Source organism: Gigantopelta aegis, chromosome 10 (genome assembly GCF_016097555.1).
Source record: "Gigantopelta aegis isolate Gae_Host chromosome 10, Gae_host_genome, whole genome shotgun sequence".
Taxonomy (NCBI): Eukaryota; Metazoa; Mollusca; class Gastropoda; order Neomphalida; family Peltospiridae; genus Gigantopelta; species Gigantopelta aegis.
The window spans coordinates 60,493,269-60,554,216 of NC_054708.1; the positions used below are offsets into that span (position 1 = coordinate 60,493,269).

At 34.8% G+C, this 60,948-nt stretch overlaps 2 protein-coding genes across 6 annotated transcripts; one reads left to right on the forward strand and one right to left on the reverse strand.

Annotated features, from left to right (window-relative positions):
- Positions 1-23,084: 23,084 nt before the first annotated feature.
- On the forward strand, positions 23,085-60,649 carry LOC121383383 (keratin, type I cytoskeletal 10-like). Of its 5 annotated transcripts, none has more exons than XM_041513381.1 (19): positions 23,085-23,171; positions 35,715-35,984; positions 42,260-42,463; positions 45,539-45,623; positions 46,094-46,122; positions 46,879-46,944; positions 47,549-47,679; positions 47,885-47,960; positions 48,358-48,462; positions 48,883-48,975; positions 49,647-49,715; positions 50,578-50,723; positions 51,545-51,620; positions 52,320-52,433; positions 55,691-55,753; positions 57,141-57,177; positions 57,769-57,890; positions 58,403-58,510; positions 59,705-60,649. In XM_041513381.1, exons 2-19 carry the CDS (start codon positions 35,718-35,720, stop codon positions 60,005-60,007), a joined length of 2,094 nt encoding a protein of 697 aa, XP_041369315.1. In that variant the 5' UTR covers positions 23,085-23,171; positions 35,715-35,717; the 3' UTR covers positions 60,008-60,649. The 5 variants fall into 5 exon arrangements, with proteins under 5 accessions (XP_041369315.1, XP_041369317.1, XP_041369320.1 ...); XM_041513380.1 differs by lacking the exon at positions 23,085-23,171 and adding an exon at positions 23,392-23,670; XM_041513382.1 differs by lacking the exon at positions 23,085-23,171 and adding an exon at positions 23,392-23,670 and having other exon boundaries at positions 52,320-52,424.
- Positions 32,529-33,110, reverse strand: LOC121383729. The gene has a single exon (XM_041513825.1). It carries the CDS (start codon positions 33,108-33,110, stop codon positions 32,529-32,531), a length of 582 nt encoding a protein of 193 aa, XP_041369759.1.
- Positions 60,650-60,948: the final 299 nt, after the last annotated feature.

Here is a 60,948-nt window from a genome sequence, read left to right on the forward strand (position 1 = left end):
GATTCACTCCGGCTGTCACTTGCGCTATATACCCATGTCCCAAAAGGTCGATGCACAATATTACAAAATAACATGGGCAAAATACAGCCAGAAGGCTTACCATTAAACATACATATTGTTTTAATTCTTCACCATTTCCTAGAAGTGAATATGTGAACCATAACATGTGTCACAATTAGGAACTATAGTGGACCGTGATCGATCAACTCTCACCCGGAAGTGATCTGTGTAGTGAGACCCAATACTGATAGGCATTACGTTCATACGTTTGTAAAATAAAATTAAAAAATTATGAATCGATTCTTAATTAACACAATTGATACACTCAGAATTATTTACCATTGTTATGGATGGATTATGAATACTATTCACTACATTAGATGCACAAAACTGTAGCATACATTTTGCAGATGGAATATAACAAGGAAAAAAAACCCATCTAAAAACAGGAGTGTTAAAAATCATAAAAATTAAATTCTTTGGCCTTGTTGATCTGGCACGTGTGAGGTCATGTGACACGCACCGAATGTTAATTCATCTTCCTCCATTTTACGTCAATTTCTGCGAATCATGTAGACCCGATATAGGTAATTTTAAGGAATAAACCAAAAGGACTTAAAATTAATGGTTTTAAGGGTTTGTAAAGTTTTGTATTTAGATACTTACTTGTTTAAACTTTATTGCTAATGAAAATATTCTAGAACTGTGAAGAAAAACCTCACAAATGATCGACAAGCAGACGACAACAAATCGCATGCTAAGTGCACGAATCGTGCTAGCCCGAGTACTCGGACTGTAAGAGAGCTAGACGGACATTTGGACATAAATACGCTCTCATTACAGTCAGAGACCAACCTACATGGGCGGATCCAGGAAATATTTTTAGGGGGGGACCAAAAAAGAAGGGCACATTGACTCGTCAAAAGGGCACCTTACTACAAGTTTTGATATTTACAATTAATATGAATTCCTACAGTTCTACGTCATAATATACTAGCAATAATGAAGTAAATTGGCGTCACTCGCGTTAGAACCTCAATGGGGCCCCATTGAGACTCGATAACACAGACACATATCTGCAAGCTTGCGCATGTACACGAAAATCTTGATTTCATTTATCTACAATATAATTATTGTTTACTTAAAAAAAAAAAATTCTACAAACAAAAAGGGCACTTGGACATTTTGAGGGCACTTGAACAATTTTTTGGGGGGACGCGTCCCCCTGGTTCCCCCCCCCCCCCCTTGGATCCGCCCATGACCTATGTATATTTTTGGCAATTCCTGACTACCAAACGGTAGGCAAAGATTCCCGCTCTAATACCACAACAATACTATGTTTGACGTCAAATACCTTTACATCGAACATTTTCGAGTTAACTGATACAAAAAAATCCACATATTAATCACTAATACACATACTACAGAAAGAAATCCGACAGCACCCACATTCAGCTACGCTTCGTGACACTCCGTCGCAACAATTACAAAGTCCTACATAGTAACTAGCAAATAGTACATTGCCAAATGAAAATTTAAATTTGTTTAATATTCAATGTAATTGTAACGAATTATTGTTTGCATCGAAAGTAATTATATCATTTGATCCAACAATTTGGTGTTTATATATATATATATATATATATATATATATATATATATATATATATATATATAAGCGTACAAGATGGTGCCCCTTCCCCTCCCAGAGTTGGAGTAACTTGACTAATTCGGGCAGAAACGATGGCGACATTCTGGCAAAATTATCTGATCTGAACACTTTTTACCATATACATGTATTTTGATCATTCTGTCGTGGTAAATTTTATTTGTAGAATGCAAGAAATTGCATTTCTAATTTTCAAAAAACATTTGGGGAAGGATTCTCTGATATTTTCTAGAACTGACGTCAAGTCTCTACCAAAAGAGTCATTGAACCATTTCAGCCTTCTTTTTTTTTTTCTTTTTGGTTTAAAAATAGGCCTACAAACTACAAAGTCCTACATAGTAACTTGCAAATAGTACATTGCAAAATGATAACATTTTGTTTAATTAATATGCATTGTTTGCTATTATTTGCGATTGTAATTGTAACGAATTATTGTTTGCATCGCAAGTAATTATTTCATTTGATCCAACAATTTGGTGTTTATAGTGTTTATATACATGTATATATTTTTTCAATCTAATTAAAATTAGCTCCACTGCTTAATTACTAGACCAGTAGAACTAATTTTAATCAGATTGATATATTTTCAGCGTGTACATACATATTAAATAAAAAAATATATTGTAAAAAATGCCAGACAGTTGTCAGATAAATTTATTGTCTTTGAGCAACTAATATCTCTCTGATGGCCAAATCCAGTCAAAGTGTCGGATTTTGTGGATTCGCCGATTTTCTAAGATTTGTTTTTTTTTACGATTTGATAAGACCAGAATTTAGTCGTGCTGAACGCGACTGTTAACACGTTATTTCAAGTTCCTGATTTATAGGCCTTATGCAAAGATCTTGTAGGCTATGGGATCGATTCATTTGTAGTTAAATAAAAAAGAAAATAACGAAATATGTCATTTGTAACTTTTTTATATCAAGGAATACAAATTAAAAGGACAAACCCTAGTTTCAACAAGTAAAAATTAACACTAAGTTTAGTTAATCTATAACCCTGTAACACATTTGGATAAAGTTCACCCCGTACGAACGTGTACACCTGAAAATATTGGAACACGGGTCAGTGAACGCTCATCAAGGCTAAAGGTAAGTTGTTTATTTTGTTCAGTGTAGGTTTTTGTCTATATCTAAACTATTATAAACTTTTTCGAAAAAATAATTTATACTGTAAAAGTTAACCCATTTATTTAGACGTATGCCAAATTATAAGCCAAATGTTTAAGTATTAACGATTTTATTTAGCTTTTCACGAATGTTGGTTGGCGATGGAATTTTTAGATTTATTGCTTTGAGTTATTAATCCTAATTAAAACATTTTTTAAAATGAAACTGTCTCTAATAAATGTACTGCATGGTTTGCCATCTATCAAAGTACCATTGTGTGAAATTTCAGATATATATGATAAGTATTAACAACGATAAAGCCTTTCAAAGAGAGCCAACCTTTCTCAGTTGGTGAACGCTTGGCACACCGCCTGGTGTACGCTTAGAATTCAATTCAATATTTTTTGGTGTACGCTTGTAATCAGAATGATAACACATTTTAAAATCTTCTGCATCAATTTATCGCGACCGTTTTGACAAATAATGTTCCATTTTGACATATTTGGTGAATATTGCTTCAAACTTGCCACATAAATGTACATTAATTGTAACCGTTAACAGTAGTTACACTGTTTTGCTGATATTTGGTGGTTAATGTATTTATTGCTCATGGGTGCATGCCACTGCTTGTATGGAAGGGATTTCACATAAAAATGTACTATTTTCTTTCAAATAATCCACAAGTGTTGATTTGATGAAATTGATTTTGTCACTTTTCCTTTTTGGTCGCTGTGGGGTACTAGACGCATAAAGGGATACTAGTTCTGTCCAAACTATGTCCCACGTCATCTGTGAAAAAAGAACTTTAAACACAGTTGAGCTTTCCTCTGTGTAGCAAACAAACAAAAGTTCATTACATTGCTACCATTTCACTAAGCAGTTGTGTAGAATAGTACACAGGGATGCTATATAGCTGCTGTGTTGTGTACTTTTTATCTGGGTATGGACACTTAAACTCAAAGGTCAGCAAAAGAGCTGCATGCACATTTGTTCGTCCTGATCCATCTGGACTAACAACACAAAAATTGTCATCGTCGTGTTTTATGACGGAACTGCCTTCTTCAACATAACAGATGTTACTATGATATATTGGAAGAATTTTCCCCACTAGTGTTGCTATGGCATCAATTTCATATTTTGTTCCATAATCCATTCGGTTTTGAGCTTCCATTGTTGGTACTGTTTTGGTTTTTTGGTTGAAAACATAATCAAAATGACAGATTTGTGCTTTTAAACCATCTAGACCTAATGCTTTATAAACAGTGCTACCGGTGACCTTCGAAGATTTTCTCAGCTTGTGCCATTCTTCACTTCTTTGTTTCAAAATATGCTGATGGATGCCATTTTGTGGATCCTTTGTTATGTGCAATTTTTCGTCATTACTATGTAAGCATACAAAATTCTCTTGAGAATTAAGATGAGCCTTATCGCCAATGCAGTACAGATGTGACACATTTTGGAAATCAGCGCAAATTTTACCTAGCCGGTCAATTGTGTTTAAACAGCTGATTATGTTTTCGTTCACTTGAAAAAGAGATGTTTGTATACTGCTGATCACAAAGAGATATTTTGACTTTCTCCAGTCGGGTTGACCAAGTGTTTTAAATTTGGTAAGACCAAGTTTTTTGGTGATAACTATTTCTCTCAAATCTTTTATTCTCTGACTAATGACACAAATTAAGTTTTGAATGTCAGTCACAAAAGACGAATAGAGTAATAACAAATGAGGTTTTAATTCAGTTTCGCTGATTTGCAAGGCTTTTTCAATCAAGACATCTACCATTTCAATCTCTATTCTTGTCCTTTCTCTCATTCATGTAGTGTTGGAGATTGCTCACAACCAAACAGATTAACATCACCTTGATCCTTAGTTAAGCAACTATTGATTTTTTTACCATCAAAACAAATCTTCATTGATGTTTGATAATCACCACCGTAGTTTCTTGCAATAATATTTAGACTATCTGTCAAAACTCCTGGTTCAATATTGTCAGAAAGCAAGGATTTCTTTAATGATTGCATTGTATCAATATGTGGTACAACAAAATTAATGTGTGCATCAAAAGGATCATAACATCGTTCTTGAAACTGCCCTCGATTTTTGGACCAATCCATAAACCTCAAACATTTTCCATGGAAGAGTTTATAGCCTGCAAACCAAAACGTTTTAATGCTGTTGTCGTATCGCATTTGAGTTGTGTATTGACAGCTGTAGAATTTCACCACGTCGAGGAACAACAGAAATGCAATGTTATTTAAGGGAAATTTGTTTTCTGTTATCAGTTGATGGAATTTTACATATATGTCCGAAAGTCCCTTTTTGTAGTTCATCCAACACTGATGGCAATAACCGTGTCATTTCCTGAAGAAGCTCTTCACTTTGAGTAGCTGAATCAGTAGCTTCTGTACCACTGTCAGATACACTATTGGTATTATGTGTTTCACACTCCTGTGAAAGGCGTGTTTTTTTTATTAAAGTGGAGCTTGTAGCAGATGTAGTAGCTGTTGCAATTATATTTATTTTCTCTTCATAATATGTACACACTTTAATTTCTTTACCGACAATCTTTAATTCATCAGGGGTGTATTTATAGTCTTTTAAAACATATTTAAAATGGCCAGTACTTGAACTTAATACGCGGTTTTTAATGACAAGTTTCTTAGAGGAATGCACATGGATATAATGGAAAATAACATTACCAAAATTATTGAACTTGAGCAGGCAGTAACAACAGGCATATGGTTCCATTCTGTTGCAGTTCTATGCAAAGAGAATAAAGAAAATCACAAGTAATACATATTTATTAATATATTAATGTCGAGATAAAATACACAACACGAAGGAATCATATTACATATTTATTACAGACTTCAATTTTATATACATGTTACCTACTACATATTACTTGCCCTCATATTTACTTTATGTACAGGTGAAACCCCCCCCCCCCCAAACCCCTTAATGTTTTGGATAAACCCTGGCCGCAGCTATTACCTATAACAGAACCCCCTGGGGACATACTGACTGCCCTCACTAGAGAGTATGTGGCAAGTCAGGAGCCAAGGTTCCCAATCTGTTAACTGCCCCCCCCTAATTAACCTGCCCCCTCGGCAAACGTAGGTGGGCTAAACTCGCCTTCGGCCCCAAAGGTCGAGCGTATCTAATTATCCTGCCCCCTCGGCAATCGTAGGTGGGCTGAAAAAACTCCCCTTCGGCCCTTTTTTCTACTCCCTTATTTTTACTTTCTATTTACTTACATTAATTCTATGTCTTTTTTCATACTATTTCGTTTTTTTTTCATCACTTCCCCTCTCTTCTCTATATTAATTATCCTGCCACCTCGCCATCGTAGGTGCGGCTGAAAAACTCCAGTTCGGGGGGGAAGGTGGAGCGGATCCCTCAGGCAGTCTCGAGTGAATCCTTTATATTGACCTGTCCCCCTACTGTCCAGTAGGTAGGACCTAACCCTGGGCCAGATGAACCTTAGCTCTGTAGCTGTCCCCCGAGGGTCCCGCTATCACTGCGACAATAAACTCAGAAATTCCTTAGAATAACAACACAATTAGAATAATAACACAATTAAAGTCCAAATGTTCGATCTGTAACCAGCTCTCCTTGTTGTGATTGTATGTACTGCACTTCGTGCCTATGATGGACTGCTCCCTGGTTCCTTCGAAGGTTGGTATCTGCAAAATAAAAACACTCAGCAGCAGTATCCTGAATACATTTTTGTGCGGTGGGTGGGTGGGAATTTTAAAAACTAGCTGTCGTGATGGCTGATCGATGGGAGAGACTGATATTTCTATGTGTTGCGCTTATATAGCTAGTATCAATCTATGCATTTAAAGTTATCTCCCTTAGTTTGAAAGGGGGCGCTTTTTATTGGGTCTCAACCCCTAGTTAACTTTAACGTAGATATATTTTTCTGCCATTAAATGGGATTATTTGGTATTACAAATAATCTGTCTTAATGTCGAGATAAAATACACAACACGAAGGAATCATATTACATATTTATTACAGACTTCAATTTTATATACATGTTACCTACTACATATTACTTGCCCTCATATTTACTTTATGTACAGGTGAACCCCCCCCCCCCCCCAAACCCCTTAATGTTTTGGATAAACCCTGGCCGCAGCTATTACCTATAACAGAACCCCCTGGGGACATACTGACTGCCCTCACTAGAGAGTATGTGGCAAGTCAGCGAGCCAAGGTTCCCAATCTGTTAACTGCCCCCCCCTAATTAACCTGCCCCCTCGGCAAACGTAGGTGGGCTAAACTCGCCTTCGGCCCCAAAGGTCGAGCGTATCTAATTAACCTGCCCCCTCGGCAATCGTAGGTGGGCTGAAAAACTCCCCTTCGGCCCCGAAGGTGGAGCGGATCCCTCAGGCAGTCTCGAGTGAACCCTTTATATTGACCTGTCCCCCTACTGTCCAGTAGGTAGGACCTAACCCTGGGCCAGATGAACCTTAGCTCTGTAGCTGTCCCCCGAGGGTCCCGCCACAGGAGTGAGTCTATATCCACTCCACCCATACCCTCAATAGCTCAGTTATGGAAAAACCTTTCCCGCTCCCAAGAGCAACGCTTTCACGGCACCCCGCATTCCATCCAGGTACACCCCATTTCCTTTGCTCGACAGATGCACTCCATCATTCCTGAACAACTCCAACTCTTTTACGGTCACAGCGGGGTGCCCAATCACTGCCCCCCCCCCCCCCCTCTGCAAGGACCAGTGCTTTTACTGCACCGTTTACCCTTTTCCGAGCTTTGTCCACCTGCTTTGGATGTTCCGCTCCATGCCAGTAATATACTATTATCCTGTTCAATTATTTAGACCCAAAGTTTTTTGCAAATGTTACGTTTATTTCCTATTCGATATTTGTTTTCTTTGCATTTACATGAAAACAAACCCAAACCCCGACAGGTTTTATATACAAATCATCATATAAAATGCACGAAGTTGACTTAATTCCACTTTTTAAAAATCTGTGTGTGTTCGGAATGCACGTTATTTCTCCTATAAATAACTAAGGTCATTTGCATATCAAAAGCATCATTCTATAGTGCGTTTCAAACTAATGTTCGGTTCTATCGTCCTATCCGCACAAATCGTAGTATGACCTATATTTAAGAAAATATCTGTAAACATGAAGCAGGCGCGGATTCAGGTGGGGAGTTCAAGTGACAAAACCTCAGTTAGAAAAACAATATGTATCAAATATTATAATTATATTGTGGAATACACAAGCGCGCGCGCTGAAGGGAGAGACATACATACAGAGAGAGAGAGAGAGAGAGAGAGAGAGAGAGAGAGAGAGAGAGAGAGAGAGAGAGAGAGAGAGAGAGAGAGAGAGAGACGTCATTTATGTAACGACGCATTCAACATATTTTAATCTATGGTTATATGGTTATAGGGAGAGAGAGAGAAGAATATGGTATGCATGCGATTGGTGGAGGTGTGACCCTTTGCACAACCCCAACCCCACTTAAGGCTTCTTTTGTATATGGAGCGGGACGTAGCTCAGAGGGTAAGCGTTCGCTCATGGTAGTCGACTGATCGATCCCACATGGTGGACCCATTGGGTTGTGTCTAGTTCCAGCCTGTGCACCACAACTGATGTATAAAGGCTGTGGTATGTGCTATCCTGTCTATGGGATGGTGCATATAAAACGTCCCTTATTGCTTATCAAAATTGCTTATCGGAAACAGTGGCCCATGTGGCGGTAGCGAGTTTCTTTCTCACTGTCATAATGCTCCTTAACCGTTTTGTCTGACGCCACATAAACGTATATCAAATGCGTTGAGTGTCGTTAAATAAACATTTCTCTCGAATGTATGTGTAGTCTATATGCATTTCTAGTCGATTAGTTTATAGGTTTGTTTAGGTTGTTTGATAGTGAATGATATGGAAATAAATTGTTTTTGGTGTTAAAGAGTTCATGCATACATTAAAGTAATACTCCTGATGGGTATGGAGAAATAACTTAATCAGTCGACAAACTCATTTCTTCATCACTATCTTCGTTAAGGGGGACTATCACAGGGGTATTTTATTTCTTATAAAACTATTTTGTTTTCTAAAATCTTCTTTCGATCTTTATTACATGTTTAACTGCGTCAGAGAAGTGTGTAGGTGTGACAGAGTTCAATGCATGTGCAAGTTCTCTCCGCACCGTGGTCATTTTACCATCATTATGACGAGCTATGTGCCCTTTGACTTGACTCCAGATCAGTTCTATCGGATTGAGTTCAGAATGTCTTGGCAGCAGTCTTAGACACAAGTGCCCATGGCGTTCAGCAATATCATCAGTAACAAATTGCTGTGCACATTTGTTACTTTTCACACAATTTCATAAAGAACTGGCTTTGTCATGTTACTCTCAAAAGGTATATTTTTGTTTCGTAGCCACGACTGAACTTCTTTCCTTTTTAGCGTTTAGTGCAGGACATCGTGTAATCTCAGTTAATTTGTTGCGGTAGCTTGCGTTATCCATGACGATAACAGAAGGTTCTGGTAGAGAAGGCATAAGTTGTTCTTCAAAAACATTTGATGAAATTGTCATGATTCATCTCACCCATGATAGTCTCCGTCTGTGTTTTTTAGCCTCAAAGATCAATTCACAGCCATCTATCAATCCATATTTATCACAGCCAGCATGACAAATAATAAGTCTTTTTCCCTTCCCAGTCAGCGAACAGAGTTTAGGAAGTCTATCAGCAGCGTCTGATTTCGGCAGGTGATTGGCGGTACTTGTGCCCGGGTGGATATCTGTCCAGTGGTGGGATGTTGTGTGGTTGACATTCACCCAGGTCTCATCTTGATACACTATTAAATACCCCTGTTCTCGTAAACTGGATATTTCATGGAGATAAGACAGTCTCCTGTCTGATATATTGGCGTCCTCAAAATCACTTTTTCGGTTGTAGACATATGTTGGTATTTAAAATCGAGGTCATGGAGTGTTCTTCGTAAAGTTGATATGGATATGTTGATTCCACATTCCTCCCTTAAAGCCACGTTAATCTTATGTAATGTAGGTAATTCGCCCTCTCTATAAAATCTGTATACTCGTCGTCTAATAACATCTTTATCAAATAAATCGATGAGTTTTCGGTCGCGTTTTTTAACAGTGATTTCTGTGCTCGGATTCGTAGAGCTTAGATTTTTCACAGTTCTTTTTACTGTTAAAACCGAAACTTTAAGTGCAGCGGCAACTCGATCGACAATTCGATAAGAAGCATACCTAGGTCTACCGCGCTGATATTCATCTTCACAATAATCGAAAACGTTCTTAATACACGATTTTACATCAACTGAAGTGTTTTTCGATTTACCCATATTTTTCCGCAAATAACAAAAACAAGAATGTCGACTAATACATTTTCAATGAATTTATATACCCTACCTAACTTGTATTTTACGTGGTTTACACATTGCTACAATAGCACGTGCAGTCATAGATCGAAATAATGATGTTATTGACCAAGCAATGCTATCGTATTTTGGACATTCAGGGCTGTGTCTGCGGGATGAAAAAGTGGTTGAACCCATACGAGTCCGAACAATAGCCCTTTGGTTTTTCTCATTACAAATGTAACACCCCACCCCCAAACCCCAGCCCCTAGCACCACCATAAATACTATATATATATATACGTATGAGTTCCCAATTTAGAGGCAAATTAAATAACATTTTTATTATTATTTGATGTTGGTGGCCTTTGACATTTTATCCCCCCACCCCCTGGTCTTCTGGGTCCGGCCCTGCATTAAATTTATTTATAAATTTGGAAAGCACATTCCTGCGGTGTGTGAGGTGATTTGTGTTTATTACTGTGCTACACCTCAGTTGTGTTAGGTTAGGTATGGTATGCTAATATATAAACTGATATAATAAAATACAAATACAAATACATTAGCTAAATTGATTAAATATAATGCACCTACAAGAAAGGTTACATGTTCTGTTTTTTACATCTATGTTTAACAGAAAGATTAGACAATGCTGTTACACACTGCAAAACAATAATAACCTTGATTTAGTGAAACAAGCTATAATGGCCTTCACGTAGCCTCAGATCCCAATCTTTTGATATGCAAATGACCGTAGTTATTTATAGGAGAAATAACGTGCATTCCGAACACACAGAGATTTTTAAAAAGTGGAATCAAGTCAACTTCGTGCATTTTATATGATGATTTGTATATAAAACCTGTCGGGGTCTGGGTTTGTTTTCATGTAAATGCAAAGAAAACAAATATCGAATAGGAAATAAACGTAACATTTGCAAAAAACTTTGGGTCTAAATAATTGAACAGGATAATAGTACGAATTTAGTGCATGTGACAAGCGTACACCAACACTGATGCATAGCGTACACCGATATAAATTTGATGGGGTGCCAAGCGTTCACCAACTGAGATAGGGTGGCTCTCTTTGAAAGGCTTTATCGTTGTTAATACTTATCATATATATCTGAAATTTCACACAGTGGTACTTTGATAGATGGCAAACCATTCAGTATATTTATTAGAGACAGTTTCATTTAAATAAAATGTTTTAATTAGGATTAATAGCTCAAACCAATAAACCTAAAAATTCCATCGCCAACCAACATTCGTTAACAGCTAAATAAAATCGTTAACACTTAAACATTTGGCTTATAATTTGGCATACATCTAAATAAATGGGTTATCTTTTACAGTATAAATTATTTTTTCGAAAAAGTTTATAATAGTTTAGATATAGACAAAAACCTACACTGAATAAAATAAACAACTTACCTTTAGCCTTGATGAGCGTTCACTGACCCGTGTTCCAATATTTTCAGGCGTACACGCTCGTACGGGGTGAAGTTACAACTGAGTGAAACATGAGTCTGTGACTTTGAAATGGTGAAACACCTTCTAAAAATAGATTAAAACTAAACTCCATAACTGTTACTTCTTAGACGCACGTGCGTTTTTAAAAATATGAAAAATGTATTTTGTGATATTAAAAACACCAGGATGACCAAAATAAAATTCGAATGTACGGAAATTGATAATCTAAACCATCAAAAACGGCCATAATCGTCAAAAATATGCCTTAGTGTTTAAAAACTAGGGTATCTCCCTTTAATCGTATTGCACTGGTTATGCTATTATAGTATTCTGATATTAGAGTCAGTTGTTTACATTTTTATGGTTTATTCCTTTTTTTTTTTGTTACATTTTCGGAATTATTTTAAAATTATCTGTCATAATATATTATATCTAAGTTTTTAGTGTCCAATCTAATTAAAATTAGCTCCACTATTACATGTAATAGTGGAGCTAATTTTAATTAGATTGTTCAGTGACAAGATTTTCGAAACATTTTGTACATGGTTTATAATATGGTTGAATGCAGTGTCAAGAGTCAAATTTGCTTTCACTAATAAACACAGGAAAAAAGTTGCGTTGCTTTCAACTACCCCCCCAAAAAAAACCCCCACCCAACCCAACAACAGCAAAAAAAAAAAAAAAACCCCCAAACAAACCAACCAACAACGCACAAACAAGAAAACATTCAATATTTTGTTTAAAATGAATACACAGAAAAACTAAACCGTACATTTTAATTATCTTATGACAAAACCAGACACGGGTAATGGACAAACCCGCTACATTCTACATAATACACCAGACATTGCCATCATAATTGCATTTTAAAGATTGAAAAAGTTAAAGGTTGTTTTGTTTAACGACACCACTAGAACACATTGATATATTAATCGGCTATTGGATATCAAACATTTTGTCATTTTGACAGTCTTAGAGAGGAAACCCGTAACATTTTTTCAATTAGTAGCAAGGAATCCCACAGACATGATAGCATATACCACGGACTTTGATATACCAGACGTGGTGCACTGGCTGGAACGAGAAATAACCCAATGGGCCCACCGACGGGGATCGATCCCAAACCGACCGCGCATCCAGCGAGCTCTTTACCACTTAGCTACGTCCCGCCGCATTTTAAAGATTAAAGATTGGATTTTCTTAAACAAAGCTAATAATAACTAGTAGTTTATTAAATGATATGGGAATTGAAAAGGTCAACCTCATGTTAATTCGTTCATTTTAAAATTTCGTATGTACTGTAAATCGTATGGAATATATAGTAGCCTACGTGAGCCAGGTCGATTTATCTATGTCGGAGAGTCAGGAAGGTTTGAACATTGATTCTTATGTCAAAAAAAATATGTGTAGATTTCAGATCTGCAACTCTTACTTGCCTAAACCTGTAGGTTAATTGGGAATGTGCATACTTTTAATGGTACGTCAAGATCAATTTCTGTTTGATCTGCTGCTACCCAAAAACAAGTCCACGGGACAGACGCCAAATTTCAGTTATAGGGGAGATTAAACTCTTTAAAAATGTTTTTTGTGATGCTAAATATCAAAATTTCCATTTTGATTGCTGGATTTTCATAATTGGTAAATTTGACCTACATTTTCAAGGTCAAATGAAGGTAATTGTTTCTGAATATATAATATGCAGTAAATGACACAAATCATGGTTTATTTTAATCCTTTCCAATAATATTGATCAATAATGGTCATATTATGACTTTGGTTTATAAATATATCAATTACACATCTAGTAGGGGTGTTTCCTCATTGAAATTTCTGGGGCAGATCCATAATTTAACGAAAGGGGGAGATGTTTAAGAAAAGGTTACGCCCACATTTTGGGGCATGGTTTGTTAAGAATGGGTACCAATGCTTACTGAGGTCTGTATAGGGTATGGTTTGTGGTGAGGGTATGTGCCACTCAAAGGTGACCTTTAAAGGTAATTTTGGGGGTCATTTAGGGTCAAATTAGTGGAAGTTAAGTTGTTGTTTTGTTTTGTTTTCTTTGTGGGTAAGCCTATTTATAAATAATTGGCTTTTTTATAAATATAATTATAATGGATCATTATATATTACAATTTGCATGCAAAATATAGAGAAACTTGATATAAAAATCAACTGATCTCGAAATTATGTCTTTCTGGGGCAGATCCAAAATTTAATCAAAGGGGATAATTTCTGAATGGGTTATGTCAACATTTTGGGCATGGTTTGTTAGAAATGTGTACCCATGCTTAGTGAGGTCTTTACATGGTGAGTACAGTTTATGGCGAGGGGTGGTGCCCATGTGAAATTGACCCTTAAGGATAATTTTTGGGATCATGTAAGGTCATTTAGGTTCATATTAGAAAAAAATAAGTTTTTAACATTTTACTTATCTTTGCGGGTAGGGCTTTTTATAAATATACTATTTAAAGTTCGCTTTTCATAAATATGATTATAGTGGATCATTATATATTACAATTTACGTGCAACCTATAGGGAAAAATTATATAAAAATCAACTGATCTCGAAATTATGTCTTTCTGGGGCAGATCCAGAATTTAATCAAAAGGGATAATTTCTGAATGGGTCATGTCCACATTTTGGGTATACTTAGGGAGGTCTTTACATGGTGAGTGTAGGTACAGTTTATGGTGAGGGGAGGTACCCATGCAAAATTTACTTTTAGGGATCGTTTTGGCGTCATTTAAGGTCATTTAGGGTCATACTAGGAAAAATTAAGTTTTCTTACATTTTTCTGCTCTTTGCAGGTAGGGCTTTTTTTTTACAAATATACTACTTAAAGTTTTCATAAATATGATTATAATGGATAATTATATATTACAATTTACATGCAAACTATTGGGAAACATGATATAAAAATCAACTGATCTCGAAATTATGTGTTTACTAATGTCTAAAACATAAGTTTAGAAATAATTAATGGTAGCTTTGTTAGAAATGGGTACTCATGCTTATTGGTGTTTATACAGAGTAAGTTTGGTGAGGGTAGGTATCCACGCAAAATTTACCTGTATTGAGATCTGTTTACGGCAAGGTTTATGTTGAAGGTAGCTTTTCACACCATTGTGACATTTAAAGGACACTTTAGAGGTGATTTTAGATGTCAGTGCAAGTCAAAATCAATATTTTGGTCACATTGTTTTAATATCTATGAGAGTAAGTCTTTTCTAAAAAGTGTTGTTTAAGGTTTACTCTTGATTATGACTAATTGATCAGTATATATTGCAATATTCATATAAACTAAGGGGAATCTGGAATGAAAAATTTGTTTATTTGACAATATTCATTTCGTGTGACACATCCTTCCCCAAAACCCTTAATGCAGGTTTTAGACCACTATCAGTTTGTAGCATCTTTACATGTACCAATATGTATGGTTAGATATAAGTCTTCCCACATATAACTTGGTGGCATCCTTGCTAGATGAAAGTATTTCAGAACTTATGGTTTGTTTTTTTACAAATATACTTAACCCGAGTATCAATCCCAACATCTGATTCAGTAGCTCCATACACACAACATACATATAGCTCAGTTCAGGAGGTCCACAACAGTTTCACTCTTTAAAGAATGGCAAGAACACTGTTGGTTTCATTAATAATTAATGAAACATTGGAACTACACTTGTGTCAAATGAATGTCACATCTATAATTTTGCAAAATTTACCTTTCTCTTTCCTACTCATTAGATTTTTGTTGGTAGCTTTATGTATTGTTTCTCAATATGAGTGTCAAAGATAATGTCATCTTTTCTGGTGGAACCACCAATCTTTCCCAAAACTATGTTGACAAATATGTTTGCAATTGGTTGGTTTAATGCATAGATCAGAGCAAAACCATCAAACATGTAAGGTAAGAAAACTGTCAGTCTAAAAATTATCACTCTACATTGCATTCCCTTGCCACAAGTATTATCCCAGTTGATCATGCAGGATCAGAGTAACAATGTTTTTGGTTTTCTATTCAATATTCTATGGATCATGGGGTTATATTAGTTTGTAAGTATGGGCTTATCATTGGAGATGGTTGTGGATCCACAAATAGCACATTCAACCGGATAGGAAATTATGACGCAGCTATATACACACAATTTTTCATCCAAGCATGAAGCATATTCTCGAGTTGTGGTTGAATGCAGACATATAACACCAATGGCGTAGATTTATTTTATTTTTCCCATGGCACTGATATTTATTTTACAGGTCTGGGTTTGCCTCGATGTTTTTTCCTCTCTGGCTACGCCCAAGAACATTATTAATGGTTTGTTATATTGGTAACCCTAAAGACGAAGCTTTGATACCATTTGGGTAGTCATCAAATACTGGGCAGGACATACTCCACTTGAAACACACTGATGTCACGGATCGCAGTAGACATTGTGGATTTCCTGAACCAGTTGATAATTTGTATGGTGATACGACATCATTGATAAAGTCAAGAAGGAGAGAAGGCTCTGGAGGTGTTTCCACATTTGAAAAGATCTAATTTCTAAACATACTTTTAAAGCATTCCATAATTTGACAGTAGTCTACCTCTTGCTTAAGGAGACTGGAAAAATAATTTGAATTAGCAAAACAAGGCAGATATGTATTCCAGAATACACATGTACGCTGCTATCTATCAATCGTAATATAAAACCGATTAGTTATATAACATTTGTTCATGTTGAATGATAAGTTTAATCATAGAAACCAATTAAGACATACCATTTTAATTGTTGCTAGAATAAACAGTGATATTGTCTTTAATTATACTAAAAGGCAAATGCAGGGGTTCAGAAATTTTCAAAAAAATTACTTGCCGCCACAGGGCAAGTGCCAATAAGATATAAGATATACTTGCCCCATATATTTTTCCACTTGCCCATACTTTTTAAGGTAACCAATTGTGTTACTCCTATTTAGTTTAACACGGTGCTTAATAATGTAATAATATTGAAAGTAATTGGTTTGATTGCACAAATAAAGAATTTTGACAATAGGTTACAACACTTACTCAGGAAGTACTAAATGTATACGTCTGTCCAGTAGTATCCACTGTCTTCTCGATCTGTTGATTTAAACTTTATTTTTTAAATAGTGTCCATTTGTTGATTTAAACTTTATTTCTTTGGTAGTGTCCACTTGTTCATCTCAATATAATTATTGTGTCGGTGTGTATGTCGTAGTGGCCGTGGATGTGGCGTGAACCCTTTCCACTTGTGAGCCATTCGTTTATGGATTTTGGCCCATGTGTCATTATTGTGAGTATATTATTTAACATTCTTTGCCCCAAAACACTTCTCTGGGATGTTTTTACCCTGTTCATAGCTGAGAAAAGTATTTCGCAAACAGCCGTGGCTGGGCTCAAAGTAAACATGAGCTCTGGTAATGTTTATAAATAGTGCATGATTGGTAAACAACAGAAGGGGTGTACATCGATTGGAGCCTTGTATTTTTAATTTATTGAGCATAATTTATTTGTTAAAAACTATTAATAAAGCAGAAAAAAATTATATATTCATGTATGCTTTGAGGGCATCGCACCATCATGAATATGGCGTAGGGCTAATGAAATCTAACTTGTCACGATTATGACGTAGGGCTAATGAAATCTAACTTCACCTTGCCCGTTCCTTTTACACGGACGTAGATTTACATTTGCAAAGTACTGAAAAACATTAAGTATGTCCTGCTACAAGGTTTATGATATCTAAACTAAAATATCTTGCAACGTTTATAAGAATAAAGTTCATAATATTTATGCTTTGTTCAAGTGAACTCGGAAATTATAAACGTCCCCGTTCATTTGCAAAGAGTAGATTCCAGAGTCCACTGCGTTTACGTCTAATATGATTTGAATATGACAATTTTTGCAAGGATTAAACATTTATTGCATTCACAAGGCATGTATATTTTATTTTTATTTAAAATATACCTGCGAAGTCACAGTATTGTCTCAACGCTCCATTATTTTTCAGTAATGGAGAGATGAAACCCGACTTAATTAACCCACCAATGTCATTGGTGTCAATTTCCATACTAACATATATGCACATAAAATTATTACTCAGTGGTGTATTTTAAGTAGGGGAATATCCCCTATACATAAACTGTATAGCGTATTGGACGCTATTTCCAAGTTTGAAGATCATCCAACCGATTACTTATACGAATTCAGTCAAACGTTCAGTGGCGGACATTACCGATCTTAGTCGATAGTAAAAGGGGAATAACTTGTTATTGAACTTTTCAACACATTGTTTTCCATTTTGGTGTTAACGCATTGGCAAGAGTTCCGATCGTTCCAGCATTTAGGGATAGGATTAGTTTTCCTTAGAGCTATATAAATGCTTGAACGATCGGAACTCTTTCAAAAGGTTTTACCGAGATTTGTAACAACATTTAAAAAAAAAAAACCCACAGTTTTTGGTGTTAGTCACTTGTCATCGGGCATATGCAGTTAACATAATTACTTGCCCGGCATAAAAATTCCACTTGTCACGGGCGTCGGACGATGGGATTTTTGAACCCCTGTAAATGTTATTGTGAAACACAAAAGACAAAGATAATTGATGATAAGTTTTTCTGCCGTGTATGAAACGTTATAACATAGAAAGAGAAATCTCCGAAGGTATGGAAACGAGCAATAGTCCATGAAAAGGGCACACCTGCCATATGCAAATGAGCCACATCACTAGAGGGGGTCCAGAGCGAAGTTCACACAGTCAGCAGCGAGTGTGTCCACCTTGAGCAGTGACACAGGCCTGGCACCGTCGTCTCATTGAGGCCACTAAACGCTAAAAGATGCGTGGTTTGGACCCATGTGTCTTGGCGAGGGGTTGTCATGGGTGGTCGGCCGCTACGGGGACGGTCCCTGACCTGGTTGTTTTGTTGATAGCATTGCCATAAGTGCCATATGATGTTTCTGTGGATGTTGAATTGACATGCGATGTCACGCTGCGAGGTCCCAGATTCAAACATCCCTATGACTCGCCATCTGTCATTTTCACTGAGGCATGACATGACGAAATTGCATCAAACAGTTCACTAATGGTGTTTTCTGATTTCTGGACTTCTGAAGGCTGTGGCCGAGTGGCAATGATTTGCGACTGAATGTTGTCTGGCCTTTTATAGTGAACACTGGACAGCATTTCTCCCGAATATTCCATGTTTCTTGCAAAAATCTTGGTTTAAACCAGGGGGAGCAGATGAAGATGTGCCAAAACTATAAGAAATGTTTGGATGAACACTTATAAAATGACTTTCCAAAACATATTTGCATAATTTAGCTCCCAGCGTGTACAAGCTTTCATCATGACACTTTCAAAGTATATAAATATAACTTTTTTCATTAAAATAACACCAAATATTTTTTATCATGTTTGTTTTGACCGTCAAAGCAACGAGGTTATTCTTCAATAGAAAATCCAGAATTACGCAAACAGATGGATAGAGCATTCATTCTAGAGCCATATCGCAATATTATTTTAATCAGAAAGGCATTCAGCATGCAGCTGTAAGACAAAATGTACTCACCGTCGTGTATCGAAGCGAGCTTTATCCGCCATTTTGGTAGTGGTATACGAAGTTCCATTGCGGATAGCTACATAGACAAAACTACATATATGTGGTTTTCTGATTTCTGTATTCCACGAGTGTATTTCCTGCAGGAAACCCCGATGCATAGGAATATAGTTCTATTTAAACAATATATTAAAACAGAAATAAGAAAGAACGAGTGAAAAGTTACCTATAATTTTAATGATATTGTTTGAAATGCCTTTTAAAGACAATGTAATAGCTAAAATTCACGAACAATATAATATTTAATTTGCTCGTAATATAGAAAACCTTCAGCGTGTCAGTTTTATCAACGAAGAAAAATGTCAAGAATAATATTATTGTTCACTTAGTGTATGAGTCGTCATCGGTGTGTTTTCTTTTATTGATGTTCATGGAATTATTCGTTGCTGAAAAGTTTAAGTTTATATTAAATGTGCCTCCATAAATCATCGCTCCACTGAATAATCCGGTTGACAGTTCATTCAAGTTTTCTACGTGAGGAGACGGTGCATGCGACGGCATTGTTGCTAAAGTCGACGACAGTCACTTTTCGCACCCTTGTTTTGGCTTCGTACACAATAAATATAGCATATCTTACCGTAATTTCACTTGAAATCCATATTTCGTAAAAGGTACAATTTTTTAATCACAAGATTTTGTTCAAACACACCCAGGTGCATTAGTAATGTTAAAAAATAAATAAATTCAATAGCAATTTTACACTGGAATTTCCTGAAAAAAGGAAATGTCCTGAACCCAGTTTATGGTTATTGTAAGGAGATGCAAGGTGACGTCATTGGAATACTGACGTCATTTAAATTCAAAATTAGCTGTATTATTACAATGCTGCGCCACATTAAAATAAAAACTAGTCTACTAACCTTGACCCCTGTCAAATTCCTATAACAAGCAGACAACGCTGTTTACAGGTCAGTACAATTTTTTTATTTTTCATAATTCTGGACAAAATATTAATCTGAAGTTTTGAAAGATGAAATAAATAAAAGGTACCTTTTGTCAAATATATCATATCACAAAATTACGGTTGGAGATGTTTAATTTATTAAATAAGAATAAGAATTGTGTACGAAGCCAAAACAAGGGTCCAAAAAGTGACTGTCGTCGGCCTTAAAGTGCTGTTCCAGATGTATGATGTATTGAGCTATATCAATCAAGATATTAGTTAATATGATTAGAAAATTAAACAAAAAAATGTAAAAAAATTATATAACGGTATATTTTCCATTTAAAAATATTCCCCTGAAAAACAGAACCAGCTGAATTCGTTTCGGGAATTTCCGTAAGATTTGATCCGTGACGTCACGAAGGGAACTCCTTTCGATAGTCAGCGCCATTATTCATTGCTTCGTTTGTGTTTATTGTGGTTAAACGGCGTGTTGTTGGCGGCTGTAGCAATACAAAAGCCGATAAATTTAGTCTTCACGCATTTCCTAGTAATGTTGCTGTGAATAATCTGTGTGTAAATTTGATTAAAACAACGTGAAAATATTGGACAGGAAGAAAATGCCGGAGACCGTTGACTGCAGGCACTTTAGTTTCGATTTGTCCGAACTGGCTTGTCGGCTTAAGCGAGATATGGGAATACCATGTGTTATGGCTTTTAAAAAAAGATGCCGTACCAATAATTTTTCTGCGACACAAAACAAATGACAACAGCCTATGCCATCCACACCGAAATGACCGTGGGGTGCATATCGTCAATGTCCCAAATTGCGTTATGCTTTCAACTCCGGTCAGTTTGTTTTTTCATGCACGGTTCGTGCAATCATCGAGATCCGATTTGTTGTCGTTTGCATCTCGTTCATTTGTGAGATTTTTCTTTACAGTTCGAAAACATTAAAACAATAAAGTACAAACAAGTAAGTATCTATAGCCTAGTCCGTCCCATCCTACAAAAATGTTGGGTTTTTTTGTAAAAAAAGAAAAAAAAAAGATTTTGTATGCATCTTAGAAAACAATCTGCTCAAAAATAAATGACTTGTAAATTCCATAGTATGAAAAAAGGCGTTCCCTGTAAAACCGACTATAAATACATTAAATTAATTTTACTATACCTTCCGACAAAGAAAACGTTTTTTCATACTATGGAATGTGATACAAGTTATTTATTTCTGAGCAGACTGTTTTCACAACTGCACACAAAAAAATAGTATTGTTTTGTTATTTCCAAAACACTTTTACTTTTTTTTTTACGTCAAACTAAACTGAAATTATTCGCACAAAAAAATATCTTCATGGATGGGACGGACTAAAAGTCGTTTTTGTTTATTTCTTAAAATTAAAATAAGTTATTTATTTCTGAGCAGACTGTTTTCACAACTACACACAAAAAATAGTATTGTTTTGTTATTTCCAAATAACTTTTACTTTAATTTTTAACGTCAAACTAAACTGAAATTGTTCATAAAAAAACCCCATCTTCATAGAGGGATGGGGACGGACTAAAAGTCGTTTTTGTTTATTTCTTAAAATTACCGATATCGGGTCCACTTCACTCGTAGAATTCAAGAGTTATTTATCGTCTTCTCTACTACATCACAAGTATTAGAACATACAGTGTAGCAAAATAATTCGCACCAAAAGCTAAAGAACAAAACAAGAATAAAAGTTGTAAATTAGTGGTAAGCAGTCTCCACGACCATTTTCATCGTCATCTGTCAGGCCGGTGGTTCATCGGAAGATGTTCCAGGTTCAAACTGATAAGGCATTATTTGTTGTGTTGCACAAATATTAGTCCAGTCGTCATTACTACACTATTCATCATCGAAAGAAGAATCGCATGATCAATGAGCTTGGCAGTCGCTGTCGGTCCCACTTTCGCTTGCGCTGAAAGTCGTCTCGTGGTAGGTTTCTGTGAAGCGCGTTCCCTTCATGACGTCATGGCTATTTACAGGCAAATGTTTTTACCGAGAATTTTACTCGGTCGTTTCCGGCAGTGTTCTACGGGAGTGATGTTTTAATACTTTTATGGGGCATTTTCGTAATTATTGATTTACATATCGGTGTAAAATATTATTGCAATGAATTAAGAAAGCATTTAATTGTGTAATTTGAAATTTTAGTGTATGGTCTGGCACAGCACTTTAACTATCGTAGATTAAAAGCTCGTTGGTTAGTAGTGTTCCCGTCTCAAGTTTTGGTATCGCGCTCATTAAATTGTAAATATTTGTCACCGTTTTCGTCTGTTTTCAGTTCAAATTTTCCACAAAATAGCATTTTAAACAAACCAAGCACAAACTTTGTTTACATATCGCGAAGGGCATTCCCGTAACCATATGCTATAGTAAATAGTAGCGTTGAATACGGTATAGTTCCGGCAGTTGAGTTGAATACGGAAAAGTGTATTTCATTTTTGTATTCAGGGCTGTATTTATATAGTAAGATTTAATGGGTATGTAATAAAATTAAGTATATACGTCAGTCAAGTGTAAAAAAAACAAAAAAAATGTATTACAAAATACATTGACTCAAATTAAAAGGGTAGATACTGTTGGACACGTGCTGTGTCTGATAAATACATATTTATACATTTGTTGCATTTTAAAACGTTCTACTTCATTTTTTTTTAGTAGGTTTATAATTATTTTTTTATTTCCTTAGAATTTTTTATTTTTTATTTGTATCCGTTATTATTAAAAAAAATTTAGTGACTTTGTTTTCGTTAACTTTTCTTCTTGACGTTTTTTTTTTTTAGTGACTATTTACTTTTAATTTTTTCCCCCTACAAATGCCAGACAATGCGTTACATATTTCCTAAAAGGCCCCTTGAATAAATATTCCTTTAATACTTTCCGAAACAGTGGTTAACATTATTGACAACGGATATTGGTTTAGTGTGTAAAAACCATTTAGCGAATAGAACACAAAAAACTAGTCTACGAAAGCAGCGCCATCTGTAATTTTATTTGGAAGCACGTGAGGTGTTATTTTCAGGTATATTTTATTTCTTCTAGGTTTGTGTTGCAGATAAAGATTCGAAAACGATATAATCCTTCTGTATGTATCCACCCGAATCTCTTATATATATTTTTTTATACAAAGGAAATACTCGTTTGTAACTTATAAATTATTTTTCTATGGAAATGTAGCGTTTGTGATTTTTGCACACGTCACTTTTGCACACGAAATAAAATGGCTGGTCAATACAGAGCATGAGGAAACAAATCCTTTTGTCAAATGCGGTTGTATTTTAAAGAATTATAATAAAGTACATTTATAATACACACGTTATTCTTGAATAACAAATATGACGGTATAAATAATTTTATGTGAAATGAATTTAGGTAGCGAGGTGTCCAAATGGCTATGATTCAAAAAAAAAAAAATCCATCGAGTGATCGACGTCCAAAACTGGTTCGTCTAATGGAAAAAACGCAAATACTGTACTTTTAGGAAGGACTTAACCTTGGCACTGCCACTAACTCTAATTATTGTAAGTATTTATCATATTTATGTTCTTTATACAACCGTGTCGGTGTATCGGTAGCATGAACCAATGATTTTTAAAAAATTCAAATAGGAAACTCATTGTTTGCATACATAATAGTATGGGTTTTAGAAGATGAATGCTTTTTGTTTTAATGAAAAAGAGTGAAAAATTAATTTTTAACGAATTTTTGTATACGGCCGGTTGATGGACCTTTAAATATTTTTTTTCATTTTCTGTCCAAAAACCTGTATAATGAATGTAACAGGGCAATCATCCAAATAACTGGTGATTCTTTTGTTTTTTACATGTAATATGACCTCTAATCTGATTGAAAATGGAAAGAAATAATATAAAGCAGAATTAAAATGGTTTTAAGTATCGTTTTACAATGATATATGCAAGCAAAAAGTCACGTCTGCTATGGATATTACGGGAGTTTTGGCACAGTAACGTGTCCACAACTAGGGTCAGTAATGAGAATAGTCATGTTCATATTCACCCACCAATGTCTGAAAATTATTTTTTTATTTTTTGTTTTCATGAAATACTTTTGCTGGTGATGTGGTGTCTTTTGTGGGACCTCTGAAGCCAGTAATAAATAGATAGACCAATCAAAATCTATCAAATATTTCCTTCAGAGACAGAGAGGGCGTCAGTCAGAGATCTCACAAAATACACCACCAGGAATCACCAAACAAAATACTTAACTGACTTGGTAGGAATATGATTTGGAATAATCTTTGTAAAGTTTGTTGGACGTGTCCGGGTGCCGATGGAGTAGAGCCGGAGTGGATGTATCATTGTCAACATGGACATGGAAAACATGCATTACAATATTCTGAATGGGTTGGGGAAGTTGACATGATGTTTGTACCTCGATTATAACGTCTCAATAATTTTTTTTTTTAATTAGTATGAAAAGGGTGCGAAGTGGTATGAGGAGGAAGTTACAAAACAAATGTTTCAACATTTGCAACAATTTCTACTCAATAATAGAGGTCTATATATACGAGGTATTGATTATATGATATATGTCCCCAAATTACTTGTAATAATCCATGTAGAATTGATTGCATTGTCAAGGAATACATGTTTAAAAGTTTGTAAACACTGATCGGAGATGGGCGCCGCCATCTTGGATTTCGATCAGAAATTTCCGTTGATTTCCGTGAGCGCTCGGAAATAGTCACATTGGGTTAACAACTTCCAAAATCAACAATTTTACGCCCATTTTCTGTATTTTTTCTGATTTACACTAATAAAGGTATGGATGGTTTTTCATATTACCAAACCATGATGTAGAACACCTCTCCTAACTACATTTTTACCTGAAGCAAACTTTTCACACTGAATTATTTTTAGGCAAATGCGTGCATAATTAAGTGAAAATGGAATGTTCTAGCAGATTAATGTATTAACTTTTCTCATTGGCTATGTTTCCCGTGTCAGAACCTATCAGAAAAGAGCTTTCAGACGGAGTTTGTACCCATTAAATGAGAGAAATCTGGAGCCAGTTTTTGCGCAGACGCAATTCATGCCGTCACGAGTTATCGTTCCTGTTGGTTCATGCTAGTATCGGTGCGTCCGGTGATTCGGCGCACTTGGTATTTTGCTTGAGTGTGCTTAGGAAGTTGTCATGTTGTCGGAGTTTTTAACGAATTAAAGTTCAATTCCTTTTTCAATGGTTAATCAAGTATCAACATATTTATTGTTAAGGGTGCAATTTTTTTTTTTTTAGAATTATCAATAATTATATAATAATTTCAAAATAAATCATTCACCTATTTTCGTGTTTATAAACGCGAAGTAGGTCATCCTTATTGACATTAAGAATGTTAAAACCAGTCTAAAAACACCTTTCCCGCATTTTAAAAATTATAGTAAACTTTAAAAAATTATAGATGATGCTATAAATGTAATTATTTTTGTTGGGTTATTTTTTGATTTAAACCGAAAAAGAAAACACAGGCAAACAAAACGAAACTTTTACACCTTAATTGACAGTCATTCCAGTTCACAATTGTCACATTGTTATAAAAAAAATAAAAGCAAAATAAGATCCACGTGTGTGCACAATCTACCCGAGAAAAATAAAATCCATGTAGGCATCTTAACCATGCATGACAATGAACATGTATGCATCTGCAGTACTGTGCCACTCGAGAAAACAATTCCGAAACTGATCATGAGATGGGTCATATGTGATCGTTTGTTTTCATAGTAATATTTTTAACAAGACAACAAAAAAGTACTAAAATAATTCTGGGACAATAGTGTAGCGTTTATGGGCTAAAAGTGAGGTCATGAGCGGTTTATAAATAGCGGGGTCAATGATCTACATCTACTGCGCCGAATCACCGGACATAAAACAGTTTGTAGTGTATTTCAGATTATGCACTTCTTCATTGGTGAGAGACGCATTTTATTAAATATTTCACAATGTTCACATAGAAAATGGTCCTTGAAAGCTTAGGTGCGCCGATACACCGGACAGCACTGTACGTGAAAGTCCAACCATTCGCAAAAATGGGAATAAAAAACGACATAGCTTTTGAGGAATGGTGTGGAATGGAGTCTACAAACTTAGGTAATAAAAGCCTGTAGAGGTGTAGCGAATACGATACATATTACGAATATACAGTTGACCTATCTACAACCCGGAGACAAAAACAGAACCCGGATGTTAATCCTGATGTGTATACTGTTCATATCTAACATAAAGTTTATTATGATAAAGATACACCTGGGTTACAGTGGGTATGAAGTATTTAAATATGAAAAAAAAAGAAATGTAAAAACCCCCAACATTTTTCACGTTCGGGCTGTATACTACTTGCTCACGATATCGCAGCATTTACTTTTTTGCGGTTCAGCATGCGCACCGCCCTCTGGTGGCACGTTTATTATTAGAAATGTGATTACAGACAACATTGTTTTGCCTGTTAACAACTTTGAATGACGGCTATCCGACTGTCTTCTGGTTGTTGACGATCAAAAGGAGGCTATACACGGTCACAGTGTTACTATATTTAGAATGCACAACCTCTAGAAAAGTATGGAAACATTAAGGGCCATGCCTATATTTATTGGCAATTTAAACAAAACATAACTTTTAATATGTTCTATTCTTGGTTATAGCATATTAAACATGGGATTTGGCACGAGGAAACATTCGTACGATGTATTTAAATATGTAGAACAAAAAAGGGGGGTACAAAACAAAATTATATATATTTAATTTAATATATAATTATTATTATTATTTTTTTTTTTTTTACATAATGCTTAGGTATATGTTTGTGCCAGATGTGGACAATGTAGGCCTCAGCATTAACATTCAGGTTCTGTTTTGGTCTTCAGGTTAATTTTGGGCTTCGTTCGGTAAGGAACGTTTTCGTGACGTGCTCCACCCGAAGATGAAAAATGTTTTCAGAAATTATTTTTGTTTTCTACACCTTTTTTTAAACATATTTAAATACATTGTACTGAGATGTTTTCTCGTGCCAAATCCCATGTTTCTGTATGCCATATTTAATGATGTAATTGCCATTCCCTTCGGACGGTGAATACAGATTTCGTTATGTACATGAAAAAGTTGAATTTTTTTTTCTTTAAAAAATATTCTTTCTACATTTATTATTTTAACATATACTCTTCAAAAAAAAAACGCAAAAGGGTACAAATGGGTTATAACTCCGATTTTATGTTTCCTACCGGTTCATGCTTTGTGAATATAAGGTCATTGCATGTCCCAAACACATTCCCACGGTTACATTCGATAAAACGCAGCTACTGTACAATAAAGTTCCAAAATGTGAATATTCGCAAAAACGCAGCCACGTGCAAACCATGTCACCACTGCACGTGCGTTGTCTGCACGTGCAACATGAACACCGACAGTATAAAAGTGCAGGGTGTTCGCTTGCCTGGCCTCTGTATCTGGCCGACAGTTGACAATCCAGGACATGCCACGTCTCGGTGAACCGCAGAGAAACAATGCCATCGGCCGACTAGACGCAGGCGAATCCAGAACGGCCGTTGCCAGGGCATTCCATGTGTCCCCAAGCACCATCTCCAGACTGGGACCGTTACCAGCAACATGGATCAACACGTGACCTCCCTAGATCCGGTCGACCACGGGTCACTACCCCCAGGCAAGACCGCTACATCCGGGTACGCCACCTTCGGGAACGATTGACTACTGCCACCTCCACAGGCGCAGGATATCCGACCAGACCGTACGGAACCGCCTACGTGAGGTAGGAATTCGTGCCAGACGTCCAGTTCGAGGTGTCATCTTAACACCACAACACCGTCGACTCCGACTGCAGTGGTGCCAGATTCATCGACAATGGCCTCAACTGCGATGGAGACCGGTGTGGTTCAGTGACGAATCCCGATTTCTGCGTGGTGAACGTTATGCAGCAAACAGCGTGCAGGAAGTGGACAGATTCGGCGGGGGTAGTGTCATGGTGTGGGCAGCCATCTCACACACTGGCAGAACTGACCTGGTCCACGTGCAGGGCAACCTGAATGCACAGGGCTACATTGACCAGATCCTCTGGCCACACATCGTTCCAGTTATGGCCAACGCCAACGCAGTGTTCCAACATGACAACGCCAGGCCTCACACAGCATGTCTCACAATGGCTTTCCTACAGAACAACAACATTAATGTCCTTCCTTGGCCATCGACATCACCGGATTTGAACCCAATTGAGCATCTATGGGACGAGTTGGACCGACGCCTCCGACAGCGACAACCACAGCCCCAGACCCTGCCCGAGCTGGCAGCAGCCTTGCAGGCCGAGTGGGCCACCATCCCCCGGGACGTCATCCGTACTCTGGTTGCTTCAATGGGCAGGCGGTGCCAGGCAGTTGTCAACACACGCGGAGGCCACACCCGGTATTGACTCCAGATGACCTTGACCTTGGTGGTGTGTCCTATCACTTACTCACAATGGACTAGAGTGAATTGTGAACAATCCTGCAACATTTGGTAATTATCGGACTCACCATTCAATAATTAAATCAATTCTCCAAATGTTAGACAATGTGGTTTTGCGTTTCTTCTTTTGAAGAGTATATATAAATACATCATGCTGAGGTGTATCTTTGTGCCAAATATGAACAATGTACACCTCAGCATTAACATCCGGGTTCTGGTTTTGTCTCCAGGTAACTTTCGGGCTCTGGGCTGTAAATAGGCTGACCCCGAACTATTTATTCATGAATACAATACATATGCCCTTGATGCACACCGGATACATTTTGGAACTAAAACTTATGATATGGTAATGATTTAAGCCAGGATGTGACATTCCGACTCTTATGATCTCCTTCACTAAAAATCCTTTTTAAATGGAAATGCAAGTTTTATCATTTATAGACACTTACATATAGTAGTATAAGCATGTCGAGCCTAATTTTGTTTTTGTAAAAAAAGAAAAGAAAAAAGACAAAGTGAAAAAGTAAAATGTGCCAGGACGTGACGAAAATGGATATTTACTTTAACACTGCAATAAATTCCAAAACTCCTGATAGAATGTTTGCTTATTGAAATACACTGTTTAACACAATATCCAGTCTATTTCTAAATTCCATATAGCAATTTACTAAAAAAAATATTCTTTATGATGTAACATTTACTTTTTAAAAAATTTCAGGAGCCAGGACGAGACTTTTTGTCCAGTTCACTTGTACAACTAATAAATGATATGTATATCAAATACTACTAATGAAACACTGTTAATTTATGAAATCAATGATATTTACTTGTTTTAAATGTTTTTATCATGAAAATAAGTGCATAAAATCCTGATTTTTTTTTGTACGACAGTTCAATTAAAGTTATCATACAATATTCATATAATATACTTTTATAACCAGTGACCATGCTGTCAACAGCATTGTTTATCCTGATGTTGCTAAGTCTGGTGATTTTTGTTTTGCCTTTACATTGCAATACATGTACAAACTAAAAAGATGAAGTATAGGTATAACTGGCTGCGACATCAACTTTTGCATTTTGATTGTACAAATGTAGCTACATTTCTCATAAATTACATGTCCTGATTCAGTAAAGCTTCATTTATAGAACTTTCTATCTATGAATGTTCAACTCCATGCACGTCAAAAGTTGTATTTCAACTTATTTTAATTTGTTTTGGAAGTTTAATTTTTAAAAACATTTTTAACATGCATTGAGATAGATATCTACAGATACACTATCAATGACACTGAATAAGTTTATGGTAGGCCAGGCATTTAATTCTGTAGAATTCTTGTTTGCAATTTACCATATATTTTAGAATTAAATATTATTATATTTTGCCTCTTTTTTTTTCTTATGATCATCTGATTTAATTGGAATTCAAAATATGAACCCCAGTCAGTACAGAAATTATAGTTTTTGGACAATTTCGTCTTTCTGTTCATTATCTGATCTGGGCAATTCCACGCTAAAGTGGACATGGAGTGAAAAAATCAAATCATGTTATTCCTGATATATTAAGATTGTTTTTAATGTAAAATTGTCTGGAGAATCCAAATCTGGTAAGTAAAATATTGTAAAATAAATGGATGTGTTAGACTTTAACTATTTTATGAGGATACCGTCACACTAAAAATATGACACTTCCGTAATACACACTATGAATTTATGTACAGCAGCCATGTAATTGAAGGTAATATTCTTTTTATTAGTGTTTTTGTTTTACCACTAACAAAGTACTACACTTCATAATCCACTTTAATGAATTTTTTTTTTTTTTTTAGATTTAGGGGAAATTAGAAAACAGAATCAATTTGTAATTCCGTTACCGAAAACAAACAAAAAGTTAGATTGTATTATTCAAATATATTTAATCAAGGAATCAACTCATATTCTCTGAGTATATGTTAATGCACATAATCAGAGACATTTACTTTCAAATTCATACATTATTAGTAAAATTATATAGCTGTAAACATGTAATTCCGTTACCATAGGTTTGTAATTCCGTTACCGTCTTTGGTATATAGTGTAAAGAAACTCTTAAATATAAACCTACATAGTACTAAAATGTTACACTCTTATCCATATACACCAATACATCAAGTGATGTAACAATAGGAAGATATACAAAATCTTTTTTAAAAATCCATATAGTACTAGTAGTGGCTCCAAATGCATTTGCGGAACACCCATAGCAAATATAAAAGTCATCCATTAACAATATAGAAATTAAGGAAATCTGATCAACTTTAACCAAACAGTACTACTTAAAAGCTTCATTATGCTGACTAAACATCTGCAAATCCATGACAAAATTCAAGTTATAATGGAAACCTACTAGAATTATATCGGGGCTCGAAATATGGAGCAAAATATGGCCTGCAATTAATATTTTTTTAAATAGCAGGCCAAAAGAAATATGGCCTGCTGTGAAACAAAAATGGCCTGCTGGAAATAAGACAGCACAACGTGAATGTAGGGTTTGGGACAGTGTGTGGAAACTTAAGACCTCTGATATGTAGTTTAGAGCATTATAAAATTAAAATGTAATAGAATTATGAGCTCGGCCTCAGCTAAATACAAGATGAGATGATCGTACGTACATCTGGTTTTTTTTTAGTTAATTTTAGCAGGTGAATTTTTATTTCACTTGCAAGATTTAAAAATAGACTTCTTTTCACTTTTTACAGGCCACTATTTCAAGCTCTGTATAGATCTTTAAACATATATAGGGTCCAGAAAGTGGAAATGTAACATAACATGTTTACTTGAAGCAAACTTTAATTTTACTTTATCCAAAGGCATTTATTGACTGTACATGTATTTAATAATTTATATTTAATTGACAGGATATCCAGAAAATAGAAAGTATCATTCTAATTACCAACATTATGCTTTTAAATGTATATAATGGACAAAAAGAAAGCAACCGTTTTATAGTGTTAATGCGGTCTTTAAAGGGAAATCTAATCGGAGTAAAATTCTTAAAATGGAAAGATGGCATGTTTGATTGGCCAAAAAAGAAAATACTGGTGTTTTGAATGTTGTCATGTATGTTATCATAACCTCAGATAGATGAGGAATTTTATTATTAGGCATATCTTTCACTTACCGTAATACAATCTAGATGTTTGACGGTCAGTTTATATAATTTTAATTGGCCTGTGTTCCTCTGACCTGGTGTAATTCTCTTTATTAACAATGTCACTGTTCAAGAATTTTTTTCAATTGCTGTGAAACATTTTAAACATTTACTATGTAATATGTACACAGTTTAGTGCTAGTTTAAATCTCCACTCATATACATGTACGTGTACATGTTACCGATATTGAAACTAGTTATTATTTGAAATATTAATATGAATGCTTAAAACAAGTATACTGAATTATTATTTAACTTATAAAATTATGCAACATATTTGCAAATCAAATTTAAAGTAAATAAATATTGTTTTTCAAAAGTAAATTCAGAGTGGTAATTCCGTTACCAAACTGTGTAATTCCGTTACCGGCATTCAATGTTGTACAACAAAATTATGAAAAGATAATTTGTAATATAATTTCTATTTTGTTAATCACAAGTCATTAGGAGATCATTCCATCATGAAGATAAATAATTATTTCATCATACTTCACAGAGTTTGTAGATGTTTCGCGGTGCCCGTAAAAATGGTGTCCGTTTTTACGTAATTCCGTTACCAAACTTTAATTAAGTACTCATGCACTACACCTTGCAGTAGGGAGTCTCACTTCTGCCCATGACAAGCACTAGTGCAGTACTAGTGTATTACATAGTTACATCATTATGATAATTTTTCTTATGTTTTTTTTTTTTTTTTTTTTTTTTTTTTTTCTCTTTCACAATTTAGACCAATAGTCCAGTCTGTAAGATAAAATGAGCAGTTTTTTCCAGTTCGCCTCTCTTTCCATAGAGTTTGGTGTGTATGGCAGTTTCGATTGGCCACTCAGCTTGTCTCAGGTCTTGATGAATTGGACACGCCTGTAAGATGTGTTCTGCTGTTTGGTCTTCCAGGCCACAACTGCAGGTTGGTGTTGCTGCAAGTTTAAACTTTCTGAACATGTGAGCATTCAGTCGGTTGTGGCCTGTCCGGAGTCTCAACAGAGTTGCTTGTTCCAAGCGACTGAGATGGTGGTAATCATCTTGTTCTGTCCTGGGTCTGTTGGCTGCCTTTATCAAGGTTTTCTTCTCTGAGAAGCTAATGTTGTTGCTGGGCTGTACATGATTAGCTCCTAGCTTGGCTAACCTGTCTGCTTCCTCATTTCCTGGAATCCCACAATGTGCTGGGATCCACTGTAGAGCTACTCGTCTTTCCTTTGCTACCTCTTGCATGGCTTCATTCAGGTGAGGAAGTTTTTCCCCTTGCAAGGCTTGTAGGACTGAGAGCATCTGTGAGGAAGACAACTTGTTGACAGTCTTCTTTTGCATCCTTGATCATTGTAGCAGCCTGAATAAGTGCATGGGTTTCTGCATTGTAGTTGGAACTGTGGGTGCCGGTTGGTACTTTTGCAGTTAGGGTATTTCTTGAAGGGAGCTTGATAAATATGCCTGCCCCTCCATTGGCCACAGCATTTGTTGACGAACCATCAGTGTATGCATGTTTTTCTTATGTGGAATAGCTGAGTTTAATGCCTGAAATATCTCTCCAACTCGTAATTCCGTTACCGTGGAATTGCCCATCTATAGGCCAAACTACCAACAATGTATATTAATAATGGATGGATGACGATAGCAAAAATCTCAACGACACAATTGATTTTATTTCCCCAACCCAAGTTTTATCTTCCACATATATCTTTATCAATTGCATCCTTCACTGGAGAAATGTTGGTTTATATATATATCAACTCATGTTTGGATATCTGTATCTGCTAAGGAATAAACTTAAGATTTTAGCAGCACATTGTATTTGAAAAATTCTTTGACACAACATTTATTGTATGTGTACACCAGTTTGGATTCACAAAATGGAACATTTGGTATAAATACAATATTCTTTAAATTGGTAGATTATCAATAATTCATTGTTTGCTCAAAACATAGAAGCATAGAATTAATTGATAATAGTGTTTTTGTGTCTACATAAATCCATGTTAAATATTTGAACACACTCCCTCGAACGTCTCTGTTTCCGATTCTTGATGGTGAGAGCAAAAATATTGAAAATAAAAGTAATTTCTTTTAGGTACATGTGCATTATCTAGTCTGTTATGTCAATTTCTCTATATAGAGAGATTTAATACATTTTTAATCTTTACTCAATTTAACATGCCATCTTGAATGTAATGTCCTGGCTCAAAGTTTGAGGTGGTTATTTTAATCATTTAATAAAAAGTAGTCATCATTATACCTTTTATTTATACTGAGGAGGAGAATTAAAAAAGATTATTCTGAAAAATAGTTTTTAAATAAAACTAACTTTTATATGTCAAATCAGCCAGGACGTGACATTATAAATTTGACATAACAGTAATGAAATATTACCAAAAAACAAATGTCTCAAAAGTTATTTTTTCAAATGAAACTGTCATTAAAACCCATAAAACAAGTAAATTGGCAATAAAAGTATATTTGTATGTGCTTAAGGGTGTTAACTTTAAGCTATAATAAAAACTTAGTTTAACAGATCATTTTGAAATTTTCACAACCACGGAATGACCCAATACCAATAATAGTTGAAACAACTTCACATTTGAAACTTTTTTAATACTTTGTATTAGTTAAAAATAAAGTGTTTTAAGTCTTCTTTTTTTTTACCAGTTAGGAAAATATGAATTGAAATACAATTATGTAAATAGACATCGCTTTATATTTGTCAAAAACACTATACAAATAATTAAAACATTAATTCTGTTTATAATGTATTTCAGATACAATATATCGATTGCGTTTCCTTGTAACCGAAATTGGCCAAATTTGACCAAATGCGTTTGGGTTCGTATAAATATCCAACACCATTCGGAAAACCTCATCGATTTTTTTCGTGAATGTCTCTGCCGAGTTCACTTCCAGCAGCGTATAATTTAACGTTCTGCATCTTCGCCAGCTAAAAATTTAAAATGGAATCAGTTAATAAGAGTGGTGTACGTTAGCTATCGAAGATTATACCCTGAATTATAATAATTTGATATAAACCAATAAAGCCATCAAATACCAAAATTATATCTGAATATGTGTACACATGATTTTTCCCAGAAAGGTGGTGTGTTTTCTGGGGACACGTAGACAATATACATTAAATAGTTGAATGTAGCTTAATTGATTGTGTGATCCATATATCACTATTTTATTTGTGACAATAAATTAATTCCACAAACATCAGAGCCATTGTCAGGTATTTGGGAAAAAATACTTTTTTTTAATACATTATCATACAAACCATATGACGTGTTGACACTGCATACTGTGCTTGTTTGTTGTACAAGTGTTGTCTCGCCATTTTTGTATTTTGAAAATCCGAAATATTTCCATACGAAAGATTTAAAGTTGGTGAACATTATTAATATTTGTAATGGAACGCCACAGAGTCGGAGTGTGAACTAGCTAAACTCTATGTATACCCAGTTTTATACTCACAAAATAATGGTTGGATTCCAGTCTAATAATTGTCTTGATGGTTTTAATAGGCCTACGTGTCTTGACATAACATAATTGCCATTGATTTTCAATTCAAACAGCATGACTGGCGAAGCAAAAGCATACAGCATGCAGTTACATTATAATAATCGCGTGTATTCAGTTCAACCAGTCGCAAATACGAATACAACTACAATACAGGTTGCTGTTCGGTACACCGAATATTCAAGTTTATTGTTACACCTCTAGGAGAATGTAAAACAAATCTATTCTAGTAACAAAAGAGTAACACCAGCCAGTAAATAAGAAAGATTAGTAGTTTCTAATTCAAGTTTGTCAAGTATTCTGGTCTGGTACGCGTTGTACTAGCTCGTGTCACCTCTGGCCCTCCCCTTATTGATGTTGATATGATGGGGAAGGGTATAGTAAATTATGTAATGCTTCGTATGCTTTTAGAATATGGGACGTTTTGGACAAGGCAGTCGACGTGGAGGTGGTGGTGGTGGCGGCGGCGGCGGCGGCGGCAACTGGGGTAACAAGAAAGGTGGCAAGGGTTTTATCAGCAGTGGAGGTGGATATGGATCTGGATCTGGCGGTGGTCGATATGGGCGCAGTTCAGGAACGGATAGCTACTACACCCAGGACAATTATGGTGGTGGTTATGGTATGGGTTACGGAAATGTGAGCAGCAGCATGATGAGTGGCGGAGGATACGGAAGTAATCAGGTTTGTGATACAAAGTTTGCACGTTTTAGTACATAGTAATAGAAATCTAGATGAAATGAACGGGGCAGGCGCTGAATGTTTCACGATAATGTTTCACGAGCAACTTAGCTTTCCATTTTTTTTTTTTTTACAGTATCCAGAATTCTTTATATGTGCTTTTTCACAAAAGGGGGCATATAACGGTAAAGACATGGGGTGGGGAACAATAAAATTGTCAGAAATGTATCCAGTAGCAGGGCTAGCTCTGCCACTCACCAAATTCGCGAATTTTAGGAACATTTGGAAAATTTTATTTTAATTTGGCGAAAATAAATTCTGAAAAATATTTTGAGTTTTGCATTGTTGGAAATAATTTGGCGAAATGTTTTGCACACCCAGAGCTAGCCCTGTAGTAGACACTGAAACTGAATTGAATGTGACAAAACACACCACGCCTGTGTTGGCAGCAAAAGACGGAAAATGCTCTATAGTTTGAAAACACCTGACTCGTGCTGGAGTATCGTTAAATATCTGTTCTATTCTATTTCAAAAATAGAGCTCAAAACGTATTGAAGAAATCTGGAAGTCTGCGTATTGGAATGGACTGGATATGCCATAATTATATAGTAGATCTACTATTTGATAATTGTCATACAGTGTTATGGTAAAAAAAGAATCATATTTAATTAGCTTACATTATTCAGGATCAAAATCTATCTTGTAGTTTTTACTCACACTAACGTGAGCGCATGCACGCATATAAAAATAACAATGCAATTTTCCATTACAACAGGTCTTATTCCAAAGATCAGTCAATTGATTATTATTGTCGGTATTGTAAGCGATTTGCATGAAATAAGAACAGATCAGATCTAAAGTGACACAAAGACTTGCACGACGACATAACCGTCCAAATATGACTGTAGTAAACCATAAGAACCTTTTTTTTTGCTTTGTAATATGATAACTAAGTATATCATATATTTTGATAAATGTTGGGTTTTTCCCTAGATTTATTTTTCTTTCGATATTTATTTTATTACTGCTATAGCATTTACAATATCCAAATTAAAAGTTACATGTGTGCGTGCTTTGTCTCTAGGAGGACAGCCACTCCTGAGGAAATCCTTTACTGGAGATTATTTTACTCTCTTGCATCACCACAAACAGGACTGCCACCCCAGACTACGTTATAGACTACAGCACGTGCAGTTCTACTTTTATTACCATTGTACTGTATTGTTTATTTTTTACTTCAGAGACCATGCAAGTCAAGCTGCATACCTTGGCTGTTCTAGCATTGTCTTCACCCCTGTATTATAAATGAGATTTAATCTGTATAATTTTGTAGCAATTGTCAAGAAATATTTTTATTTACCGTATATCTTCGCCTATAAGTAGAATTTTTTTCACCCAAAAATTATTTTATAACTTGGGGGGTCGACTTATAAGAGGGTAAAAAAATTTCACCAAAAAATATTACTGTTTTGGGGATTATTTTACAAGTTTTATTGTTGAAGTATGCCATGTATTTATACTCAAATATGTTAATTTGACACATTTATTTTTTATAACCTATTTTTTTTTGGCATTAAAACGGTTTTGGTTATGCGAAAAGGCGTACGATCTCACTCACATGCCAAGACAACAGTCCACTTAGTTAAATTAACAGTCATAACTAATAGTAAAAATGTAAACAATACTAACTACCTGTTGCCTGAGTTTATTTTTAAATCTGGTCACTGGCATTAATGGTTGTTCAAACAATGTTTTGGCGGTGATTAACTTCATGACTATTACTAAGCTTTCCCTTAAAATAGACTGATCTCTGCAGTTCACTTATCTAGAGCAATAGGGACACACATCATTTGGTACAAAAACTAGTGTACTTTCCAGAGTTATCCTCCTTACATGTATTAATATGGCGGCAAAACATGATACTTTCAGTTTTATCGTAGTGATCTGTTGTCAGTGTTTATAAATAAAGTTGGTGTCTGTGCACAAAACCATCTGTACAGTACTATACAGTAACAGTCAAACAGCTTTCACTCTCTACTAAGGGAATATTTCGTTTTGATGCTATGTAATAATGATAGTTTGATTGGAATAGTCTGATCATATTGCGATGTACAAAACGTGAAAACCGAAGTTTGTAAAATAATTTTCTTTTGTTCAAATATTATTGTTCTTATGTGCTGAAAATAAGAAATATTTCAATATTTATAAGTAGTTTTTCATGGGTCGACTTATAAACGGGTCAATAAAAAAAATAAGTTTTCAGGGCTTGAAATTAGGGACTCAACTTATAGCCGAGATCGACTTACAGGCGAAGATATACGGTATACTGGATTTCTTTTTTAAAAGATGTTGAGTTGGAATTTTTTATATCATTTTTAACTTTATTCATTATGAAGTTGCATGCCAATTCATCAGTTTCCTTTTAAAACAAACAGCAGGGTTGAAACTTAGCTGTCGCACGGGCAACCTTCATTGGTTAAGGGTGACTAAGAATTTTATAACGGTAGTCCGTTGGGCAACCATTGATTTTAGGGTCTGGCGAGTATGGTACTAGTTAAAAAAGAAACACTGATACTGCATAGAATATGACAAAGCACACTACAGGTTAGGTAGCAGAAAACACAAAACCCATCCATCTCAAATAACATTTTATTGTGGGTAAAAAATACAGTGTAAATTTAAAAAAAATTCTTTACAAAAATTACCATCAAACTGCATAGGTTAACTCTTTTTTTTTTTCTGATGCAGGTTTTATGGCAATTGATGGAACATCCAAGGTACTCTGAATGACAAAACCGTAATACATCATCTGCACAAAGCAGAGTGGAATGGGGATTTGGCAAAATAGTGGATGATTCCATGGATCTCTATTTAATGCCTCGGTTATAGAACAACCACTCCAGCAGAAATCTTTTACTGAGGATTTCACCCCTCTTGCATTGTCACAAAGTTTATTTCATCCCTATTGCATTGCTACAGAGGACTGCCACTCCCAAACTAGTTTACTAAAGAATGCACAGTTCTACCTTTAGTCTCTTTGTACTGCATTATCTTTTACTTCAAAGACAATGCAAGTCAAGCAGCATACCTTGGCTGTTCTAGTGTTTTGTCTTCACCCCTGTATTACCCCTGCGTGTGCTGTAACCTCACCGTGGTGCAGGGGTGTAACATTCTCTCTGAGAAGGGCCAATACAGCACAAAATTGAAGTTTTGAGTAAAATTCTGTGATATTTGTGTTTCTTTACACTGTTTTTGTTTAAGTCTTGAATTTTTATATTGATGTTGATCATCACTTTATTTATTTGCATTACCATAGTTTGACACCCAATAGCCGATGTATTTTTCGTGCTGGGGTGTCGTTAAACATTCATCCATTCATTAATTTGCATTTTACCATAGTTTGACACTCAATAGCCGATGTATTTTTCGTGCTGGGGTGTCGTTATTCATTCATTCATTCATTCACCCCTGTATTAAAAATGAAATTTAATATGTATAATTTAATGGTACATTGTAAAGAAACATTTTTATTTATATTGGATTTCTTTTTCAATTTTTTTTTTATTATTTAAGTTGTTATGGGTTTAAAACTTAATATTTTTATATGAATTATAACTTTATTCATTAAGAAGTTAAACACCATTTCATTGTTTTTCTTTTGACACAAACAGACTATATACGGTGAGCACATGATTATTATTTAATAAAAAAAATAGTTTTTATTTTAGCTGTGCAGTTGAATTTCATTGTGATAACTGCAGGGCTAGTTGAATTTGAGATGGGCCAGTAAGATTTTTCTTCAACTGGCCCTGCTGGCGACCATGGTTTTCATGTTAATTTTCAACTCCGATTCAGTCCCTTTTTTTTTCTTTTCTTTTTTAATAAAGTGTTATTTAAAAGCTCTAAGTATTTGATGAGCAAGTTTATTTTTTAAAAGTTGAATCTATAACATTGTATGTGTGTTAGTAATTTAAAGTTATCATTGACAAGATGTTTTTGGTGATTTAAAGCTATTTTTGTTCTCTTTGGTTCAAGTGCATTTAAGCAGTATTTTTCTCAAATGTGTTTCATTCAATATATATATAAACATTCCTTTCCCACTAGTTGTTTTGATCACCACCAATATTAAAGTTAACATGAATTTTCCATCAATTTGTTTCTTAAAACCAGTTTTCATGCATTCATATCGTACACAAAAATTAGAATTAACTGTGGACATTTTTATGAATACATACATTTCATAGTAATATTATGTGCAAATATTCTGTAATGATGTTCATCTGTCCAATATGGAACTGGTATGTGCTATCCTGTCTGGGATGGTGTATATAAAAGATCCTTTGCTACTAATTTACAAATATAGCTGGTTTTCTCTATGACTCAAAATCACCATATGTTTGACATAAATTAACCGATGATTAATAAATCAATGTGCTCTAGTGGTGTTGTTAAACAAAGCAAACTTCATTTAACTATCTGATGTGGGGGGCGGGGAGTAGCTCAGGGGTAAAGCACTTGTCTGTTGCACGGTCGATTTAGGATCAATCCCCGTAGGTGGGCCCATTGGGCTATTTCTTGTTCCAGTCAGTGCTCCACAACTGATGTAGACAAAAGGCTGTGGTATGTGCTATTGTTTCTGTGGGATGCTGCATATAAAAGATCCCTTGCTGCTAATCGGAAAGAGTAGCCCATTGCGTGGTAGCAGTATGTTTCCTCTCATTATCTACAGTTCTTAACCGTATGTCTGACACCATATAATTGTAATCAAAATGTGTTGAGTAATAAAACATTCCTCCCTTCCTTCCTATCCGATGTGGTTTCATTGGTGGATTTTATTGTCTGGCACCTACAAAAGATATTATGGAAAGAATGCACAATGTTTTACGAAACATTGTGTTCAGTATCCCATTGCGATAATTGGTTTTCTGACCAGAATTTTTAAAAAATGAACTACGATTCATATCCCAATATTTGGTGAGTTTCATTGTTGGTAAAACTATCAGATTTATTATTAAGTTAACTGTTAACAATGAACTATTGACGATCAGTGTTTGAGATTAAAATTTTTGGGCAGTATCCCAGTTGGATACTAACATTTCAAAATCTGGTGTTCCACCTGAGAATTTAGTATCCTACTTTTAAATGAAATTCATAGGAAGGTGCCAAGAAATGTGTGGTGGGGGTGGGGGCACACTTTTATATTCACACACTTTTACATATTATAAAGCAGATATAAAGCAAAATATCTGAAACTTGCGGGGGCACATGCCACACTTGCACCTCCCCGCTTCCTACGCCAGTAAATAACATCGTAACAAACTTGGAAGACACTGTTCTCTATTGCTATGCCGCTAGTGCTCCAGTGTAGCAGTAGACTGGGTATGAGCTCGAAAATACTGTTACTCAACATCACCAATAAATGACGACTTTCATTGTTTCAGCGAAAAATTAAAACGCAGGATTAAAATAAAACCCAACATTATATGGTATCCCAGTGGGATACTGGGTTATTAAGTTGGTATCCAAAAATAAATTCTAGAATCCCCGGGATACCGTTAATCTCGAACACTGATCGATCCCTGAAAACAACCAAGACTTGCCACCACTGTCGTTAAGCGAAAATACTTGCTGAAAATAACTTTTTCAACTAAAAATTCCAAGGTATTTTTCATTGGAAAAAAATCTAAACATACAGGAATCTGAGTTGTCTTCCATTCCTGTTACCTTATTGTTTCCAGTGAGTGTAGTGTGAAAAACGATGGTAAATATGAATTGGGGAATGCACTGTATACAGTGTACAGTATGTTCACATGTGTGACATCAGATCTCTCACCTGCAGTAGTCAGAAGGTTAAAAAAAAAAAAATGTGTGTTTCCGGTTTCCTGACCTACCCTAATTTTATGTAGCGACCCTGAAATGTTTTTGAAGTTTTGTTTTTTTAATCATGAACACCGATTTTTTACAATTGGCAAACTAGATTCGGAACACGGATTACGGTTTCTCGGTTTGATTTGATTTATTAAAAGAAAGGAAGTTCCTACTTACCTACCCTATTTTTTTCAAGGATGAAACCTGAAACCATTTTTGGGGGGTCTAATTTAGTTAAAGTGGGACATTCAGATTGTTTAATTGCTGCTTATGTAGCACAGGGAACATTAACAGTGCACTAGCCACCTTGAATTTATATGTTAAAAAGAAAAGTGATTATGTACAGTTATTTTGAATGATGTGATTGATTGAACTTGTCGGTATCATCTTCATATACTAATGTATCTCAGGTTGGCCAGCTACACGAGCAGCTTAGAATGCAGGAGTCTCAGCTTGCCATGACCAGCAACCTGTTACAGCAACAGACTCAACTTCTTGCTGAAGTTGGCATGCGTGTTGGATTGGGTGGTGGAGGTCGTTATGACAGGAAGAGGGCAGCTCGTGACTATGGTGGCTATGGATACGACTCCAAAAGACTGCGTAGAGATTCTGGGGTAAGGTGTTGGATGTTTCTAGAAACAATAATTCTTTTTTTTAAGTAAATAATATATACTACGGAATGTTTTGAACTGAGTAGCAAGTTTTATTTGAGTGAAATTAAAGGATTTTGTTTTCACTGATCATTAGGTTTTTTTTAGTGTGATTACACTTATTGATATGATAGCATATCAGTAGTTTAGTTTTTGGAAATACAGTATAGCTTCCAAATTCCAATGTTAAAGCTTTTGCATAAATAAAAGGAGCATTCCGAGTTGATTGATCAAAGTATTTTAGATATTAATTAAACTGGGACCTAAATATAGTGAATTTTCCCATTGATTACTAGGGTAAAAATAATGTGTATTTTTAGTAATTGAATAAACACCTGAATCTGATGTCCATCAACATTTTCAAAAACTGATTAGATTGGACTTCAAAAACTGATTGGATTAGACTTAATTTTAAAAAAATGATAAATTGTTATCGTTTGCCCCTACCCACTCCTCGTAAGTTCTATCCTCCATAATTTGTATATAATCTTTGTTAATTTTGTTCTCCATATTCTGATTTATGTCCATTTGTTATACTACAATTTTGGCTACTAGTTCATTTGTGAATATTCAGTGGATTCCAGATTGTCTAAGAATTTATTTGATGCATTCATTTATTTTAAGAAGCGGTATTAGCTCAGTCAAAAATTAATCCAGTAGTCAGAAGATTAAGGTGATTTTAGTGTCAAGATCATTTCTTGAAACGGGGCACTGGAGTACTTGGTGGAAAAATCATTGCCTCTCGGTTGGCATTTAGCATAAAAATCTTGTATCAATCATGTCGTAAACATAGCACAGGGTGGGATTTAGCTCAGTCGGTTGAGTGCTTGCTTGAGGTGCGAGACTGCTGATGAGTGCTGCAATGACACGTTTTTTTTTAGGCCTATCCACGAATGTAATCCCCAATCAACTCTCCAGCAAGTGTAAAGAAATAAAGACAAACACTTGTTAAAAATAGCTCAGCTGTTTTGTTCCTGTCACTAATACTGAAAAAGCTTTAGTCTTGTGGTTGACATTTATTGGAATTTTACAAAACTGATTTTGATTGGCTAGTTAAAAATAGAAAGCAGTACTGAGTAAGAAGCACATTGTCAAAATTCTGTTTTGGGACAAAAACAAAACAAACATTACAAAAGTTTTTTATTTGTTTGACCATATTGGTTATATAAGTATTGTGAGTAAATGTACCGTGTTACGTTTGACGTCGTCGTCTTGTGGGTTTTTTCTTTTTCTTAATGGAACTTGCTAGTAATTATTCGCATTAGTGTAAATTAATAAAACAAAAAATTAAAATTACAAACAAGCAAATAATACCTGTTTTACAATAATTGTTTTTAAAATTAGTGATATAATCTAAGAAATTACATATATGTGGTTATAATTCTAGGCACTTTAACAATCATGTTTAAGATGCAGTTCCTACCTGATTACTTTAGGTAGTAAAATTATGAGTAGTGCGATTTTTCCGTTTGGTTTTTCAAAAACAAACATCTGCAGTTGTCTTTTCCATCATGTTTTTTTCTGCTGTTTGATTTGACTCTCCCCATCTACTTTAAGTTCTTATGCAAATCTTAGAAAAAAACTCAACCATTCTATGCTTATATTTATGTTAAATAATTTAACCAGTATTGTTGAAGCATAAATCAAAAACCAAAAAGTCATTTAGAAATCCTGTTTATTTCTATTTCAGTAAATAATAAGTTACATTTTATTTGCAAAATATTTTTTTTTTTTTTTAAGTGATGATCGTAAACAGTACTCGATGTTGAAATTGTTAATATGGTAGTCAGGAATTTTCTTCTTTTTATAAGTGCAGTGGTTTCTGACTGGTGACACCCTCATTTAATTATCAGTCAGTGGCAATGCTGAACAATATTTCCTTTTTTTGTATACAGTAGTACCTTATTCCGGGTTTGACAAATCCACTATCCCTTGATCCTGGCTAGTGACGTTTTGGTCTCGGCTGGTTATTATAGTACATAGTGCTAGCCAAATCTTGACTTTCTCAAACATTTATCAAACACTGCCTTAATCAATTTGCATTACGATAATAATTTGTCAATTCACAAAATGGATGTTCTCTTCTAGTTGGTAAAATATTTGTTAACGGTTCTCTAGCTAATATTAGCTCCTGTACTTCATTAGTATGCACTGTTTAATACAATACAAATTCCCAAGTTAATGTATATTTTGATTGACATTATTAGGTTTGAATCTGCAGTCAGGTAAAAGGTTTTAACGCCAACTAGGCACATAGAGCTTGCCTTGTTGGCTATGGTAAAAGTAAATATTACTGGTAATGTTTCTAGTTTAGGGTGTTTTTCTTCCTAATAAAGGTTTTTAACGCCAACTAGGTACATAGAGCTTGCCTTGTTGACTATGGTAAAAGTAAATATTACTGGTAATGTTTCTAGTTTATGAGGTTTTTCTTCCTAATAAAGGTTTTAACGCCAGCTAGGCACATAGAGCTTGCCTTGTTGGCTATGGTAAAATAAATATTACTGGTAATGTTTCTAGTTTATGAGGTTTTTCTTCCTAATAAAGGTTTTAACGCCAACTAGGCACATAGAGCTTGCCTTGTTGGCTATGGTAAAAGTAAATATTATTGGTAATGTTTCTAATTTATGATGTTTTGTTTTGCATGTTGATTTTTTTTTTTTGCAGCTTGATAATTTAAAAAAAATGCTTAGTTCTAATATACATCATTTCATAATTTTTTTAATAGGACAGGATGTAATAATGCACCTTGTATTGCTACTTCCATTATTTTTATGCATTAAGGACATGAAATATCATTGCATAGTGGTCAGCTTTGAAAAAGCCACATTTCATTATGACCTTTCACCATATTCATTATTCTGTACTAACCATACTATGATTTTTCAGTGTGTTTGTTGCAGCTATTTGTTATCCCTTTGTTGGATATTTTGCTGAACTGTTTCCATATTGACTTGTTCACCAGTCAAAGCACAAAGCCTATTTTGATGGCTTTTCTTTGACTCTGTTTGAACCTCTGTGCAAATTTTGGAATGATTTCAGCCTTATGGCGGATACCGAAGTGATTCTCGAAATACGGGACGTCAAAGAAGTCGAGATAATAGAGGAAACGATCGTAGTAAAGCAGGTATTATATTTGGTATGCGGCATGCTGATGCAACTGCTGTCTGAAGCCGCAAAACCCTTATTTCATTTCGTTGTGGCGTCTTGAAATGACGTACAATCTTCTCATCAAAACCTGTCATAAGGCTGTTTGGAACGTGGTTCAGTGTGAAAAAATGGCATGTACAGCCAGAATTTATAAATTAGCTGAAACAATTTTGAAAACTGAATCTATTGCAGAGACCCGGCAAATAGGAGGGAAAATGTCATATTTTCTCCACTGCTTTTGACACAGAAATTCCCATGTTCATAGAACTAATATAAGGGGAGAAACAATTCCAACTAAATTTAGTGCATTACAAATCTTTTAAGATAAAATCCGTGATATTAATAATTTTGGCTTTAAAGTGTATTTTTACTTGTCTACAGTTTTTTCTATTTTTGGTCTTTCATTTGTAACTAACCTAAATTTTTCTCTGTTTTTCTTCATTGTAGCTTCAAGCAAAGGAAAATTTACTCCTCCAGTAAGTAAAATTATAATAACATTTTCAGATTATTTTCTATTGTTATTTTTTATGCACTATGAGATGCACTCTTTGAGTAGAACATAATTAATATGGATATTAGTGAGTGGTAAAGCGCTCGCTGGTTGCATGGTTGGTCAGAAATTGATCCCCATTGGTGGACCCATTGGGCTATTTCTCATTTCAGCCAGTGCATGGATGGTGCATGTAAAAGATCCCTTTCTACTAATGAAACAAATATGGCAGGTTTATTTTCTAAGACTGTATGTCAAAAATACCAAATGTTTAACATACAATAGCCGATGATTGTGTGTTCTAGTGGTGTCATTAAACAAAACAAAATTGAACTATTTGAATATTACTACAGGGGTTGGACAGACTTTTAAATCCTTGAATTTTAGTATAATTTGAATGTTACAAATGATAGACTGGTTGTGAAAGGTATAGTACATAAATATATCTACTGCTAGATAAGAATAATGTATTTATTTTCAACGATGAATTTATAACATTTTGTGGCAAAACCTCTAAATGAATTGTTTGTTTATTTTGGAAAAATGTTATGAATATATTTGTTTATATTAATTTAGTTTTCTCCCATACATCTTCATTGAATTCATATATCAAAAGAAAATATTTCTATTGATTTCTAAGGCAGATAATTATCTTAACATGCCTGTCTTGTGAGTGTGATCGTAACTTTTGATCGAACAGTTGTATTGAATTTTTTTTTTTTAATATATATGTATTTTATAGATAGCAGACCATAATAAGGCAACCACTTATTGTCATGTTTGTGAAGTGGAAACGTACACAAGGAAAGTAAGTAAACTAAACAGGTTTCTAGGAAATTTCAATTTTTTAATTAAATTAAATAGTGCTATATTTGGTAAAAATGTAGTATTTTTGTGAATTGCCCAGATTGTTCCTGAATGTGGTTCAAACTTTGTTAGATGTACAAAGACATTCAGGCAAGTTTATTACCAAATAATATAAACAAAAAATACTGAATATTTGCCAATTACTGTTCCAAAATTAAATGGTTTAAATAGTGCATTTCAAAAAGCACAATTTCATCTGAGAATGTACTATCACAAAAAAGATGATTGTAATAATTGAGGAATGTATTTATTTACAAAACCTGTTAAAACAGCAAAAGCTTATCAACCAGACTACGTAATTGGATGTCTCTTGGATTCTGATGTGTATTATATTGCAACAATAGTATTATACGTGACTAAAGTCTGGAAGATTTGTTTTACTTGTCTGTTTTAAAAATCACTAATTACATAATAATGCCATAGCGTTTATTTCATTTCTGATATTATTTTCATGAAACTTGATATAAAGAAATGTGATCATACAATCACAGGGGGATTTGCAGTGTTTCCAATGCTTGTTTAATTATGAATGCATTTGTATTTAGATGTTCGATTCTCATCTGGAGGAAACAAAACATAAGGATAAATTGGCAATTATAGAAGCTGATCCTGAAAATGAAAACAACAAAGCGATATTGGAGAAGATGGCCAAGATCGAGGAACTGAAAGCTGCTTTGTAAGTGTCAGCATAGTTTGAGGCAACTGTAATCTGAATAAAACACTCATGCATTGTTCATTTCTCTTCAAATATAATTTTGCAAATAGGTTCAAATCTGCTATTTTTGTGAGTTTTTTTATTCCTCATTTGAATGTTTGATTACATGTAAACATCATCAGGTTTTCTTTTAATATAGGCCTACTAATTTATGTGTATGTTTCAGAACTGAGGAGTGCAAAATTTGTGATATTAGCCATTCTGGCCAGGGTCGAGATCATGAACGAACAGACAGACATAATGTAAGTATCTTTACTTGTTATTTAACAAAGGAGTGGGATACACCATGACTGTTAATACCAAAGGCAGTGGTATATGCTATCCTTTCTGTGGGATAGTACATATAAAATATCCCTTGCTACCAATGAAAAAATGTAGTAGGTTTCCCCTTTATGATTGTGTCGGAATGACCATGTCAAAATGACCATATGTTTGACATCCAGTAGCCGATGATTAATAAATCAATGTGCTCTAGTAGTGTTGTTAAACAAATCAAACTGATTTTGTTTTAGGTTTATGTAGTAATCATACAAAAACATTAACTTTGTAAAATTAACGTTACTGTTTATTTGTTCTAATTAATTATCACTACTGCAAATGCATGTATATATACAAATCAGATGAACATTTTATTTTCAGTTCTGCAAGGAACAAGTTGAAAAAGGTTGTGGCTGGTGTGAACTTGCTAAGTTTGATGATGCAAGTCATGTTCTGCAACATCGAAATTCTAGAGAACACATTGAGGTAGGTTTTCTTATATATATTTTGACATGAAAGACCAGTGCTAGTTAGTTGATTCTTTTGTGTTCATTGCACCACGACTGGTATATCAAAAGCTGTGGTATGTACTACCCTGTCTGGGATGGTACATATAAAAGATCCCTTGCTGCTAATCGAAGAGTAGCCCATGAAGTGGCGACAGCGGGTTTCTCCTCTATCTTTATGGTCCTTAACCATATAACCGTAAATAAAATGTTAAATGAAAAAAAATTCTTTCTTTCTTTTGTGTTCATTGTGCACAGAATTTTAATTTTATTTACTTTTTAAATTATAAAAAAGAGCCCTAACATATTTTTATTTTCACCATGTAAAAATTATGCAAATGTGTGATCATTACATAATATTCTCAACATTCTTTACCAGACAGTTGTATTTTATTTGCAGAATATGATCAAGAAAGGACGCAAGATAAGTGGAACTCGTATTGAAAAACGCATTAATGAAGAAGGAAAAGAGGTTAAGGTCATCATTGATGATGTAAGTCTGTATTCAGTTATATTTTGTTTTGCTAAAAATAACCCGACTTTTCAGGCATTTCAGATAAAAATAATTCCTTCCTTTTTTTTTTTTTTATTATAAGACAGCATATTTATCTCGTAGAGATGCTGTTTGTCAATATTATTATATTTTTGTTTAGTTTTGTAGCAGAAATAAAATCAGTAATTTGTCATATCTTTCTTTTCACACTAAATGAATATTTACCAAACTATAGGTTATGTGACCAAAGTTAACATGCGCAGGGCTTCTAGATTATCATAGCCCTACTCCCATGGCTAGTGATATTCAGTTTTGGGCTAGTAAATAATTACTATAACTAGCCTGATGGCTAGTGGGGGGAAAAAACCCTTGTCAAATGCAGCATTTACATATTTTGTAAATATGAATATCCTGACCCCTCTTTCCACCCCAATCTAAAGTTTTTTAAGCTCGGTCTCCCTCTTTAGGTGACGTATCTGATTATTACTATTAGTAAAATTGTATTTATTTAAAGTAGGGCTAGTGAATATTTAATCATGGCTAGTACATTTTTAAAATCACTGATCCCATGGCTAGTGGATTTTTATAAAATTCTAGAAGCCCTGACATCTGTTATTTAATTATTTTAATTTCTGGAACAGTTAAATAATAATAATTGTACTTGTTTTCAGTCTGTGGTGGAGGTTGACAGCTCTGTGACCTATTGCTTTGCGTGTGATGAAGAGTTGGCTACTTTGGAGGCAAGTTAAGATTAACCACTTAAATTGATAACTAAGTGGCATTGAATTCACCAACTTTTTATTTGCGTAATAAAATGTGGGTTATGCGGTCAAAGAAAAAAATGTATTGTTGTATACTGAGTGTTTGTATAAAGGAAATAATTAAATAACTGCTGAAAAAGGGGGGTGATTTAGCTCATTTTCAAACTTTTTTTTAACAAGATGATAGGTATATCCAATATTTAGACAGCTGGACAGATATGTTGTCGGTTTTTAGGAATTATTTTATCCGTTGTTACTTTACCTTTCCTTTGTCTTGGACAAGCTGCATGATTCAGTTTGAAATAACTTTTATACGGCTCGGTTTTGAAAAGTGTTTAAACTCATTTTTCTATTATCATTCAGTTTTTAATATTTTTGTTATTCAGTTCTTTCTTCTAGTGTTAGTCAAGTTATTTATTCTAGCATATATCTATGGTAATTCTAGCAAGGACATGAACATCTAGTGTTTTTCCCTAGCTTGTTTTAGCATGGTGCAGCACCATGCCTCAGTAGTCTAGCACCATCTTGCCTTAATCAGTGCCATGCTGCCCAGAGATTAAAGAAGCCTTTTTCAATAATTAATTCTAAAATTGCCTTTATAAAACACCCCAAAAGGTATTATTAATTAATAAAATATGCCTTTTATATCTTTTGTCATTCATTTATTAAAGCAAGCACATAAATTACATTAATGTTTATTTCAAGTAATTTTTGTGTAATTTTAATGAAAAACAAGTGCCCTGAAAATGGTCAGAATGCCCCAAAAGTGTTTAGTCTACCATGCCTTGCCTAATTTCTAGGGAAATCACTAACATCTTATGTTTGTTTTTGCAATTAATAGTTGATGAATGAGCATCTTGAGACTGACCAACACAAGGAAAAGTTCAATGAACTGAAGGAAAAAGCTGAGGATGAGAATGTTCAAGATGAGAGCATCCAAGATATTCTGAAACGCATTGAAAAACAGAAAGAGCTGAAAGTGCAACAGTAAGTTTTTAAACATACCATGAAATAATTTCATAATTATATATCAAATGTATACATGTCATCAGGAATGAGAAAAGACTGCTCAATTCTACATATTGTTCTGCACATTGTCAGACTTGTAAATTGCCAAAATTCTTTGAGCAATTGTTTTAGTAGTTTAGAGGGTTACAGTTAATCATACATGAATTTTGGTATAAATTGCCAGTGGCAGTGATAAAACGCTTGCTTGATGCGCAGTCGGTTTGTGATCGATCCCCGTCAGTGGGCCCATTGGGCTATTTCTCATTCCAGCCAGTGCACCACGACTGGTATATCAACGGCCATGGTATGTGTCATCCTGTCTGGGATGGTACATATAAAAGATCCTGTGCTGCTAATCGAAAAAAGTAGCCTACGAAGTGGTGACAGTGGGTTTCCTCTCTCAGTATCTGTGTAGTCCAATGCTATGTAACCATAAATAAAATGTGTTGAGTGCATTGTTAAATAAAAGTTTCTTCCTTTCTTTTCACATAACCAGGCTATGAGTAAGTCCAATCAAAGGCAGTAATAACATTCAGAAAGGAGTAAGTAATGTCCGACTTAAACTGTTTAATGCTATTTTTTACTACCCAGTTTTAAATCTTTTTATTTATCTATGAAATTTGTCAAGACACACAATTTTATCTTGGGATCGACATTCACAATGATGGACCTCGTACTAAATGATAAATGTGTTTCCAAATTAGTTAATATGATCCACATAAATATGTGAAGCTGGATTGGAAAAATTGTGGAGAATGGTGGTGTTTTTTGCCTAAAAAAAATTTAAAAATTATTTCCAGGAGTGAGTTCTGCACAGTATGTGACATTCCTTATTCTGGTACAGAAGATGACCATGTTCGTGAAACACTTCACAAGGTATATATGTTGGGGTTTTTTTAATTTTTAATTTTGATGTTTTTAATGTCAGCACATTTTACCCTGAATTTTTTCTCAATTATAAAACATTTTTGAGGAGCTTACAAACTATATGTAGATTCATACCAATGTTTTAAAACAAACCATGGTGCTAATGGAAATATTTCTAACAAAATTCAACATTATTGAAGTACACTTTTAGGAGACATGGTGGATCACCAAAGAAGAGTTTGATTTGTGCGCTTGTGAATCTGTTGGTTATTGTCACTGGTTACTGCTTATGGAATGGGTGGGACGTAGCCCAGTTTTGGGCTGATGGCATGATGTACAGTCTGTCTAGTATCGATCCCCATCTGTGGATGCACTGGGCTAGTGTTCTACAACTAGTGTAACAAAAGCCATGGCATGTACAATCCTGACTCTGGGATGGTGCATATAAAAAATCCATTTCTTCTAATTGAAAAGAATGGTGGTAGTGTTTCCTCTCTTAATTATCTTTGTGCTGCTCAATCATATGTCCGATGCCATATAATCGTAATTATGTAAGTAAGTGAGTTGTGTGCATCATTAAAGAAACCTACCTTTCTTTCTTCGGTCGCTATTTGACTAAAAGTGGAGAATATTTTTTTAATTAACCGTTGAATCTGTTCAAATACAGTTTGTAACAATTCCGCTTAAGTTGACCTTTGTATTTTTTAGTACCGAGGACAGCAGTCTGCTCGTGGTTGCACTTGGTGTGACATTGCTGAATTCAATACATACACCGAGGTCCTCCGCCATCGTGCAACTGACGGGCACAAGGAGGTAAGCTGGGTAATGATCTTTTTTTATTTTTCTAATAGAGTAACCAAAGCCCATAATTCTGATTCAATCTGCATATAACGCAAAATTTGATTGCGATACTAAAACTACCATTAACGTGTCCAATTTTTTTTTTGAATTTTCCGAGAGTTTACGTATCCATATGCTACATATCGCTTTTTAGTTGCTTTTCAAAGTAAACCATTGAACCTTTTCTGAAGTAAATACGCATATTCCCCTAAAAAAATGGACATAAATACTGTTAAAAAATGTTGGTGTGACATCACGTGTGTGACGCTGACAGGAATGATTAAAGCTGTGTTCTTTCCGAAAAATTATGAATTAAAAGAAAATTATTTTTAAAAATGGATTTATTGAATTAGAATGGGGAAAACTATGTTGTATTTGACCATTTGCTTACATTAATGCTGGTTTAACAGTCGCAAATATCATTTTATACCGTCTCCGCTTTGCGTCGCTGGTAAAACTATTTGTAACGGTAACACCAGCATTAATGTCCGCAAATGGTCTAATGCAACATAGTTATTATCAAATTAAAAAAAAATATTATAATTATTATTATTTTTATTGTTTTTAAATAAGTATTTGATATATTTCTATATGAGGGGCGGTACGTAGCCCAGTGGTAAAGCGCTCACTTGATGTGCAGTCGGTTCTGGCATCCAGTAGCTGACGATTAATAAATCAATGTGCTCTAGTGGTGTCGTTAACAAAACAAACTGTTTTTATATAACATCTCCAGCTGCATATCAGTTTGATTTATTATTTTTAATGGTGTGTGATTGTATTTTTCTTCTTGATGCCAATGAGTGCATGTTTTTTCAAATACTAGAATTGCAGCATTTACTGCATAATTGTGATTACGTTGTCTGTAGTTTAAAAAAACACTATCTTTTTATACATGTATATTATGCAGTCAGTTAAGTGATAATGTATTTAGTTTTATCCTGCAACCACTGTTTCTACTGGCCGATTATGACCTATTATAAGCAGTCATACACGTATACTAGCAGATTATGACTTTTGACATCACAAACGTCATATGCATAGATACATTACAAAATTGTTCATTTTACAATGTAGGTAAAATATCAGAAATGATTGTTTTTCCCTTTAATGTTTGATGGACTGCAGGATGAAAATAATAACTAGTTACTGATCTAGGATATCAGCTTCATCCTGTTCAGGGCAAATTTCTCATTCTTACCTTCATAGGATAAAGCCGATATCCTACGTCATTAACTAGTTATTCTCTGTCTATCCAGAGACGCCTTTCTGTACATAATAATATGAAAATATTTATGACTTATTTGTAACATATCTGCCCCTTCTTGGTTGAGGCTGATTGATATGTAAATTGGTTCTGCGAATTAAAAAAAACAACCTTTGTGATTTTTGTTTTTATTTTTCAGTCTGTAACCGATATTAACAGTCATCATGAACTTGTAGAGAGTTGTGCCCATTGTGTGCTAATCGTCTGTAATACCACACACTGTTTATCTACACCTCCTTAGCTTCCATGCAGATTAAACAGAACTTTGACACTGTACTCTTCATGTCCAATGTTGTTAAAAGTTTATAATTGGGGTTTTCTGAATTTTAAATGTTAATACTCTCATGAGCAAAAAGGTTGCAGTGGTTGCTTTTTGGTCAGAACAGACTGAAGTTAGGAATTAATTTTGATGTTTTTGTTCATGTTGTTAAAACCAATTGATTTTGAGGTATTTCCTTAACCTTCTGACTATGATGTCATGCAAGCCTACACACAAAACCGCATGCAGTGCATTCACCAATTCATATTTCCCATCTTTTTGCACGTGTCTCACTGGAGATAATCAGACAGCTTGAAATAGCTTTGATTGAGACTACAATGGCCATTTTACTTTGTTTTTCTGTGACAAATACCTGGACATTTAGAGTTCCAAAAGTTGTTTGCAGTGAATATTTTCACTTGACAATAATGGTGGTATGTTGTGGTAATTTTGAGGAATTGATAGCCAATGGTGACAGCTAATTTGATAATAAAGTTTACTGTTTTTACCAGCAACTAAAATCACGAAATGGTGGAATGTTTAAAGAGAAATTGTGGTAAGTAAAACTGATTGGGAATAATTGCCATAAATACTGGACATTTGGCCACAATTGCGCATACGGAAAAGAGACTTTAAAAAGTGCTTTAACAAATAATACCCTTTCACATGTGAACATTATTTTATGTATTTAAAATAAAAATTGTAAACTTGTACATCCTCGATATGGTTTTTGTCCAAAATTGATAGTCGTCAGAAGGTTAAGCAACCCCCAAAAACATGTCGCAACTCGTTAAAATGTTAATGGAATTTGTTTTAAGTTGGTCACCAATTTTTTTTCTCGGAATGTATTTACAGTCATCGTACACACTTTTGTTGATTTTATTATCATCACTTTATCCATTTGTGAATTATTATATTGGAAGTGATTTTTGTTAGTCACGGCAGTTAGAATAATCGATTTATTAATTTTGTGAGGTTCTAACCTTGAAGAAAGAAAAAAAATATGTAGAATGTTACCACGGCCCTCGCAAATACATTTTGTCCATGTGTTGGAAATGCATTATCAAAACTCTGATAGATTTATTTTTCTTGCACGCTTATTTTCAAAAGCCAAACATTGTAACTAAAAGTGATATTTCACTGTAAACATTGTGTCTCAAACTCATTTAAATATAGCCCACCACCACCTCCCAAAAGAATTAACCAGTTCACCAGAAATTTAAACATTTCAATTCCTTAGCATATTTGGGGTTTTTTTTATAAAAAATAAGTGAATTCCAGTGAAAAGTAATTGCATAATGGCTATGTAAAAGTCATCTAACCAGTTCACCAGAAATTTAAACATTTCAATTCCTAAGCGTATTTGTTTTTGTCATAAAAATAAATAAGTGAACTCCAGTGAAAAGTAGTCTCATAATGGCTATGTAAAAATCATCTAGCCAGTCAGACATTTATATAGCTTTGTGTAAAAGCTGATTAATTCAGTCATTTTAGTTCCAAAAACAAAACAAATTTGTTTTCACCACTTCCATGTCAGTATTAACATTACTGAAAATAGATTACTTGTATTGAGATAAATTACCTGATATTGTCATTAAAAATTTTTATTTGAAATATTTTTATTCCAGAATAATGCACAAACTCTGTGTTGGATTTTAACTAGGCATAGACTTAAAATAATTGTCAATTTTTTTATATTTTTTTGTTATACTGCAGAAAGAGAAGGAGAACAATGTGAAATCTGGCCGAGAAAGAACTCTGAAAGTGACTGAAGATAAGGTAGGTATCTGCAAGAAGATTCCTACATTGACAATAGAAGTTAAAAGTTTACCAAAATACTTGAATTTAACAAGTCTTCATAACCTGACTACTGGATTAAATCTGGACAAAAACTATGTTGAGAGGATACAAATTTATAACTTTTACTCACATTTTCACTTATAAATGCGCCTAAAATAAAAAATTTATTTTAATCCGCAAGTATTATTTTTGTGGGTTTTTCTAATTTTATATTTTAGATCAGTTATTGATGATTAAAATTAGGGACATTGGTGGCCAGATGTCCAATATTTATATCCATTATTCCCAATCATTGTGGTTTTTTTTACCAGATTTATTTTGGGAAACGAACTACGATTCGTATCCCAGTATTTCGGGATTTTTGTTGTTTGTAACACGGTCAAATTTAGTACCAAATTGGCTGTAACTATCCGGGATCGATTCCTGAAAATTACTGTGACTCTCTGCCATTGCTGTCCAACAAAAATACTTGCCTGAATCAACTTTTTCAACTCTAAATTCCCATGTATTTTCTATTGAAAAACAAATAACTAAAGCTGCCATACTTCAGTCTATTTCCTGTTGTACTATTATTATTTCCGTTGAGTGCCGTTTGCAAAACAGTGGGAAATATGAATTGGATAATGACCCCATTAGAGATGGTACTAAACAAAATAACTTCTAGCTGGGTTGAGGCGGGACGTAGCCCAGTGGTACAGCGCTCGCTTGATGCATGGTCTCTGTGGGATCGATCCCCGTCGGTGGGCCCATTGGGCTATTTCTTGTTCCAGCCAGTGCACCACGACTGGTATGTACTACCCTGTGTGGGATGGTGCATATAAAAGATCCCTTGCTACTAATTGAAAAGAGTAGCCCATGAAGTGGCAACAGCAGGTTTCCTCTCATTATCTGTGTGGTCCTTCACCATATGCTTGACGCTATATAACCGTAAATAAAATGTGTTGAGTGCGTCGTTAAATAAAACATTTCTTTCTCTCTGGATGGGTAAGCAAGTATGAGGTGCAATACACTTTTGATAGACCAGTCAACACCACAAGTCCTATGATTTTATTTCATCTAATACCAAACTAGGAACTAGGGTAGTCCGATGCTACCCACTATCTCTGAAATGAGCAGCTTCACCCCCAATTTTGTCTGATTCACTTTAAGGATGAGGGATGGTAGTATTTATATCTGTGGTGTATATGTCGATTGATATGCTGCAGGTAGGAGTTTTAGTGATGTATGTTACTATTGTTGCATGGGATTTGATTTGGTGGTATACACCCTAGAGCACACTGATTTATTAATCGTCTGTTGAATGTCGAGCATGGTTGAGTAAAACAGTTGCTTTCTATGATATTACATACTCTTACATTCTTTACAGGTTGAGATTCCGTTGTTCAGCAAAGGCAAGACGTATGGTATGTATTTGCACCATCTGTTTTGTAGCTGCTGATGTGTCCTATTTATTCTTTGTAAACTAATTCATCTAGACTCTGGATTAAGCAACTCCATTATGTGCTATATTGTTCCTTTAATCAGTATTGTTACATGGAAGTATCAAAATTGTGAAAATAGCCAGGGATCTTGCAGGTTGCCATAGTAAATCGTAACTCTGATTTACCTGGTAGTTATTGACAAATGCATCCAGGGAACTAAACACTTTAAATGTTTGTCCCTAGCAAACAACATTCCAATCTTTTAATGTGCACCCATTTATTTTTAAATTAAATTGTTTAGTAAAACCTTTTTATTTGCATGTGAATACTTGAAAAAACCCTACCTTTGTATATTTTATAACACCTATTTTCACTTTGAAAATTGGTAGTACAGATACTCCACAATTATTTTATTCGGACTGATTTTGTACAGAATTTTTATGTATTTCTTTCGTTGATAATTCTCAAAGATTTAAAAAAAAATATTTTTATGTATATTGCTCATTCACTATATTTTTCAAGTGAACAAAAAGTGACTAATGCAGAGACAAATAAATAATGTTACATTAACAGGTGAGGATGAGATGATGCCCATCTTGGGTTACTATTGCAAAGTATGCAAAAAATATTACCGCAAGAGATACGATACACTCAAGTTCCACTGCAGTTCCGAGAACCACTACAGAAACTGGAAGGTTTGTTTGCATTTGAGTATTTTTGTGGAACACATGTACTGAAGAAAAAACTTGACCCTACCCCCACCCACCTTTGTTTTGAATTCTGTTTAATTTACGACACTAATTCTGGAAATCGTGCATGTATTTTCAGGTTTCATCATGTAGGAATTTTTGTTTTAATGTAGACCTACCGTAATTTCAAATGATACTGAAAAATATTAAGATATTAAATTTGTTTTCAAATTCCAATACATATTTAAATTATGCCTTTTGAAACATGTTCTGTAGGTAAATGAAAAAAAAAAAAAAATTAAATTGTTTTTGTCATTCTTAAATGCATTTATTTTTGTTTTTTAAATTGTGACTTGAAAAACCTGTTTAAAATGTTTTACAGTAGGATGCTAGGTGAATAAAATATATTAAATTATGTTTTTATAATTCCCATCCTCTGATGATACTCTTTTAAAAACTTCTAAATAGTATTTTAGCTCTCTTTTTTTTTCCTCTTTTTTTTTTTATGGTCCCTTCAGAAAATTAAGGAAGAGCAGTTGGAAAGTAGTGCTCAGTTTGAGGAAATTCAGGATGCGATAGTAAAGACTACTCGAACTGAGATGGGAGAAATTGATCCAGATGCCGAGGTGAGTCATTTAAACAAATTCCGATCTGGTCTGATCTCCATCAAAGAAGCCTTCAGAAATGTCTTGCGACAGATTTTGAGTTGGAATATAATCAGGTCCCTAGTATAGTGTACCTCTTGACATGGTTATTTAAATTGTTTCGATAGGTGGACATTTTCATTACTTGTGTCTGCAGTTAAGGCCCACTTTCCATTAATTTAATTTTGCATGCAAGTTTATTGATAAAGTACATTTACATATGGCTTTTTCCATATACGCGATTTGGTGTGCAGGTATTCAGCATGCTAAACAAAAAAGTATCAATGCATGATTTTTCTCAGAATTTTTCAATGTGGTGATCTCATAACGTGGAGCATTTACTTTTAATTTAAAGTACACTCCTATACGGTAAAATTTTGTACAGGAAAACGCACGTATGAAAAAGCATGTTTCCATGTGCAAAAACGCACACAATAAAACACATGTGGAATCACCTTAATGGAAAGTGGGCCTCGAATTGAAAACCTACATCTTTTAAAGGACTTGCCTTAATCGATATATAGGGAATAAGTGGTTACTGTATTAAGATATCGGCTCTCTCGGAGTGTCACAACATTTGGCATTCAACTTGAGGATAAAGCCGATATCTTAAGACTGTAACCAATTATGGTTTTATTTATCCTGCATTCAACATAAAAAATTAATGAAATAACTTGTTTTAATTCACAACTTTACCATAGTATATCCACGTATTGAATGCCTTGTAGCCTGGTCAAACAGTTTTGGTATAAAGAAAACTGTTTCACACATTTTCTCATGCACTTGTTGAACAGCACTGAACATGTATTGTTTAATCTGTTGAGCAGCAAAGTGAACATGTATTGTTTAACCCGTTAAGCAGCGCAGTGAACATGTATTGTTTAACCTGTTGAACAGCACAGTGTACGTGTATTGTTTAACCCGTTAAGCAGCACAGTGAACGTGTATTGTTTAACCCGTTAAGCAGCGCAGTGAACATGTATTGTTTAACCTGTTGAACAGCACAGTGTACGTGTATTGTTTAACCCGTTAAGCAGCACAGTGAACGTGTATTGTTTAACCCGTTGAGCAGCACAGTGTACATGTATTGTTTAACCCGTTGAACAGCACAGTGTACGTGTATTGTTTAACCCGTTGAGCAGCACAGTGAACATGTATTGTTAAATTTTATAACAGGCTGAGGAGATGGAGACCTCGCAGGATGAGCATCAGAATGGTGGAGAAGGTGGTGATGGAGTAGTTGCCGACTTTGCCGAGGACGAGCTGCTTCAGGACACCGAGACTGGTGACCAGGAGACTGGCGACCAGGAGACTGGCGACCAGGAAACTGGCGAGCCGGAGGTAGCTGATCAGGAGGCCGGAGCGGAGGAAATGGAGGCCGAGGCCGAGAACTCGATACTGGCCGAGGAGGCTGAGGAAACCTCGCCATCGAAGGGAAAAGGAACTCGCAGAGGAAAGGCTCGACGTGGCAGGAAATAATGCATTTGGTTTCTAAATGGTGGATCAACCTTTCACAAAACATTTACATAGAAAGGGACATTTATTTTCATGTTGTATGTCAGTGTTAATATCGATTTCTTTCACAGGCCAATTTCATATAGACAAATGTGACATGGGGAGAGATGTTTTCTAGACGTTCACAAATTAAAGTTTGTTTCATAGGTTGACAAATGATTCATCGTTAGGCATATTTTAATGTTTCTTAATGAAATATTGGGCAGATTGGAAAAAAAACTGCCTTAATCGTTATTTGATCCCAATTTCTGTAAATTGTTTGCACCATGTCATGTTTTTATGTTGACAATTTGTCACTACACAATCATTTTAGCTATTGTATTGGCTTTTATCGTGTTCTTTCATTGTCATGGTTTTGTACATTCACAACTATAAGTTGAAGATCATGAATATTACCTTTCACCATGTGTTGTCTTTGTAGTTTTAATGTTTTGTAGTAAAGTATTGATTAGTGTAATCCAGAAATATTAGCAAATTCTTCATTCAACTTGAAATTGCCAATTTGAAGTAGTTGCCATGCCATATTGACTAAATGTTGCTAGTTTTTATGCTTAATTTGATGCACTAATGGACATGTTGGAAAATAAACAAATATTCCTGGCTTTATTTGGTCTTTTGTTTTGATTTCACTTTTAAGTTTGCATGGAGTGGAAATGATTTCCCAGATGTCTATTTTGGAAATGTATCTACTCCATATTCATTGTGCTGAGGGTTACATGCAGTTTGTAATGGTTTTCAAATATACCTTTATAAAGAGAAAGAGACCCATTGAAACTTAAGAAAACATTTTCAGAATTAATTTCAGGACCACACGGATTTTTAGAGGAAACCCGCTGTCGCCACTACATGGGCTACTCTTCCGATAGGCAGCAAGGATCTTTTATTTGCACTTCCCACAGGTAGGA

Bases quoted from the DNA above. Each gene is read 5' to 3' on its own strand.
- LOC121383729 (XM_041513825.1), bottom strand. From the start codon at position 33,110: ATGCAAAAGAAGACTGTCAACAAGTTGTCTTCCTCACAGATGCTCTCA.
- LOC121383383 (XM_041513381.1), top strand. From the start codon at position 35,718: ATGGGACGTTTTGGACAAGGCAGTCGACGTGGAGGTGGTGGTGGTGGC. The intron at 48,463-48,882 runs GTAGGTTTTCTT...TTTTATTTGCAG, and splicing joins ATTCTAGAGAACACATTGAG to AATATGATCAAGAAAGGACG. The intron at 48,976-49,646 runs GTAAGTCTGTAT...ACTTGTTTTCAG, and splicing joins TTAAGGTCATCATTGATGAT to TCTGTGGTGGAGGTTGACAG.